This window comes from Hibiscus syriacus, unplaced genomic scaffold, assembly GCF_006381635.1.
Source record: "Hibiscus syriacus cultivar Baekdansim isolate YM2019G1 unplaced genomic scaffold, ASM638163v2 tig00111402_pilon, whole genome shotgun sequence".
NCBI classification, from domain to species: Eukaryota; Viridiplantae; Streptophyta; class Magnoliopsida; order Malvales; family Malvaceae; genus Hibiscus; species Hibiscus syriacus.
In genome coordinates, this window is record NW_024063082.1 from 3,885,106 (window position 1) to 3,937,800 (window position 52,695).

The 52,695-nt window shown below is 31.9% G+C and overlaps 5 protein-coding genes and 3 pseudogenes across 6 annotated transcripts; 1 reads left to right on the forward strand and 7 right to left on the reverse strand.

Moving 5' to 3' along the window:
- Positions 1 to 4,277: 4,277 nt before the first annotated feature.
- Positions 4,278 to 10,032, reverse strand: LOC120162288 (protein SCAI). The gene is made up of 10 exons (XM_039172457.1): positions 9,686 to 10,032; positions 8,663 to 9,050; positions 8,005 to 8,211; positions 7,621 to 7,842; positions 6,744 to 6,810; positions 6,442 to 6,666; positions 5,710 to 5,801; positions 5,396 to 5,578; positions 5,179 to 5,315; positions 4,278 to 4,705 (listed from the first exon to the last, which is right to left on the reverse strand). The coding sequence occupies exons 1-10, from the start codon at positions 9,820 to 9,822 to the stop codon at positions 4,480 to 4,482; spliced, it is 1,884 nt and encodes a 627-aa protein (XP_039028388.1). The 5' UTR covers positions 9,823 to 10,032; the 3' UTR covers positions 4,278 to 4,479.
- A 2,147-nt stretch (positions 10,033 to 12,179) lies between these two features.
- On the forward strand, positions 12,180 to 13,373 carry LOC120162294 (RING-H2 finger protein ATL52-like). The gene has a single exon (XM_039172462.1). It carries the CDS (start codon positions 12,249 to 12,251, stop codon positions 13,323 to 13,325), a length of 1,077 nt encoding a protein of 358 aa, XP_039028393.1. The 5' UTR covers positions 12,180 to 12,248; the 3' UTR covers positions 13,326 to 13,373.
- A 1,625-nt stretch (positions 13,374 to 14,998) lies between these two features.
- On the reverse strand, positions 14,999 to 17,594 carry LOC120162295 (uncharacterized metal-dependent hydrolase YabD-like). The gene is made up of 8 exons (XM_039172463.1): positions 17,254 to 17,594; positions 16,974 to 17,047; positions 16,808 to 16,889; positions 16,092 to 16,142; positions 15,881 to 15,981; positions 15,653 to 15,806; positions 15,423 to 15,536; positions 14,999 to 15,254 (listed from the first exon to the last, which is right to left on the reverse strand). The coding sequence occupies exons 1-8, from the start codon at positions 17,464 to 17,466 to the stop codon at positions 15,138 to 15,140; spliced, it is 906 nt and encodes a 301-aa protein (XP_039028394.1). The 5' UTR covers positions 17,467 to 17,594; the 3' UTR covers positions 14,999 to 15,137.
- Positions 17,595 to 19,140: 1,546 nt separating this feature from the next.
- On the reverse strand, positions 19,141 to 21,075 carry LOC120162296 (annotated as a pseudogene).
- Positions 21,076 to 22,070: 995 nt separating this feature from the next.
- On the reverse strand, positions 22,071 to 30,776 carry LOC120162289 (benzyl alcohol O-benzoyltransferase-like). The gene is made up of 4 exons (XM_039172458.1): positions 30,767 to 30,776; positions 29,580 to 29,584; positions 24,799 to 25,284; positions 22,071 to 23,228 (listed from the first exon to the last, which is right to left on the reverse strand). The coding sequence occupies exons 3-4, from the start codon at positions 25,243 to 25,245 to the stop codon at positions 22,302 to 22,304; spliced, it is 1,374 nt and encodes a 457-aa protein (XP_039028389.1). The 5' UTR covers positions 25,246 to 25,284; positions 29,580 to 29,584; positions 30,767 to 30,776; the 3' UTR covers positions 22,071 to 22,301.
- A 1,878-nt stretch (positions 30,777 to 32,654) lies between these two features.
- LOC120162290 (benzyl alcohol O-benzoyltransferase-like) lies at positions 32,655 to 45,200 on the reverse strand. Of its 2 annotated transcripts, XM_039172459.1 has the most exons (3): positions 44,658 to 45,200; positions 43,720 to 44,578; positions 32,655 to 32,821 (listed from the first exon to the last, which is right to left on the reverse strand). In XM_039172459.1, exons 1-3 carry the CDS (start codon positions 45,102 to 45,104, stop codon positions 32,781 to 32,783), a joined length of 1,347 nt encoding a protein of 448 aa, XP_039028390.1. In that variant the 5' UTR covers positions 45,105 to 45,200; the 3' UTR covers positions 32,655 to 32,780. The 2 variants fall into 2 exon arrangements, with proteins under 2 accessions (XP_039028390.1, XP_039028391.1); XM_039172460.1 differs by lacking the exon at positions 32,655 to 32,821 and having other exon boundaries at positions 43,521 to 44,578.
- On the reverse strand, positions 38,054 to 39,364 carry LOC120162120 (annotated as a pseudogene).
- Positions 45,201 to 45,720: 520 nt separating the features above from the next.
- LOC120162292 lies at positions 45,721 to 47,172 on the reverse strand (annotated as a pseudogene).
- Between the last annotated feature and the right edge of the window lie 5,523 nt (positions 47,173 to 52,695).

A 52,695-nucleotide genomic window follows, 5' to 3' on the forward strand; every position in this document is an offset into this window, starting at 1 on the left:
TCGTGATTTGGGATAAACGGTCGATTATGAGTATGAATCGAGGATCAAGATATGGTCGGGAGGCGACGATGGTGATGGTGAAGTGACTCATCCCTGACCAAAGGTGAGCGAACGAGAGAAGAAGAATAAGAAAATGAAGAAGAAGAATGGGGAGGGGGTTAACATTAGTTAAGTGTCATGTTAGCAAATGGTTACAACAGGGATCTTATTGTAAACGATTAAAAGTTTGGTGACCAAAATGCAAGCGCCCCTAAAAGTTAGATGAATGTACTATAAGTTTTAAAAGTTGGGTGACCAAAATACAAACGTCCTAAAAATTCGGGGACTATTTATATACTTTACCCTTAATATATATATATATATATATATATAAATAATTTGATTTGATTTATTCGAGTTATCTAAGATAACTCGTATTGTCGAGTAATTTAAAATTTTATATTGAATTGGAAAATCAAAATTTTTCTTTATTATTTTGATAGTTTTGCGATTTGATTCTTAATATCCTTGTTCTTTTGATTATTTGTTCATTTTAAGTATTTTTTATCATATGGGTAACAAAACACTAGGTTTGTGCAAGTGCCTCCATGACCACCCTAACGGGGTCTTTTCCATGCATGGGAGGATCCTGTCGATAAAATTGGATAATCGGAAGTTGGACCCGAAAGCCTTCTTGATCATCAATGTCGGGCGATAGTTTGTATTCTTTAGGGGTAGGCTTAGCGGGAGCTATCAGTTTTGGTTCGTGTCGATGAACCTTGAACACTAAGGGAGTTTAGGAAGCTGCCATAATACCAAAGAGGAAGAAACGGATGGAAATAGAGTGGGAATGTTTTGGCTAGCCGATTCGTGTAGAATAAAGATAAAGAGTTATTTAATTCTCAACCCACAAAACGATCGAAAATTCAATTAAAGAGGATAGGGACTAAATTGAATTTTTACGGAAAAAAACAAAGGATTGTAGAGCATATTTGACCCTACATGTTAGAAAAGCCATGAATCTCTAACGGAACGTTTGGTTCATAAGATTACATTTGTGAATAAGATTATTGATACTTAACATTACTAAAGGAATGTTGTATTACATTATTAAGTTTGTTTAGTAAGAATATAAGATTATAATGTTTAGTTGAATGAATATAAGATTATTTGGATGCATATTTTATCGAATTGTTCATGTGATATATGTTTTTTTAATAAGTTAAAATTTAATATTAAACTATAAATATTTAATAAAAATATAAAAATATTTTAATTTTTACATTATCTAATTTTTAAGAAAAAATATATTTAATATATAATTAGTTGTATTTTTAAATAATTTTTTATAAGAATCATATTTATTTATATAAAATATAATATAATATAAAAAAGTGACCTTATCAAGTTAATCAGATCAACACTTAAGTTTGATCCAATAACAATAGCAAGGCTTAACAAGAAGAAAAAAAAAAACAATCCATAATACTTGAAGAAAATAGAAAATTAGGGTGGATTTGGAGAAGTGGAAGAAAATAGAAAATTAGGGTGGATTTGGAGAAGTGGGCATAGGGTGTAGAAATTCAGCTTATAAAAACCCAGATTTGCTTCTGTCCGAATAAGTAGAAATTCAGCCTAAATGAAGAAAATTAGAAAGACCCAAAATTAAATCAGAAAAAGAAAACCACCTGTCGATATCGGCATAACATTGACTCTTGTTTTTCTTAATCTCAGCATCCTATGAAATTTCCATAAAAACAAGTCATGCAAGGATGGCATATAATATCAACAAAAAGAAAGAAATGGAGAGTGGGTTTACAGTGATTGAATTACGAGGTTTAGCAAAGACTGAAAGAAGGAAATTTGAAGAAGCCAGTAGAATTAATAAGAATAAGAGTGCTCCATGATTATAATTTTTGGATGTCTTCTTTACCCGCTCTTCTCCGCTTTGAGGAAGCACAAGTGATCAATACTTTCTAGTAAGCTTCAAACAAGCCGGGTGAAGATTCTTCTCTTGTTTTTCCTTGTCCTCTGAAAATGCTTTAGGTGGGGGTCTTCGTTAAATTCGCCAATTACACTTTAGCCGTCGAATGTAATTCGTAATGTTTATTACTATTTTCATAGGGTAAATTAGTCTTTAAATTATACGTAATGATATATTTTTATTTTGATTTGATCTTCCGTTGTTAAGTAATAAATAAAATTGTTGACGTGATAATTTTTATTTTTAAATGATGATGCACCATTATCTTATGATGATATGTTGGTATTATTATTAATTTTTTAGTGATGAATGACCAAAACAGAACCAAAACATAATGTTATTTATGATTTAGAAAATTTATTGGGTGACCAAAATAAAATCTCATGAATAGGTGGGTGACTTAAATACATAATTTACCCTTTTTATTTTATGGATTTTTGAGATTACCGTAAATTTAAAACATTTTGGAATTTGGAAAATTTAAGTACATAAATAGTATTTAACCCTTGAATTTGTTGTTTTTTTAGTTTAATCTCTGAATAAATTTTTTTAAGTGATATGCCGCATAAGTTGTATCATCACATCTCGCAAAGATTCTAAATTTAGAGAACAAATTAAAAAAAATATCAAACTTTAAGATTAATATTGATTAACCAGTCAGAGATTAAAGTAAATAAAATTTATTAAATTTGAAATTATATATTTATTCATCTTATGAATTTTTTTTTATTAATTTACATGAGAAATAGAATGATATTAAAATATAAATCCAAATAAAATTTAAAAATAGTGATTAAACTATGTAAAATAATGATTTTTTAAAAGATATAGTATAAATATAAAATATTAAATTTTATTATAAAATAAATATTGTTTCATTAGTTGTTATCAAAAGAGTAATATAATATGTTAAATTAATGAAAGATCTCTTGATTGTAATTAAAATCTATTTAAAAGAAAATCAGGATTATATTGGGTAGCATCAAAACCTTCACTTATACCACCTCTTCCTTTTGATGTAGTCGTGAGTTGTGTCGGTAGTTTAGCCTAACTCCAAATGATGGATAACACATAAATAAATTCCGATGATAAAAAGAAAATGCAAATCACACCTGTTTTACTCCAGTCACATATAATTCCACAACTCAACCAAAATAAAACCCCAAACACCACTTTCTCACCTTGAGCAAGCTCAGTTAATGAGCTGTTGCTGTGTTTTTTTGAGTCATCGCCATCTGTGCAAAACAAAGGAAAACGCTTAAATACATCAAACTTTTAATTCACAATTTATCTCTTAGTTAATCAGATTGTGTCCAAATTAATTGAATATGCTAAAACGATAAGATGCAGGAATTTCTGCTTAAATTACCATACGTAGTATAAAGATATGTTGGTTTGATTTTGACCAAAACTCCAAAATATGCCCAGCAATTAACAAGTTCATATCAATTTCCAAATATATATATATATATATATATATATTCAGCTAATTTTTTATAAGTTAAAATTTTGTTTAGTCTAACCAAACTAAGCCTAAACAAACTTAGAAACTAAATCAATTGTGAAGATACCTTTCCTTCTGTACAATAACTAAATCTAACAAAGATAAAGATTGTCTTACTCCTACTTCAGCTATCCCCCTTACCTACCCCCAATTTAAGCTATATAATGTCAAATCCAATGAGCTTTGCTAATTGCTATTGTGTTCCCATCGACGATCTTACTTGATTTTCGTGTTCAACATAACTGATTCTTAAAGGAAGAAATTTAGGCATGGAGAATTTGCAGAAGTCGGTCATCCTTATTGTCGTTATCCTCGGCTTTGCTGCTGGTAAAATATATTTGATCTGATTTTGTCAAGAAACGATAATATTTCATTTTCTGTATTAAGGCAAATAATTATAACTCTGTAAATACAGGAAATGGGATAATGGCTCAAGGAGAAGGAAGTGTATGCGCTGTTCCGTTTGTGCTTGCAAATTGTGTAAATGATTTATGCAACAGAGAATGTGTCAACAAATTTCCACCAAATGGAACTGGATTGTGTCAGGGTAGTTCCATGTGTCTTTGCTTTCACCTTTGCTCCTAGATTTTGTCCGAGGCTCTAATAAACTTCGATTCAATTGAATCCCATTTAAATAAGGAATTTTCAATTCAGATGAGTACAATAAGATAATAGTTCAGTTTAGATCGATTTTTCAATGAATATGTATCTATATTTATATTAAATTATGAAACCATATAATCTTAAACAGTAAAATGAACTTCAAAAGAATATAGATAGAAATCAAAGCCATAGCTGGCCAGGTTTCAAAAATGAACCTTTCGTCATTACATTACAAAAACATCCTTCAAATCCATTTCTATTTTTACAGACATACACGCAAACAATGACCATAGGAATGAACATGCATGCACTCGAGATTTCAATCATTAAACACTCGGTTTTCAACTCAAACAGACGTAAATTCACATATATTTATGGATAATCCAACTTTTGAGTAAGAAAAAAAAAATCAAGACTCCATACCACTGTTTATATGATCGGGAAGTGAAATTGCTTCTGTGAAAACAAACCGTTTGGTTGCATGGAACGTTTTAGCCAGCTGCAGAACAGCGGTTTGGGAGGCATTCGTCATTGACGAAACAGAGTTCGGAAGAGCTGGCATACATTCGGGATGGAATTCCTTCTTGTTGTATGTTTGCACAAACAATGTCAATACTGCCCGACAAAAAACAAATCTGCAAATCGGAGAGAAACTAAGTTTTAACCGGAAATCTACCGCAAAATGCCAAAGGATCTTGCTTACAAGTCCTACATGCAAATGCAAGACAATGGTGCTGGGTTGTTCTACTTGTCTTAATGGTATTGTATTTACTATAAAACTAGAAGGATAAAGTTTAAAATCTCATTAATATAAATAAGAGGGATTGAGGAATATATATAGAAATGGTTTTCAACTGACTTAGTTAATGAACGTTTCATACAGTGTACCAGGCCAATTAAATTGCCTGTTAACAGTCCAACCACTTCAATTAGCTGATCTGGTTCAATTTCAACACTAGAAAAAACCAAGTTAAAGTTTTTCAAAAACATTAAAAAAGGACTCATTATACCACTACATTAAAGAGAAAACTAGTCAAATAGAGATCCTTTACCATGGAGCATGGGCTTCCCTAAATATTTCAACCCTCACAATAGAACACGGAATTACCTAAGAAGAAACCGCCGTAGGAATGGATCTCTAAGAATCTGTGCCCAGACAGGATCAAGGTTATCTGATGTTGCCAAAGTCAGGCCCCAGTCATTCAATGACGAAGAAAGCAGGCTCTCAGCATGTTCATATGTGTCCTGGGAAATTCCCACAAGTTAATATACCAAACAAAATAAAAGGACAAACAAATATGCCAAACAGAAGATTTGTTCCTTACCATTTCCACATCAGAGCCTGAAATGCCAAGCAACAGACAAAAAGCCTGCAGCGGAGCTGTTAGAAAAATGGTGAACAGGCTACCAACTGAGTGACGAGAAGAATCGCTGGTGCTAATTGGAAATGAACAGCTAGGGGATAAAAACAATGCAGCTCGCTCTCCTTTCTCAGCTCCACTAATAGCCTGCAGATGTTTTAAGACAAGATGAGCTCTGACATGGGTTTGATACATAAAATAAGGTAAGAGAAGGTATTATTATAAATTATGCACAAAACACGTTGTCAACAATAAACAAGAAATGGTTCGACACTTGCCTTAAACACCTCACTAACATCGCTTTCAATTATTATGAAGAGTGGTCTTCTTGTGAATGGAATCAAGTCGCTTGGGTAAATACAGTTCAATCCTGGAAATGAGTTAGTTGATGACAATACAAACATTTATAATTCTAGCACACACGAGGGTAACAGCGTTAAGACTGAATAAAGTAATATCACATTATCAGAGGACTTACATAATTCTCAAATGGAAAATGACTAAGACCAGTACAAACATAAATATTAAAAATATGAAACTTAAAGACCACGAAGGTCCTTAAGCATATGGATCATGCCAGGAAGAAAGTTTCAAAATCATAGAAACAATATGCTTGGCATGTTTATTGGTTGACAAAATATTAGAAATAGCAGAGATGCTGCATATTACATTTTCACATAATGTGACATGTTTGATAAAGCCTACTGAAAGAAAACCAAACCCTAAAATTAACTAGTATGAACACCTGCTACCATTACAACAGAATACGAGAATCATTGAACAAGATCCCAAGGTTCTCAACTGACTGCCATTGTGTATGGGTATGAATTATGCCTTTACAAGAAACATCAAATTTATAATGGAGAAGGGATTTCTGAGGAGGTTGATCACTTATGCAATCTCTTTGATTCATCCCACAAGTAAAGATTAAACCATAAATAAGCTAAACAATGAATACAATAGTAGATTATGAATAAGTGATTGCTAATTGCTTAAAATTTTGTGAATACCTCCACTCCCACGATTACCAAACTGCAAGCAACCAGTGTGAGAACTGATAAAATCCCCTTTGTTTTCACTAGCAGAAGGGTTGGGGCTATCACTTGGTGAACTCATAGATGAAGTGGAGGTTCCATCTGAGTGAATTGTATGAGACTGGAAGTCCCTTGTAATATTCTCTGTTGTATTGGTATAAGGCCCAGAACCTGAGGGAGACGATGTATGTCCAGTTGTTCCTGAAGCATTTTATTATAAATGGCATAAACAGCTGCAATTATGATAATGAACAGGAGCAGGAGCCACAACTGATCACCTGAAGCTGACAAATATACCAAGAGAACACCATCAGGGGGGAGCTCTTCACAGATAGTTGCCAGAACCTGCTCACAGAAGGTACAGAAAGGTAGTCATCACACAGCCCCAGTTTTATTAGTAAAACCCCTATTCATTGTAGAAATTGGCAGGTAAGTTACATAAACAGGCTACATCAATTGTCTCAAAAATATGTGTTTTACAATATCCCCTGACATGCAAGAAAAGGCATGTAGTTAACTAAAAAGCCCCCAGTAAATTCTAATTCCATGAAGAGCGAGAAATTATCTCATTAATGGACATAGAAACAGCAATTTATCAAGGTAAAAATCTCCTTGATCTATACACAAATTACAATTAATATTTACTTAGATATGTTATCGAAATAAACCAGAATTGATGCCTCACGAGCAGCTTGCAAGTACTGCATTTTCTTTTGGATCCCTACACTTCCGCTGTACTAATACAGAAAGCAAGAGCCTAAGTAGGTCTTACCAACTTGGCCTCTCTTAAAAATTGCAACGAGTTTAAGTTATTCATCATCCAATCAATCACTCATACAGTTATTCTCTTGATCATTTAAAATGTACAACCATTTAAAAGCTCGACAGCCACACTCCAGCTCTTCTCTCCCTCTCTTATATTTTTCTTTCCAAAAAATATTTAATTCATTAAAGTTTATTCTTTACTGGTCCCCCAAAAAAAGTTTAATCTATTGCCATCTTATTTTAATAATAATAGTAAACCACTTCCTTAAAACAAAACGCCTTAGGATTGGTTGGCTGCTAAAAGCAGTGTTTTGGCAGCCAACAGCAACATAAACGACCCCAAAACTACAAACTGAAGAAAATATCTAATCATAGAGGTTTTGAACTTACTGCAATAAAATGTGTTAGTGATGGTCGATATAATACAGCTTTTCTCGGGTTAGGTGGCAAAGTAGGATCAGTAATATCTTGGGAGTGGTTAATGCGACTAGATCCTAAGGCTCCATTCTGACCACTTTTACCACCAGTTGACAGGTAGAAAGAACCACTGGGCTCCCATTCCAGGCACTGAAGCATCCTAAAGGTGTCAAGGGTGAGCTCTGAAAATTTGACCTGATCAAGAATAAACAGCAGAAAAAGATAGATTACAGACTATTTTTAATTCATTATATATGGCAAAGGCAAAAAACAATTCAACTTTTAAAGCTATATATATATATATATATCATTTATGAAAAAGAAAGAGAGGAAAACCCTTAAATCTTAATCCCTAACCTCGTTACGATGATAGCTGCTCAGCACAGCATCTCGCAATCTCAAATTCTTTCTTGCAACTGGTGCAGCAACCTGAGGTAGAACATCAGGATGGGGGTCCAGTACAAGACTATACCTTAAAGGCCTGATATTCATAAAAGCAGTGTCAGCTTTCAAAAATCTTACTATCTCCTGAACCACCAGCTTCCATTCTTTAAAGTCAGTGTCCTGGAGAAAAGATGGATTACAATCATTAATCTGTACACAAATAACCATTACCATTCAAATAAAGGACAAATCTGAATATTAAAGGGAAATTTGGAGGTTCCTAAAAAACATCTAACACCTAATGAAACCTTGACCAAAGGACAGGAACCAAAAATATTTAAAAAGCTAATATCGTATTACAGTTAGTTCAACATTCAAAAACTACTTGACTCTCAGTGGCACCTTTTGTTTTTCTTTTTTTAAATAGAAGGCAGATGTACAGACGACAATATAAAATATCATCATTCATTCAAACCCAAACATCCAACCCCATGTTAAAGTTTACTATGTATTGTTATTCCATGATATACTACTAACAGTGATGATTACCCCTTTCCTCCATGATTCAAAATTCAATCCCGTCCAGAAAAAAAATGTGAAAAGGAGCAATCAAACAACAATAATAATAAACCTGAAAAGTCCTCCTGCATTCATCAACCAACATCTTCAGCTGATTAACTAACTGATGGACCATTTCTCTCCGGTTTAGAACCAAACACACCATCAAAAACCTAGCCAGAAACCTCAATTGTTTATTCGCAAGATTGAAATCCTGAATTGATCCCTCTTTGAAATACTCCCTTGTCAATATCGCCTCATAAAAGATATAGGCTTCAGACAAGTAACTTGCTTCACTTGTTTGCATATACTGTCCATAATAAAGCTGAGCAATTCGTGACGCAATCTCGCCAATCTCCCATCTCTTAAGCCCTGCTTCCACTATCTTCTGCCGATTTTCCTGCTGGAACTTCCACAGCTGAGTGTAGACCTTGAATACCTTGTAAAAGTATGTATCGTACCTATAAAGTAGAAAACCAAACATACCAAATTCATCATTCAATTGTCTTTCAAAGAATGTTCCACAACTTATGGTTTTATTTACACTGTAAAAGACCCACACGCTTACAAGTTACTAAATTTCTCTTCGATTATTGGTTTGAAGACTCGTTTTCTACATTTCTCTATTTTCTTCCCAAATAATTCCTAACAGGGAAAAGCAAGTGGTAAAAGTAAAACCATAATTAATAAAAATGAATGAAAGAAAAAAATGCAATATCAATTCAACATAATTATTTGATATTTTATTAAAAATAAACATTTTTTCCTCAGAATTTAGTTGCAACTTCAAGTTTTAGCTGTTGGAATCATAATTCAGGTCCGCATCCAAATGCATTCTTGCTTTCTGTTTCTAGAAAGAGAAACAAAAGGCAAAATTAACAACCAAATGGTGCCTTCCGGAAGATGGTCAAAGAATTTGTTTCAACATTCTAAATAAACCATTCGGGAAGATAGGTTTTAAAATTTATTTTCCTCTAATTTAATTTATTTACCTTGAAAATTGCGGAAAAATCAAAGGAAATAAAAGCTCGAAATCATAATGTCAAAAACATGATAAATATAAAAGAAAATTTTCACAAAAATATAAATACTATACCTGTTCCGCTCATAGTAAGGCAAGTCTCTGATCTTAGAAAACTTCTTATCAGCTTTATCGACTAAAGTCCAATACCTCTCGCTCACCGGAATATTGCCACTACCGCTATTGTTGTTGTTCATTTGCTGCTGCGACATTTCCTTTTACTTTTTGACTTGCGAATGCGCTCCGTCGGCTTCTTCACGTGTCAGCGACCCCGACTCTCTCCGGCCGAATTGGAGGTCCTTTATTTATTCCGATGATCTAATCGGTTGGGTTTCAAAGTAATTAGACCGAAATTAAGAGGGCGAATCTATAGTTTGATCGGGAAAAGATAGATGACTCGGGAGGATTTTTTTTTATTCCCCTTCAAGATATTTAACGATCACAGTGATTTAGTGAGGGTTCCCCCCCCCCCGCCGTATTTCCTTCACATTTACTTGCAAATGATTTTCTTTTTCATTTTAATTTTAAGAGAGAAAGAAGGAAAAATAGCTAAAGTTAAAAATGGCAGTATAATAAGCAATACCATATAAATATACACAGAGGATATGCTAATGTCCCTATAATACGTGTCATTAACCTATAAAAATTTATATAAATATATAATATCTAGAAAAACTATTATGATATATAAAAATATATTAAGCATAGCAAAGATTATACTAATTTATAATAAAGATATTTTAATATTTATTTACGTTTTATTTATTGATTAATACATATGAAATATTATAAAAAATATTATAAAACGAAAGACTCAAGTGGATTTATTTTATTCACTCTTAACCTAAACTTTAAATCTTACTTAAAAAATAACATTTGATCTTGTTAAATCGTATAAGAATTATAGTTTACAATAAAAAATTTAAACTACTAACAATCAACTGGTTCAGTGAGATGAGACACTAGATTCATTAAGCAAGGTCAAGAGTTCAAACTCTAACATATGTGAATGAAATAAATTGGGTTATGAGGGTCGCCCTTGCCTCTGTAGAATCCGACTTGGGTTAGTCGATTAAAAGATCGGATACTAGTTATTAATTCAAAAAAATTAAACTTATGTTTATAAATAATATATTTTTAATCCTATATAAATAAGTGAATTATTCGAATTTTAAAGTTTGAATTTGATATTAGTTATTAATTGATACTTAAAATCAATATAAATGCTCTTACCAGTAAAAATTATAAAAATCAATATCATATCCAAAGCATATTTGGGCTGCGATTAAAAAAAATTAAAAAGAGCGTCTAATCAAATATGATCCATTCCTCACCCGGAGAGGACAAAAGCATTGGGCAATGGATGTATGCATCTTAAAGCCCATGGACTGTTTTGGTAGCTTTGTTGATTCACTTCTGGGCTTATATTAGAACACTTCAGAATTGCATTGCATATAATAAAACAAAGTGGATGGTTATGGACTTCGTTGGCCAACTAATCCATGCGAGATAAAAAATTAAAAATATAGGTGTTTAAGAATTATATTATGGTCTAAATCATTTGTTATAATATGTGTAAAATTTGTTATGGAAAAATGATATATTCCATAAAATATAATAAATAATTAAAAAAAATTATGAGGACATAATTATTTTTCTTTCGACTTATATGATGAGTTCTATTTTTTAATATATTTTTATAGAACTTATCATTCTCTCGTGACAAATTCTACTTACATTTTAGTAAATTACTTATATCTTAAAATAATTCTCAAACCTCCATATTTTTTTAATAAAAAATATGCCCGGATCGTTTTCAAATTTTATTGGATGATTATGCCTTCATAATTTTGAAAACAAGTGACATCATGTTGATGCAAACATATAAAATCCACACCGATGTATCGGTTAACGTTGTAATATATTGTTTTATTCTTAATTAATATTAAATTTTGAATACATTTTTGGATTATTATAAAATTAAAAGATACTAGTATAATTTAATTTAACCTTTTTCAGTTAAATATTTGGATTTAATTGTAAAATTGAATTTGATATCCAGTTTGTTTAATCCAATTATATAAACATAAGTTACACTATCCCTTTAAAAAATATTGAAAACGGCAGCCGTAACTCTAGGTTATTTTCTTATCAAGCTACCTTCCATCTACCAATAATGCCTACATATTATATTTGTGCAATTACACACCAAAAGGGATATAATCGTCTGTGCAAAATTTCATTGTTCACCATAATTAATTCAGATATCAGATGGTAGTATTCTTCAAAAACGTGGCAAAAATCAATTGGTAAGGCGGTTGGTGATGTTATGTATGGGGATTCTAAACAAGTCCACTCACCTACACTTCACCAACCAATACCAAAGCTTAGACGGTACGTACTTAAGCTAATTCACAACTTCTTTCTCATATTAAGAAATTCTAAAATATTTATATAATTATTGTGATTTTTTTAAAATATTGTATTGTATTTTGTATCATAATAATTTAATTTTTGTGCACATAAATATGAGAGGATAAAGCAGAAGATAAGGAGATGGACACCCCGTTCTAAGCCCCCCTTCACCGCTTTCTTTTTGATTCATTTTTTTTCCTTTGGATCCAAAGAGTATTGAAACATGAGTTCTTCATCAAGCACTCCAAATCCTTGGACACCCTATGAAACTTTCAAAGATTGTTCTCAAGGTGTTTGTAGTATGTATTGCCCGCAATGGTGTTATTTTATTTTCCCACCACCACCTCCTTTCCCCGCCGAATACGATTCCTCCTCCGATTTCTCACCTCTCATTATAGCCTTAATCGGGATCTTGGCGAGCGCATTCATCTTGGTAAGTTACTACACGATCATCTCCAAGTATTGCAGAAGGCGTAGGCAGAGTCATACGAGCTTAGATTTCAATGAAAACAGAGATGAAGCGAATCACGATGGGTGGCAAACTGGTTCACAAGGGTTAGATGAAAGTCTTATTAAGGCTATTACGGTTTGCAAGTTCAAGAAAAACGAGGGTTTGATCGAAGGAACCGATTGTTCGGTTTGTTTGAGTGAGTTCATGGAAGATGAGAGTTTGAGATTGTTGCCTAAATGTAACCATGCTTTTCACGTTCCATGTATCGATACTTGGTTAAAATCACACTCTAGTTGTCCCCTTTGCCGCGCCAATATCGCCTTCACCAACCAACCGGTGATCGCCGCGACGGTCCAGGAAGGTCCCGGCCGGAATGTCGGTGTATCTGCAAGTGTGTATCAGCAAAGGAATGAAGGTATATCGGTGATCCAGGATCTGGAAAGTGGTGTTAGAGAAGAAGCTGTTGTTAGCCTCGTCGTTAATGAAGACGGTGGGAAAACGGCCGGTGAAGAAGATGTTAGAGACATGGCGGTGTTGGAAATCGAACGAGATGGGGATCGAAACCGACCTTTAAGAAGGTCCGTTTCGATGAGTTCTTCAGTGTTTTCACATGGACAAATGATGTCCATTGCTGATATATTACACATCAGCGAGGAAGACGAGGATGAACAACATTTGCAGTCGTCAATGGGGATTGGATCCTCAAAACAATTCGATGCAACGGAATATTGTTGCAAATCGAATCACAAAAATGGGGTTTTCAATTTGGTTAGAAGTCCTCTAGCAATGAAGAGATCAATCTCTACAGGAAGATGCATATTCCCCGGGCTTGAAAAAGAGAGAACTTGAATTTAACAGTTAAACCTAGCGACGTATACAAGCAACCGGTATGTTAGAAGCTAAATCTTAATTTCTGCAATTCTTTTAATTTATTTGTACGAAAAACGAGAAAATTCAATTCACCAAAATTGAGTGAAGTCAGTTTCTCTGTGTATACAAAACCAGTTTTCTTCCCTCTATGTTAGGATTTCATATTTATAGCTCGAATACATATTCATAAATTTGAATTGATGATTGATTTGGTTCATGTTTGTTAACTTAAAAGCAATGTGTTGCAAATCCTAATTTGTACAAGCAATAAGGCGGTGACTTGTCAAGGAACAAAACAAATAGGGTTGGAAGGGAGTTGGGGAACTTTGCAATTAAAATTAATTAATGGACTTGAAATCATTGAGTGGGATTGACCTTGGCTACAACAAAGACAGGACAGCTGAACTACTACTACACCATATACAAACATATATTTTGTAGAGTGGCTTTTGTCTTGGAAAAAAACTGGACTTTTAAATATGACATAATTACATAAACAACACATTATCATATATATATATATATATATATATATATTATTGTCTAATCATTTTCATATTTTGCTCTTTCAAGGTTCTTTGGAATGAAATGATATTATGAATGAATTTTTGGGTTATTTTGGAACTTTAGGAGGAATAATGATGAAATGATGAGTGGACGGACACGCCACTCTAATATTCTTAAACTTTAAAGGGTATTTTTATTGTTCCATGAAAGTGACAGATTCAGCAGCCCAATGAATATGGGAAGTTATATAGTGAGCGGAAACTTTAATATACAATTAAAAAAATATTATCGATTTTATTATTATTTAAATAAAAAATAGGTAAAAATTATTTAAAATATTATTATTTATACCTAAAATATTATTGAGCGTTTTATCGAGTTTAGTAATATATCCTGTAAAGAAGTATCTAAAACATTATTATTTTTTTTATTGGATATATTACAAAACCCAGTAAAACGTCAAATAATAACAAAATCGGTAGAAATAATAATGTTTTTGATAATTTTTTTACCAATTTTATTATTTAAATAATAACAAAACCGATATCATATTTTTTTAACCATAAATTAAGACTGCCGCTCGTGATCATTTCCTCATTAATATAATTAACAGCTAGTCTAGTTATATTTCTTTGGCTCATCTTGGTTTCAGTGAGTCTCAACCTCCTCTTCCTGTCCCTATTACAGATTCTTTCTTTTTCTTTTCTTTTTTTATAATATAAAATTGGCACTTGGTAGTGGCTTTGAACAAAATGATACCATTTCCTCCACAAATACATAGTTGGAATAAAATGGATGTCAAGAAATCCATGTGAAAGAATGTACTGATTTCAGTGGTTCTAAAGCAAAAAAAATAAAATGAATAACAGAGATACCATTATTTAAAAGAATAATTATAAATCTAGAACATTAAATATGTTAAATTTCATATTTGAAATATAAATTAATCATATTTATTGAGAAATAGAATCTCAATATTAACAAATTTTGTTTATTGTGCACTGGACTTGTGGGCTAACCCAAGCACAATGTGGACTTAGAAAAGTATCGAGCTGTAGCCCAACTCAAACTGATCCATAAATTGATAAAATAAAATGCACTCTGGATGAATAATTTGACATGTAATTAAACATGACTCGTAATTATTAGTATTATTATTTTCGCATTATTAGTTATGGGTCGTTTTAACATACAACAGTACAAGGTGCGGATGATATAATTACCTTATTCCATTATTACTTAAACAATATTGATATGGCAGTTCCCATGGGCATTGAAATGATTTCATTTCGATGGAATTTTCGAACCTTTGTAGGAGAACACACGAACTGCATTATTGTAACTTATCTCTGCCAATTCTTCTTTACTCATTTCTAGTAAGGATGCAACATATATAAGTATCTGCAAAAACCAAGTCATTGAACTATCCCCATCATTACTTAATCACTGAATTCTATATAATTTATTCGAGATTAATTTAGTACGGAAAATACTTTAAAATCTCGGATTTGAATCTCATCATTTATATGGTATAGTTTTAAAAAAACAGCGAAGAGGAAGAAGACATACACTATGAACATTTGCAGGCTGATTTAGGGTATTATTCCCAGGAACGAAGTAGAGAGGGTTTGTTGGTAGCGCATCAGGTGAATCCGTTTCTAATAATATTCTATCAAGAGGTACCTGTCAGCTTAGAGTAAGGCAAATGCCACTAATTCAGAAATTCGGATTTTAAATCATTAATTATATAAATTAATTAAGTTTATGAAATTCAAGTGGATATAAAATTTTTGAATTACCGCTTTGACGATCTTTCTGGCTTTGTCTTCTTCCAATGGCATCAAATGACCAGAGAATGAAAAGTAGGAGCCAAGCTTTGTAAGTTGAGGTACTACCTCTGGTGCTCCGTTGAAAGAATGTAGTATTACACCTGCTGGAAAATGTCCCATTTCCCTTCAAATTAAATAATAATTAGGAATGTCAACCTCAATTAATTAATTAATGTGATAATTAAGAATAAATCATACTTCATTATTTGAAGAAGCTCGGGAAAAGCTTCGAGACAATGCACACTTGCTGGTCTTTTTAACTCTCTTGCAAGTTCAAGCTGTTTCTTGAACACTTTCAACTTCAAACCAAATAATAAATAATCTTTAAAACTTCATATTAAATATAAATATTTGAATATATATATATTAAAAACAAAAAATACAAAGAAAGTTGAAAAAAGAAACATACCTGTTGCCCAAAATCAACCCCTTTTGCTAGAGGGCTTTTGTCTAAACCAATCTGGAAAAAAAAAACATTTGCATGCATGCATATTATCTTGGTTAGTGTTTATCATTTACTAATATTAATTAAAAAATATGCAGTAGTTTCTATCGTTAATTATTATAAACTACAATGATGGTTTGTTTTTCTTTCAAAATCCATTATCTCAATTCGCACAATGACGTATATTTATGAGCAAAAACTGGAAGAAGTTAATAAATTTATAAATATTATATCTTAAGTAACATGGTTTTGAAATTTAATTCCAAGGCTACTTTTTAATTACATAATATATTGTTTTTATGTCTTCACATATTATAAATATTATAATAAACATATGTGTTATTATAATATAATATTAATTTTAAGGCTACTTCTTTTTTCTTTGTCGTTCTGCCATTGAAGGCTTTTTTTTTTACCTTAAATTCTTATACTTTTTTTAGCAACGATCAAGTTTCGACGATTTTATCTCTCATTTTTTCTGGGTGATTAGGGTCTCTATCTTCATTTTCTAGGATGGTTTGTCTCTGCTTATTGAAAACAAAACAAAATGATTGATTACCTATACTTGTTTTTATTTGGATTAATATTTATTATTTCTTCATACTAACATAGAGTATGGAAAATTATATTTTCTGGGGTAATTAAGAGGCTTAAAGAAGATGTTAATATACACGACGGACCTCCCCGACAGCAGCCGAAGGGTTTGCTTCAAATAACTGTTTGAGAGTGTCGAACCAAGAGGGACTCCTTCCTTCAACGAACCTGTAAAAAGCAATAATTAAGGAACTGAAGAAAATAAATTAAAGTTTGGAGACCCAAAGCACAATTATACATATATATATATACCATGGATGCAGTCCAAAATTTGGAATCACAGATTCATATTCGTCACTCATTTCTTTCACTAGATGCCAGTCTTTCTGAGAAAAGAAAAGAGGTTATCCCGACTAATATAACTCCTACTTATCACACAAACTTATAAAATTTGAAGGATAAAAACAAACTATTAATAGAAAATAACAAAAAATAAATTTATTTGAAAATTTCAAGACGGCCAACCTCCATCGATCCATTAGTGAGTTTACCGTTACAAGTAAAGGAAGATAATTAAGAGTTATGTATATACCTCGGTTATCCCGTCGACGGCCATGTAAACAACTCCGGCACCAAGGGCGGTTTCAATGAGCAGGGGAGCCATGTCGAGAACTCTTTGGTCTTGAAGGTGACAGTGTGCGTCAAAAAGTTTCATGGCCGTGGATTTGATGCTGGTTTCGCTTGAAACAATCGAGAAAACAGCGAGAGAAATGTAGAGGATTTTGATTCTGATGGGTTGTTTCATGTTTTTGCTACGTTGGTAAAGTGAAGAAGCTGAATATAATTGGAGGTGGTCCACAGACTAGAACCCTCGCAATGTGATTGGTAACTTGTGCCAACATGTCTTGATTGATGGCGTTTTATAAACAAATTTATCGTATTTTTATATAAGCTAATTAAGTTTTTTAATACACCATGTTGCCATTAATTTAAAAGCAAGAAAGGAAATTACATATTTGGGCATTTGACTTTAGGTATCGTATATCACCTGTTTATCTAACGCATATTATTAGGATGAAAGGAATAAGTTGTTTCATTTTTAAATAATTAAAGTATAAAAATTAAGGAAATTAGAGTTTGATTTTATTAATTTTAAAATATTTTTTTAAAAAAATAATAAAAAAGTTAGGAATTAATACTTGGTTTTATTAATTTTAAACTAACAATATATTTAATAATAATTAAATCATAATTTTAGGAAAAACAGGGCTTAAATATAATAATGTTAAAAGTATTAGTTACTTAAAATACAATTACCTATTAATTGAAGAAATAAAGAAATTTTTTTAAGAAATCAAAGTCGTATAATATGATACAAATTGTCGGGTTGTCTTGACAATATAAACAGACTAACCAATTATTTTATTATTATACTTTTATATTTTTAATGAAAGATTCCTTAATTAGGACACCTTCAAGTATTCGTGTACCCCGTAGCATGATCATGTTATATATCTCAACCTCTTTGCTGTCTATATATATATATCACCGTTTGTGCTGTCCATATATATATATATCACGGAAAATATATCTTAAAATTACTTAAAAAATTATTTTTTCCATTTAGGGAATATGCCTCTAACCAAAACTATCCTATAGATTTTAATTTGATTATTTTCAAATGATAGCGAACAATTTTAGGGTCGAAAGTTGGATTATGGGTAATTTCTATGACGATAAAAATATGTACCTTATTAGCTACGGTTCATCTTAAATTCTGATAATTAATACTTAAAAGTGATTGCATGTCCCTAAATTATAATTTTCACTCCACATTGAACTTCAAATTTTTAAATGTTTCAATTTTATCTTCAAACTACGAAAGTCATTTTAAATTAATCTCAAAACTTTTAAAAATTATATTTCATCCCCAAATGACATGACATAAATGATAATTAATATAGGGTTTAAATAAAATAATGATCTAACTTTCAATTTCATTCTAAATAATGATTTCAAAGACATAATACATTATTAGTTATCATTTATGTCACATCATATTATTACATAATACACATCAATATTTACAAAGTAATTAACAACTTTTATAACAATTTTATTATCAGAGGACATATGATTAGACATTAGAGCCTATACCACTATTTAGGGATAAAAGTGAAACATTTATCTGGTTTGCTCTTCAAATAACCAACTACGCTAGCTTTTAAATTTTATATGCATGTATTCAAAAAAATAAAAATAAAAAAGTTACATGCAGGCGTACTTTATAATTAAGAAAACTAAATAAAGAAATGAAGCGCTTGTAAAATTGAATTTTTTTTGTTAATAATGTACCTAATAACAACTTTATCTTTCCCTTTGCAGTGATATGTTCGGTTCGACTGTTTAAGGCAATGGAATATAAAGGGGAGGGAGAAAACAAATTCTCACTAACCCAACAGATAGAAGACTCTTCATGAGACAAGGAAACCGAGGAGAATTATCGGAACCGAGTTTGGTTTTCACGTCGATAATGTCGGCAACGCCTTTCCTCACTGGTGACTTGCTGCTGCTTCACTGGGGTGTTTAGTAGTCATCTGGTGTACTGCATGCACTGTGCTTTGCAACTCCTCCCATATGGCTTTGTAAACTATCCTCTGCCTGTTGACGGCCGATTGTCCGTCAAATGCGGAAGAAACAACGTCAATGCTGCAATAAGGAAGGTTGATTCAGTACAGAAACCGTGCAAACTGTTAGGCCAAGTACACTGTAAGCTCACAAAACATGTAAATCACACTCTGCACTATGAAGTTCAAGAACAAAGGCAAGTCTAGATTATCACAATTTGATACTCAAGAAAAGAGATGTGAAACTATGAGAGTTGCTTAACTGCACATCTGATTTTTAATCCGAAACAAACCTTGTATCCGAAAGGCCAGACAGTTTGTAGAGTGATTCAAACATACATGTTAGCGATCCTATTTAATGATTTACATGTTTTTCAGCAATAAAGCAAAATGCCATACAGATATGTTTAAAACAGACTTCCAACCCTCAGCGATCTTCTTAGAATCAAAAAGAACAGGTAAAAGGGTGAGCTTGACTTTCTTTCAACCCTCACAATTTTTGGTACTTCAACATGACAGCCATCGCAGCTTTACTGTAACATTTAACTACAACTTCCAATAACAGTAGTAAGAACGAAGCAAGAAGCTTGTGCACCTCTAACTAAGCAGTTTGGCCAATCAACCAATTAAACAAGTGAAAATGGCTTACCAAACATGACGGCCATCTCCAGACATCTTTTACAATGACTGGTTATGCATTCAAATGTTCCTTGATCTGGGGAAGCAAATTAAATGCTTAACTCCAATAAGTATAGACAATAACTATACAATCTATATGAACAACAGTGAATAAGCAAAATTAGTAGTTAAAATGCGTAGAAGTAAACAAGCTGGTGACTATACTGAAATTATTGAATGAAAAGCTCGAAACACCAAGTGAATAAAGGCTATAGCAATTTAGGATAAAATGAACAATATCATTCAACTAGAAATAACTGACATTTCAGACGTATTTACTAGAATTCAGATTAAAACATTTGACCAGATAACATGAACAACTCTCAAGCACATCGTTCTTGTAAAGAAAATTTTATTTTGTAACAAAAAAAATTTCTAATTTTTATATTGTCGGCTCTAGCCAAGCTGATTGCAGCTTGAACATAATAAACTAATTTAGAAATCCTCTTATTTTTCATACTCTCTAAATATTGTTTCAATCAGCTATACATAGATATTAATTTGACCAAATTGACAGCAAATCAAACTTTATAGCCTAACATAACTATTTTAACTAACAATTGCAGCTCAAAAAAAAAATAAAAACTGAACTTCCTCATCTCCTTGGCCTAAACAGAAACAAGTAAATAGCAATTACGGCGAGGGAGAAAAATCATATTTTGAATTAAACCAAAAAGAGAAGAAGTATAAAAAGAAAGAGAAAACATATACCTTTTTCTCCATAGATTGAACGAGAGGGGAGTCAACAGAGCCAGGATCGTTAACTTTAGTAGCTTTTATCGAAAATCCGCGGTGACCCAAAATTCCAAACCTTGTTTTCATCGTCGTTGATTGATTTATTAATGTTGGAGGACCAAAAGAAGCTTGAATCTGAACGGTTTTTGATTGCCAAACGTGTGGTTCGAGAGGAAGAAGATTCGTTATAGGAGTGCGAAAAGGGAGGGAAGGATTTAAGTAAAAGATTAATTTTTATTGATGAGAAGAAGAAGATGGGGCGAGTAGTTATTAGAGTCTTCGCCATTGAAGAGGTTTAAAGGTGGGAAATTAAAGCTGTTTTTTTTGGACCATTTTTTTGTTTACGTCACTGAAGAAGAAACGGGTGGTGAGGATGCAACACCTCAGTCGAGTTCGCTCGGATTCGCTTTGTAGGCTTCGATAAGTTTGGGTGAATATGATAAAAGAAAAAACTTGGGTAAAATACCATATTGGTCACTTTTATTTCAATTTTATTATTAATATTTATTAAAAATATATTTTAAATATTAAATAATTTTTAAATGATAAATATTTTAAATTATATTAAATAATTTATTATATATTATTTTATTTATTAACAATTACTTAAATTATATAAATGATCTTTTTTGATATTAATCAATTATTAGATCTAGTGGAGTGGTCAAAAATTTCTTTTTAGCTCCAAAAGATTTAGGTTTGGGTTCTTTGAAATATCCGGTGATGATTCGAGGTCTGAGGGTTTTATACCGTGTTTTTGCTTGATTTGTGGGCTTGGGTCTTAATTTTCATTAGTACTCATAAAATCATCCATTCAAAAATCATTACACGAATGATTAAGTCATTGAGATAACGTCTCTTATCAAGTATCGCAAACTTTTATGATAAGTACAAAGAGAATATCTTTTGTCAAATGTGACAAGTCTTCATGACTATGTAAAGTTAAGACTAATTTAATAGTTTTATGATCAAATACAAAGAGAATGTATTTTATCAAGTGTGACAAGTCTTCATAATTAAGTAAAGTTAAGATTAAATTAATAGAATAATGATCAAAAGTATAATGTAAAAATTCACTTAATTAATATGTCATCATTTTCGTCAAATGTTAACGGTTAATAATTTGATAACAATTTAATAATTAAGTGATCTAATTGAAAAATAGTTTAATGATCAAAATAAAAACAATTTTATAATTTAGCGACTATACAGTACTTTACCTTAATTTATGTTATACTTGTATGTTTTTAATTTTTATTGGAGTTTGGTCACCCTTATAAATAAAGGTTTAATTAGATTAATAATAATGAAAAAAAATCATTTTAAGATGAGAAGATCAAACCACGTATATATAATATTTCCACTCAAATATAGCAACACAAAGATAAGTTAGCATACAAATATATAATTCTACAACATGAAGAAACGAGTCCCACACGATTTCGTTTTTCTAAAGGGGAAAAACCCTAATAATAAGGAAATAAGATCGTTCTGTTGATCTGAATCCCTAAACATATAAAATGTCCTAGCTTGAAAATGATAATATAAATTGTACATGAGCTAGACTTGAGATTCTCCGACCTCTTGTATCCATTAGGTTTTACAAAGAAGATGAAATGAAAACCGATTTTTGTCCACTCCCATCTACTGGCTTTCCCTGCAACATTGCATCTAATTCTTTCACAAATATTTCCATAGCTTGGGCCGGTAATGTAATCGGCAGCACAATCCCAGACTCTCCTTTCTTGTTCTTGAATGGTATTAAAAAGCTTGCCAGTCCAGGTATTGCCCCTACTCCACCCTTAGCCGGACCGCCATACACCGCTTTACCCCACCCGAAATCGACGTCTCCGAACCCGGCACGTGTCACGTCCGAGACCAAGTAAGATCGAACAGCGGTGAAATGTGGTCTTCCCTTAATCACCATTAAATCTGCGACTGATTTCATGTATTCTTCCGTTACGTCATTCTTGGCTTGTTTCACAAGCTCTAATGAATACCCTAATGGATTTTGACAAAGTTTCCCTGCTTGTGCTACTGCCACCGGAAACGCGAATGCGTTCCCATAATACCCCGAAGGTAATGGAGGATTAAACTTGGAACGCGCGTTTACAATGCAGATGATGCGCACCTCTTCCTCGGGGTTAGCTTGAATTGCGATGGTTCTACAACGCCATAAGCAAGCAGTCAATAGCTCAAAAGTCGAACACTTACTAACGTGTTGTGGCACAAGTTTGCGAAGTGCTGAAACTTCAGTGGGGCCGAAGAAAAAGGATCGATGGACCATGTCGTCGTAGGGAACAATGGTTCCCTCTACTTCGTCGTACTCACGGTGTTTACATGCGACTCTTGGTGGATCTCTAGCTGCTAAGAGATGTCTTTCCCATACGGGTGGGATCGACGGGGAGAGCCAACCACGAGCCACTTCTCCTACAGCGGACATGAATTGGGATATTCCGGCAGCATCACTCATAGTGTGATTTAGACGGAGTGCAAAAATAAAACCACCACATCTTAATCGTGTCACCTATGAATTAAAATTGTATAAACATCATACTCAAACATAACATAAAAACGTAATATGTATTCATAAAGTCTAACTAACATTTATTAATTTGAACTCATAAATTTTTATAGTAATATTTTTCAAAGAATTAAAGTTATTGACAAAAAAAAAACGAATGGTGCCTAGTTACACGTGACTCGTGCTTTTGTATGTTTCCAATTGATTTTTCTTTTCCTTTATATAAAATTATAAACTCAATTTACGTGGAGGAAATTCTTTTATGAATTGCAGGCTTGGGCCCCATCTTGAAATGTATACACGAATCCAACAGTTAACATACTAGATTCACAAAATAAATATATATTAATATAAAATTATTTATAATTAACTCAAGGAAACTTGTCTAATCTTTCAAATTTTATATTTTAAAAATATTTTTTTATACGAAAGTTGAATTGTCTCAATAAATGTTGAATATAATAGTGCTATATATATTACATTTTCAACCAAAAAAAAACGTACGTTGAAATTTTGATTATGAAATAAAAAATAATAATAAACATATATTTTATTTAAATTATCAAGTTAAAAATTATTTTCGTCTCACAATAATAATTACATTTTAAATTAAAATTTTGATCAATTGAATAATTATTTACATTATTATCAAGTGGGTGGTCCTATGAGCATCGATAGTGTTTGGACTTAATGATAAAAATGGTGAGACAAAAGTAACTTTACCTATATAGTGATCGACAAACCTTTTTTCCCCCTAATATAATTGAAGTGGCGGACCATGCTTTTATGATACATCATTTCATCTTTTAATTTCCATTTTATATTAAACCTGAAATTATTTCTCTATAGAAAAAACTAAATTGCATATACACATAATTAATTAATTATAAATTTATCAAAATTTATTTATTTTTATATAAGATTTATCAATATTTATTAAATAAGAATATACAACATAACAACTATTATTAAGATAACGAACAAGGTAGTTTGTCTCGGAAAAGGTAGTATATAATTTTGTTGGCTTGATCCGATTATTATTTTAATAATGATATACTTTTATTTAATTTTATTTTTCACGTTACTCAAGTTTGATTTTACGGTTCGTCAATAGTTTTTCAATAGTTTGATCATTTTTTGTGGTTTATTTGTTAATGTAACCAGATTTGTTTATATCTATCTTTGTTTGAGTATTCTTAAATTTTAATATTTCCTTGTATGGTCCTTATGTAATCTTAAGTTGCTACGTTTATTTCAATAATTATAGAAAATTATCCTAATTATGTGTTTAATTTATGATTATATTTGTAAATATTTATTGTAATTTAGAATATTTTATATTTTGAATAAAATTAATAATTTCTATCCAAAGAAAAAATATTATGCTTACATAATATTGAGATTTATTTTTTTAAAAAAATTACGAGTACTAATAACCTATGAAAATAGATTTTGTTTTTTCAAACGTATACTTGTATTTAATATTTATATTTGAAATATGTTCAAATAGTATTTAGAAATCGCCCAAAATTTGAATAATATAGCTAAAAACGACTATAAAAAAAATAAGTACCTGAATAAGTATCAATGGACAGTTGAGCACATTAGCAGAACCCGGAACATCGTACAAGAGTTCCTCCAAGCAAGGGAACGGTGGTTGAAGTACATCACCGAACTGCTCAAGTGTAACATCTGCATCCGCTTCGATGAACATCAAGCCTTCTCCGGTGCAATCAACAATCAGTTTCCGCTGAGGTCCTTCTCTTAACCTGCCCGCAAACGGGTAATAAAACACCAGGGTTTGTGCAAGTGCCTCCCTAATCACTCTAACGGGATCTTTTCCTTGCATGGAATGATTATATCTGTAAAATTGGATAACCGGAATCTGAAATCGAAGACCTTCTTGATCATCGATATCGGATAATAGTTTGTACTCTCGAGGGGTAGGCTTAGCCGGAGCTATGAGTTCCGGTTCACGACGATGAACCTTGAAGACTAAGGAAGTTGAAGAAGTTGCCATGAGACCAAAAGGAAGATCAAGTGTGGAAATGGAGTAGGAGTGTTGTTGGGTTGGTTGAGTGCTTGTAAGTGTGGTATTTATAGGAAGAAATATATGGGCATTTCGTGATTTGTTGCAAAATTATTTTAGTGAAAGATATTCAAAGAAATGGGGGAAAAACACACATTTGAACGGTGTTGAGGTTGTTGAGAAGTTGCATCGTGGTAGGGTTGGTAAAACTGGTGTGAATTTCCGGGCAGCCAGTTGCTTGACTGACCCATTAAAGTAAACTTTATTGACTAGACTTGGAATAATTAGGCCCAATATCATTTTTTCTATTCCCCCACCAAACTATTATTTGTTTTATTTTGTTACTTTTCTTTTGTATCTATCTCCAGCCCAAAAAATTCTTAAATTTAGTTTCCACCCCCATACATATATTACATTACATGTAATTTTAATTTAAATAGAAATGATTTTTATTTATATTATTAAAAATAATTAAGACATATCATATTATCTTAAATAGTCCGATATTATAATAAAAATTAATGTTTGAATGATTATCTTAAATGATTATTTGATAATTATTTAAAATCAAGTGACAAAAAAAGGCTAATTACCCATAATTTTGTAGTAGTACCAAATGAATATTGTTCTTTGAGGGGATAAATACAAAAACCAACCAAACGAAATTGGCCGAGTTGGTTTCAAAGTGATGAATGCCAATAATGAAGTTAACAATAATTTCCACAAAAGATATTTTAATCCCAAACACAACATGGACTTATTCGATTCCGCAATCATCATCTTCAGAAACTGTTATTTTCTTCTTTGTTTTGGTATATAATAACAACAGTAGTAATGTTAATGGAGTTGATCGTTGTCCAGCCAACACTAAGGTCCAGTAGTAGCCAAGGAATCCTTACACAACAAAACGCCGTTTCCTAGAATTTGTCTGATATAACAACTTCAAGCACTTGGACTCGGTTGGAAAACTCATGGTTTGCTATATGACAAATTCGAAGTGGTATTAACGTAATAGAATAAAAAGGTGTTAGGTTGTTATCAAACCCCACTCTTCATCCCTCTTTCAATATAACAATTTTAACAACTTTGAAATGGACCATGGTTTGCTATATGATAAGTTTAAGTGAATATAAGGGTTGGCACGGATGGAGTTAGGATTCCAACACGAGAAAGGTAAAATATAATCTTTTTTGAAGTAGGGTTGGCACATTTATTTCTCTATTAATAGCAACCATGAGGTCTTGAAATGCCTCAGTAACTTTGTCGTCTTTTACCATCCTGAAAACGATGAATCTTTGCGAACTAGCTTCGTTGGGGTACTTTGGAGGTTTTGTGTGCACGAACAAACAATATTGCTTTATTCTTTCCAGAAATCGGCCTAAATTTGATACCAATTGATAGAGAATCGGTAGCGGATGATGATGATGATTGATAGATAGATAGTTTTCCTATGAACCCTCCTAGCCGCAATTGACTAGGAAAATTCGATAATCGGCTCTAACCAGCCCTTTTAATCACAATCGAAGGCAAATCGGAGTGTGAAAATCTCTCTCACAATGAACTTGAAAGAACTTAATGAAAAGAAACTTTGAAGGCATAAGACAATCAACACTTGCAAAAACAAACTCTCGTTGTATTATTAATCAAAGAAATCTACCTTTTCAAAGTTGAACGAAGCCTCCTTTATATAGGGTGAGAAGTCCTTGTTGTAACATGACTAATGAATAAAGATAATGTTTCGATTATATCATAATTCCTAATAAAATAATAATAAACTAAGAATAATTTTTAACTCAATCTTAATTCCTAATAAAATAATAAATCTAATCCTAAAAGATAATACATCATCCTATATTAAATTATATAAAAATAATCAATAAAAAATATTGAAAATTCATAATATTTATAAAATCTCATATTAATGTTGTATAGGAATTTATGCATGCGTTGTCTTCAGTAAAATAAACGTATCTTGAGTTTTCGATATCAGATTGATGCGATTAAAAATCTGTTGGAAAGCTAAGAGACAACTACTCATATCTCTAGAAGAAATGTTAACTGAATAAGATCAAAGTCCCATTTGAAAAGCAGTCACAAGTATTTTGTTATGCTATTCTTCTTTTCCAAGGTTTGTTCGTGTGGATCAATTAGAAGTGTCAATCTATCTTCCTTTGAGCCTTGTGATATATGTATCATCCTCCCTATCTTCAAAAAGATTCTACCTCGAATCTAGTAGATGTGCTTTGAATCTTCGGGACTTTATTCTTTGAATAGGTTTGAAAAATCATTAATCTAAAGATTATTCTTTGTATCATTATTCTTTGAATAAGGCTTTATTATTATAGGTTTCGGTGCATGTATCATATTTTAATATTAAGCCCCAGGTTTCCACACATATAGTGTTCTTAGATTAAACCCTGACTTACTTTCTCTAATGTTTTTATTTTCTTTGTCACTTTGACTAGTCTTTTCAAACTTTTGAGTTTCTTTGTTCCACCATTTTTCATTGTTTGCTTTTTAGATCTCCGTTTTTAGTCACTGCATTACTTTTTCAGTTTTGTTTCCCCAGCCCTGGTGGATTACACTTGGCTTTTTGTTGGTGACTTTGTTTCTCATTTTATTATCTATCACATTGCTAAAAAATATAATAATAAAAATTAAATATTTATTGATTTGATTTAATTATTATATTAAAATTAAATAGATGTTCGATTCAAATTATATTTAGATAAATTAAATTCAGACTGTTTTTAATTTGAATTACTTTCGGTTCAATTTGTATTCAGTTTTAGTTAATTTTGATTCAATTTCATATTGATCTAGTTAAAATTCAGATCGTTTCAATTCAATTCAATTTATTTTAAATTTCGAATTAATTTTAAATCATCGTGTTCAAATCTTAAAAGAAGATAATTATAATTTTATTCATTACAAGAAATTTATTAACCTTTATTTCAAACATTTTTAATTAAACAATAATATGATACTTTCATGTCTAAAACAACATTGGCGAAACTAAACATTATATGTTGAGGAGACCATTTTAAAAAAAAATCTTTATTCATTAATTAAAATATTTTAATATAAATTATAAATCAAAGTATCGTATTAATAAAAAAATATAAAATTTTAAAAGGGTAAACTATGTAAATAGTCCTTTTGTTTAAGGTCTGACCGACTTTGGTCATCAATTTAGAAATGAAAGCTAAATGGTCCCTTACATTATTAGTCCGTCTGGTGTAAGTCACACTTCTATTAATGTCCGTTAACCCCCTTTTGTTTAAGTCCCTAACATGATTAAGGGACTAAAATTGAACATGAGTTAACGGTTGAGGGACTAAAATCGAATGAATCGATAACGTTAGGGATCATTTCCCCTTAATTTTTAAATTGATGACCAAAGTCGGTTAGACCGAAAATATATGAGACTATTCGAATAGTTTACCCTTTTTAAAATTCATTTTTCACATAAAAGTTAAAGAAATAAAATATATCGATAATAATGTTATCTAAAATTGTGTCTATATTTTTATTTTTAGAGATGAAAATTTATGGACTCATATAATAAATATAGATTTTTAATAAAACCATAAATATAAATTGAACTAAAAAATATTTTTAAGAAAATAGCCTTCAACTGAAATAAAATTAAAAGTTGAATACTTGATAACTTAATTGAGATAAACATGTTAAAGAAGATGAACAACCAAACATGAAAAAACATATAATTTTGTTTGTATCTTTAAATTTAAAATGATAAAGGATAATATATTTTCATTTATTTAAGGATAATACAAAGAATGGATGTTAATTCTTCTAATAAATAATCTTTAAGTGGTTTCTAAATTCTAAACTAATATATATATATATATATATATATATATATATTTCTTTAGATAATTAAATTTAATAATTTATTACATACATTTTTACGAGACCAAATTTAATATATATATATATTATTTTTGGGTAACCTACACATTTAATATTTAAACTATTACTTTTATTTTGTTTTAGTACTTAAACTTTAGTTTATGTTTTAATTTGGTACCTCGCCGTTAAAAAATAACATAAACCGTTGATGTGTCATTTTAAAAAAAATATATCAATGAGGATGTGGTATTATCTTATTATGACACGTCAACATCATCGTTAAGTTTTTAACTACGGAGTATCAAATTGAAACATAAACTAACATTTGGTATGATTTTGAAAAAGTTAAAGTTTGAATACTAAAATGAAATAAAAATAATACTTTAAACACTAAATGTGTAATTTATCCTATACCTATTTTAATATTTTTTGGGGACCATAGCCCCACTAATCTCTTCTTTGTTTCGCCGTTGCAAAGCAAAACAAAGTTATCTTTTAGGTCAAAGGAAGAAAAATCAATTTCATTGCATGGACTATAAACTTTTTTATATAATTATATAAAAATATTTTAAAAAATAAAATAAAGCTATCTTTTAGGTCAAAGGAAGAAAAATTAATCGTTAATATTATTAAAAAAACTTTTCAAAGTTTCCTTAAACAAATAGAGATGGTTGGAATCATATAATTTCTATATATATATATATATATATATATATGCTTCATGAAATAAAAGGTTTTCTTTTGTTTATTGTCTTAAAAAATCAACCCTAATTGGAATTGGTTATCAGCAATTCTATATATAAAAAAAAGGTGTTGATTAGCCCATGAAATCGCCTCTTCAAATTGGAATTGGTTAACAACATTGCTTCTATATTAATTAGGAAGATGTCCATTTATATTATGTATGTACATACGTCTATAGAAGAAAATTTCATCATTTACGCGGTACATTAACGTTAGAAAGTAATCTAGACTAGGGGTGTTTAATGAGTTGAACACTTGTGAGCAGTTTGAACTCGACTCGTGCAAAGTTCAGTAAAAACTTGATTCAGATTGATTTGACTCGAACTAGAGCTTGACTTGAGATCTGAACGAGTTGAGTCAAGTAAAGTCCAACTCGACTCGATAAGTTTGCGAGCAGCTCATTTATTTTTTATATGATTTTTTAATAGTTATCTTAAAAAATTATTTCATTCAAAAAATTACTAATTTACTAATAGATAATAAAAAGGATGATAAATTATTACTCTATTAATTTTCTAATAAAATTAATAAACAACAAAAAGATTGTAACATCCTAAAAACCAGGTTAGTGACTAAAATGGAAGGTTTTTAAATTTGGTGATCAAATTATAAAAATTTAAAAGTTTAAGGATTTAATTAGAAATTTTATTTAAGAGGATTGATTAGTATATTTGAAAAGATGAAAGGGCAAAATGGTAATTTGACCACCAAGATAATTGTTTGAGATGGGATATATATGTTACACGTGGAAAGGGAAGTAAGACAAAAATTGGGTTCCAGAGTTCTCTTCTTCTCCTTCCTTCTTCATTCATGAAAACCAAAAATCAAAGGTGAGTTTTCTTGTTAGTTAATCTTTTGTTGGATTTTTGAGTTGGTTGTGAGCATTAGATAATACTTAAGCTTAAAGGAAGCTTAAGTCAACTTTAAATTAAAGGATTAAGGAGTTAGTAGAGATTAAAGATTAAGAGTTTTTGAATGAAAACATGGAATAGAGTTGATAAGTGGAATTTCAAACTAAATTTGACTTGTCAATGGTTGAATTAAGAGATATGAAATGATAAAATTGAATTTAGAACAAGTAGAAAATTTGGTATGATTCTTGAATTTCATAGGGAGGATGAGAGTTTGAAGATAAAGATGTGTTAAATGTCTAGGAATTGGTTTGCGTATATATGCTTGAGTTAAGAGTATTAAAGTGGTTAAGATATAAAGAATTTAAGTTGATTTGGAGTGATTTTCGGGCTTAAAAAGGAAAATCTGGGCAACAGGTATTTGTACTTCTTCAATGGGTACCGATACCTCAAGAGTAAAATATCGAAGGCATTCAATGGGTATCGATACCTGGGAAGGTAGTATCGATACCATAAGGGAGGTATCGATACCAAGGAAATATCGAATGTAATTTCGGTACCGATACCCGTCTTGGTATCGATACCCCAGTTAAGGGAAAATGAAAATAGACTTTTCTTTTAGTTTAAGTGATGAGACTCAAAGTATGCTATTTGGAATAATGATATGTATAAATGTATGATTATGTAGACATCGACGTAAGCAAGTTCTGGAATAACCACCGAGTTAGGATTCGATCGAAAGAAATGAAGTAATAGAAGTAATTGATAGCAAGTGAGGCCAAGGTGAGTGCATACTATAGATCTAGTTCAATGGAAATAAGACTTGATAAGTTTATTTCATATATTAGTTTTCATGGTAAGGTAATTATGGACATGCATATGAGATAATTACTATGTACATATACATGCATGAGTTATATATGTTTATATGACCTGTTATATGCTATTTGATTAAAGTGTATATATATTCAAATAACGTATGTGATATGATATGAGATAGATGTTTACACATACATGTGATATGTGACAGAAGAAAATGAACATGTAATTATATGAGAAATGATAGAAATACATGAATATATGCAATATAACAATAGTGCCCATGATATGTGACATGAGAGCTTTAGGTATAGTTGGCATGCCAAGAGTCGAGGGTTACCTATGTCCTTCGAGACATATGGACAGGATACCTATGTCCTTCGGGATATATGGACAGTTACCTATGTTCTTCGGAACATATGGATAGGTCCTTCGGGACACAGATCTCATATGCCACTTAGTGGATTGTATACGAGCTATGGTGACAACATATGTGCGTACAACCTCATAGTACTCATATACCGTAAGTTCTCGGGAATGTACATGGGCTTATAAAAGATAAAGAGTATGTGCATGATCATATGTTAACATATTAGTATTATTTATATTGATTCATATGTGACATTGTGGATTTACGATAAGTATAATTATCATTAGATAGTTGATGGCATGTTTGTATTTGTAGAAATTTCGTATTACATATTTATGCCTCACTAAGTCTATGACTTAGCGTGTAAGCGTTTTTACACGTAGGTTCAGAAGAGCAAGAGGATCAAGTCAAGGAATTTGCAGAGCAGCGTATCTTCACTCAAATATCATATTAGAAGTAAGTTCACAGTATGCATTTTGTTGTGTAAAAGTGTTGGCATGTAACAGGTGTAATTTACATATGCTCTGATCAGTTTTGTAATATTTTGGTCGTACTTATATTAATGAAAGTTTAAATTTCCTATAGTTTAATAAATGTACATGCGTTGAAAAGTCAATGTGACACCTCAGGTTCGTATCCTGGTCGGGTACGGGTTTGGGGTGTTACAAAGATACTAAATAATTGTCATTAAGTTTTTAATAAAGTTCAACATTAAAAAATATTTATCTACTGAATCACTGTTAGCAATCCTTAAATCCATATAACACTTGTAACAAACATGTTTAAATTTTTATTGTTTCAAGTACAATTTAAAACACTATAAACACGTTGCATCCTCTTCTACTACAAATCCATCATGCCAAATAATTTTACAAGGAAGATGAAATGATAGTCGATTTACGTTCACTTGCCTCTATTTCCTTTCCTTTTAACATATCATCTAGTTCTTTCACAAATATTTTCATGGCTTGGACCGGCAATCTTATTGTGATCAGAACTCCATCTTCTCCTTTAATATTCTTGGATGGCATGAAACAACTTGTTATCACAATCTTAGCCATACCACCGTACATTGGCTTACCCCACCCGAAATCAACGTCCCCGAACCCGGCACACCTCAAGTCTGAGACTATATAAGTTCGAGCAAGGGTGAGTGGTGGCCGACCCTTGATCACCATGAAATCTGCCAATGATTTCATGTATTCTTCCGTTACAACATTCTTCGTTTGTTTCACAAGCTCTATTGAATACCGTAATGGATTTTCACAAAGTTTCCCTGCTTTTGCCACTGCCACTGGGTGCGCCACAGCATTCCCGTAATACCCTGAAGGTAACGGAGGATTAAACTTAGAACGTGCGTTTACGAGACATATAATGCGTACTTCTTCATCGGGATCAGCTTGAATCGCAATGGTTCGACAACGCCATAAACATGCAGTCAATAGTTCAAACGTCGAACACTTATAAAGGTGTTGTGGCACATGTTTGCGAAGTGCCAAGACTTCTGCGGGGCCAAAGAAGAAAGACTGACCGACCAATTCGCCGTCGGGGAAAATGGTTCCCTCTACTTCATGATATTGGAGATGTTTACATGTGACTCTTGGTGGATCTCTAGCTGATAAGAGATGCCTTTTCCACACTGGTGGGATTGATGGGGTGAGCCATCCGCGAGCCATTTCTCCTACCGCAGACATGAACTGGGTTAGGCCAATAGCGTCACTCATGGTGTGGTTGTGGCGAAGGGCAAATATAAAACCACCGCATCTCAACCGCGTTACTTGAATAAGTAACAATGGGCAATTTAGCACTCCGGAAGAACCCGGAACATCATAGATGAGTTCTTCAACACAAGGGAACGGTGGCTGAATCGTATCACCGAATTGGTCGAGCGTAACATCCGCATCTGCTTCGATAAACATCAAACCTTCACCAGTGCAATCAACCATCAGCTTGCGGTCAGGTCCTTCTCTTAGCCTACCGGCAAATGGGTAATAAAACACTAAAGCCTGCGCAAGTGCCTTCCGAATCACTTTAACAGGGTCTTTTTCTTGCATAGAAGGATTACGTCTGTAAAATTCGATAACCGGAATTTGAAATCGATTACTTTCTTGATCATCGATGTCAGATAATAATCTGTACTCATGAGGAGTATGGTTAATCGGAACTATGAGTTCAGGTTCACGCCGATGTACCTTGAACACTAAGGAAGCGCACGAAGTTGCCATGATACGAGAAAGAAAGAAACAGACGGGTTATGGGAACAGAGTAGTTTTGGTTGTTAAGCCAAAAAAATGAAGGATATTTATTTCTTAATTTGAAACAAATTAAAATGTTGAGATTTTATTAAAATAAAAATGGAAAGAGTAACAGTGGGTCATGTGAGACCTAACACTGCCAGACAAACACCACTATTTAAAGTCTCGATGCCAGAAAATAATCTGTTTCCAGCTCATTAAAATACAATCAGTCCAAACTCCTTCATCAAAATTTAAATATTTTTTTTCTTCTTTTGTCTTTTTCTGAAAAAATATTTATTTTAAAATCATATATATTTTTCTTTGGTTCACCTTACGAGCATGTTGTAATTTAATAATAAAAACTAAATTTATCAAACACAAAGTTCAGTAGCTAGTAATTGTCTGATATCAGAGATAAGGTGTGGGCTGAGTTGTCATCAAACCCTATTATTCATCCTTATCTCAAACTGCTCCTCATCAATTACCCATATTACTCTCACATTTGAGGTGATTTTACCGAAATATCATACTCACACGTAATAATTATCTGTCAAGTATACTTTCTCATAATTTTACAATCGTGAATAGATTCTCACTTCATTAAACTTTTATTTGTAATTTGCTAGTAAAATTTTTAAAATAATGTTGTGAAATTTTTTTATTCTTGAAATAATGTTGTTGAAAAATTAATTGTTGAAATAGATCATTTGCTACATTTATACCCTTGGTTATTAAGTGGTCCAAACGATCTGTGTAGGTCGTCAGGTTATCCAAGCGACCAAGAAAGGTCGCCAAGCAATCCATGCCTTTCTGCGTGGTTTGCAAAAATAAAAGCAATAAATTCAGGTTTTATAAGATTAAACTTGATTTTTTCCCTGACAAAAGTGTTATTTGTGACCATTTATTAACACAACTAAAGCAAGACAAGAGCAAGTGGACAGACCCCACATTGCAAAAACATAAACAAAAACAGTTTCCACTAAAGATTACTAATTATGATTACTACTAATTTTATAATATTTTAAATTACTAATAATTATTTATTATTAATACTTAATAATTTTATATTAATAATTTATTAATAATTAGTAATAATTAAATTATAATTATTACTAATAATGATTTAATAATAATTACTAATAATTATTTAATAATGATTAAATATTTAAATAGAATTTATTCAATTTAAATCGAATTTATAAATAGTTGAACTTATAACAAGTCGAATTTATATTTATAAATAGTCGAATTTATTCTTTTTAAAAGAAAAGCAATACTGGTGCCTAAAACATATCGATACTTTATAAACATGTATCGATACATAACAATATAACAGGTAAAACTATGATTTTACATTTAACGTAGAGACATGCATATTTAATATTATAATATTTAAGATTTAATAATATTTAACATAACCCTAAATGCTTTATAAAAGAAAAGCAATATTGGTCCTATAAAGTATCGATATTTTATAAACATATATCGATACATAACAATATAACATGTAAAACTATGACAAAATCGGTTTCATTATGACAAACCGGTAAAGCGCTACCGAATATGTTGCATGTATCGATTCCATTAAAATAAGTATTGATACTTTTGGAATTTAAAAGAAAAGAAACCATAATAACGCCTATAAAGTATCGATACTTTATAAACATGTATCGATATATAACAATATAGCAGGTAAAATATGACAAAACCAGTTTCATTATAACTAAACCCTACACACTAAACCCTAACCATTCTCCCTTCAATCAATTTCTTCTTGGAACCCCAAAATATTAATGCTAAAAACCTATATGATGATTTAGAGTTTAGGTTTTCAATAATAGCCAAAATATTTTAGGGTTTAGGATTTAGGGTTTTGTTATAATGAAACTGATTTTGTCATATTTTACATGCTATATTGTTATGTATCTGCCATAACCATTTTTAGGTGAAATAATTAATGTTACATATAAAAATAAATAATATGTACATATATAAGGGACTGAAATAAAAATAATTAAATATTACAAACCAATATATAACATTTATATAAGATACATAACAATATAACATGTAAAATATGACAAAATCAATTTTATTATGACAAAACTCTAAACCCTAAAAATATTTTGGTTGTCATTGAAAACCCTAAACCCTAAACCTTAAATCATCACAAAGGTTTTCAACATTAATCATTTTGGGATTCCAAGAAGAAATTGATTGGAGGGAGAATGGTTAGGGTTTAGGGTTTAGGGTTTTCAATAATAATCAAAATATTTTAGGGTTTAGGGTTTAAGATTTTGTCATATTTTACTTATTATATTGTTATGTATCGATACGTGTTTATAAAGTATCGATACTTTATAGGGGCTATTATGGTTGCTTTTCTTTTAAATTCCAAAAGTATCGATACTTATTTGAATGGAATCGATACATTCAACATATCCGGTAGCGCTTTATCGGTTTGTCATAATGAAACCGATTTTGTCATAGTTTTACATGTTATATTATTATGTATCGATACATGTTTATAAAGTATCGATACTTTATAGGCACCAGTATTGCTTTTCTTTTAAAAAGAATAAATTTGACTATTTATAAATATAAATTCAACTTGTTATAAGTTCAACTATTTATAAATTCGATATAAATTGAATAAATTCTATTTAAATATTTAATCATTATTAAATAATTATTAATAATCATTATTAAATCATTATTATTAATTATTATAATTTAATTATTAATAATCATTATTAAATTATTAATATCAAATCATTAAATATTAATAATAAATCATTATTAGAAAATATTATTAAATTAGTAGTAATCATTATTAGTAATCTTTAGTAGAAACTGTTTTTGTTTATGCTTTTGCAATGTGGAGTCTGTCCACTTACTCTTGTCTTGCTTTTAGTTGTGTTAATAAATGGCCACAAATAACACTTCTGTTGGGAAAAAATCAAGTTTAATTTTATAGAACCTGGATTTATTGCTTTCAATTTTGTAAAGCACGCAGGAACGCATGGATTGCTTGGTATTTCAAGAATAAAAAAATTTCACAGCATTATTTCAAAAAAATTTCCTATTTTGCTGGTAGTTTTTAATAGTTTGATCTAATTTTGTAGTTCGTTTGTCGATGCAATCAAATCTATTCGTATTTATCTTTTGTTCGGATTTTTATTTAAGTTTTTAACATTTTCATTGTATATACTTTATATGATATAAGTGTCAAATTTTCATATCTATGATTATAGAAAATATCTTAATTATAAGTTTATTTTATATTTATAATTGTAAATATTAATTATAATTTTGACTTTTTAATAAAACTAGTAAAAAAGGTATTCATAATCAAAATTTCATACTCATCAATTAACATTAACTGTAGTAGGATAAGTTGGTTTAAAGGAAATCTGATTGGATGAAGTAGTGAATGAGAAAAAGAGAATTTTCTTCCAACATTACCGGATAAGATTGAACCTCGTCTTCTCCTACCAACTGAGCAGCACCAACAACATATCATCAATAAAAGAACTATATAAGCTGCTCTCTGAGTTACAAATTTAAGACCCACCAGACTGCGGGCATCGCCAGCCTCTACATCCCCACCTGGGCCAAACTGATTTCTTTTCTAAAATAAAAAAAAAATTAAACGGATAAGAATCAAATCTTAAGATTCTTACGACGACACATGTACTCACGCCATCATCTTTTTTTTTTCTTGTTCTCTCATTGATCTTTCTCTTTTATTTTATTTTTTTCTCATTTTTCAAGTCTAAGTATTATTCATTCAAGTAGTAATCCTTTTCGTTTTAATTTCTGATCAAGAAGATGTAAACATAAGATTCAAAATCATCTTCAAATGAATTTCAAGAAAAGATTTACAAAGAATATGAAATGAGAGTCTATTTACGGTCACTCGAATTTATTGTCTTTCTCTCTAACTTATCATTTAGTTCTTTCACAAATATTTCCATAGCATGGACCGGCAACCTCATCGTAACCAGGATTCCATCCTCTCCTTTATTATTTTTGGATGGCATGAAACAACTTGCTGCTGAAATATTAGCCATACCACCGTACACTGGCTTACCCCACCTGAAATCGATGTCTCCGAACCCGGCATGCTTCAAGTCTGAGACCGCAAAAACTCGAGCAAGGGTGAGTTGTGGTCGATCCTTGATCACCATTAAATCCGGTAATGGTTTCATGTACTCTTCCGTTACGACATCCTTTATTTTTTTTCGCAAGCTCTATTGAATTCCCTAATGGATTTTCACAAAGTTTCCCTGCTTTTGCTACTACAACTGGGTGCTCGATTGCATCCCGTAATACCCTAAAGGCAACGGGGGATTAAATTTGGAACGTGCATTTACGGCACATATAATGCGCACTTCTTCCTCGGGATTAGCTTGAATTGCAATGGTTCGACAACGCCATAAGCATGCAGCCAATAGCTCAAACGTCGAACACTTACAAAGGTGTTGTGGTACAAGTTTGCGAAGCGCTGAGACTTCTGTGGGGCCAAAGAAAAATATCGACCGGTCAAATCAAAGTTGGGGAACATGGTTCCCACTACTTCGTCAGATTGGAGATGTTTACATGTGATTCTCGGTGGATCTCTAGCTGATAAGAGATGCCTTTCCCATACAGGTGGTATTGATGGGGCAAGCCAACCGCGAGCCATTTCTCCTACTGTAGACATGTACAGGGTTAGACCAATAGCATCGCTCATAATGTGGTTGAGGCGAAGGGCAAAGATAAAACCACCGCATCTCAACCGTGTTACCTGAATAAGTAACAATGGACAATTTATAAATCCAGAAGAGCCCGGAACATCATAAAGCACTTCCTCCAAACAAGGGAACGGTGGTTGAAGTGTATCGCCGAATTGCTCGAGCGTGACATCCGCATCCGCTTCGATAAACAGCAGGCCTTCACCAGTGCAATCAACCATCAGTTTGTGGTGAGGTCCTTCTCTTAACCTACCGGTAAATGGGTAATAAAACACTAAGGCTTGTGCAAGTGCTTCCCGAATCACTTTAACAGGGTGGATTATATTGATAAAATCCGATGACTGAAGTTTGAATACGAAAACATTTTTGGTCATCGATATCGGATAATGATATGTACTCATGAGGGGTAGGATTGGTCGGAGCTATAAGTTCAGGTTTACGACGATGAACATTCAACATTAAAGGAGTGCACGAAGCCATAAAACCAAAAAGGAAGGAAGAGATGGGAATACAGTAGTTTTGGTTGTTAAGCCAAATAATCGAGTCTTATGAGAGTTGTATTTATGAGAAGAACTGATGGATATTTTATAACTAATGGTAGTTGTCATTTTTATTAAATAAAGAAGAAATAATTAAAATTACAAAATTATTAGAATATAAAAATAAGAGTAAACTAATTTTATAAGTCAGTATTTCTTTAAAATTATTGAAATGTACAAGTTGACTACTTAAGAATAAAAAAATATCCCGATAGATACAAACAAACGTTATATTCTAGAATAAAAGATAAATATCATTAACATTAGCATGAAAATGTATATAACGATAATGGTTCATTGATAGATTAACATTGTCACAACTCAAGTGTGATCTATCTTCAATAATTACAGGTATCAATGAAAATTCAGTTCCAAAAGTCAAAGTAGAAATAAATTAGTAGGATAACAAAATAAATAGATATATAGAGATAATATCAAATCAAATTGTAAAAAACATAAAGAAATAAAATACGTTCTACTATAATAGACAAAATCATCAACATTTTAATAAAAAATTGAAATATTAATTAAAAATAACATAACTCACATGATTAGATTATTAACAAATTTGTTTTATTGAATATGTTATTGGAAGAGAGAGCGAAAAAATATATCTTAATAGCATAAAACGAGGGTTGACTTCTATGTACAGAACAAGTAGATTATAAGATTATTATAATAGTATTTTATGTGCCCAATAATTGAGCTCTATTTTCTTCTTAAATCATTATTTTTTATTGATTTAAGGTACTTATACAAGTGGTAGTATTTATTTTTAAAAATTTCTAATCATTTAACGATAAATATTCAAATATTTTACAATTAGTAGTGCTCAAACCTGAGACCTTAAAGAATAACAATCAGTTATTTTACCATTAAAGTTGTTTGGTTCATCCACATTAAATCTTAATTATATTTTAATGAAATGTTAGAATTTCATTAAAATAATAGAAGAAATAGTAACAGTCGGTCATGAATAGGGCTGTAAATGAGACGAGATAGATCGCGAGCTACTCGAGATCAACTCGATCAAGGCTCGATAAATACTCGAATCGAATGGACTCGACTCGAGTTCTTAACGAGCCTAAACGAGCTACTCGATATTCGACTCGAAAAGCTCGTGAGCAGCTCGAAAAAATGTTATATTATAATTTTAGATTTTTTAAAATTACATTATTAAAAATATATTAAAAATACATTATTGATAATTATAAAAATTTAAAAATATATTAAAAATTCTATAATACAACTACTCTCAAATTTTAATTAATGTCCTTGTAAGGAACCTTAAATCCTAAACCGTAAATCCTAAATCATAAACCATAAATCCTAAACCTTAAACCATAAACCCTAAATTACACTTACCTCATAAATCCGTACCAAGTCAATTAATTAATGTCTTTATAATAAACTCTAAACCCTAAACCCTAAACCCTAAACTATAAACCTTAAAACCTAAAACCTAAATCCGATTATGTGATAGAGGTTAAATTATGCACATGAAGGTAACATATAAATTATGCAAAATGATGTTATGTGACTCCTAAATAAATCAATCGCATACTTATACATAAACATATCAACATGCAAAATAAATATACACAACTAATTAAAGAAAACAATCCTAAACAAGGACTAAATTAAGAGAAATCTAAATGTGATGACTAATTTAAGCTAAATATACTAACTTTAGAATGATGATTAAATTCACGTAAATATAAAATTAAACTTAAAAAATTAGAATTAAACCGATGACTTAAATACAAAATGCGCAGACAATCCATTGGCTCCGGATTGGTATATCATTTAGTGTCGTTGAGAAGTACAGTGCCGTTGAGGGCTAGGACTGTGTGGTTGATATCTTGCCATTGCCGTGTCTCTTTTGATTCAGATATTGATTTTTTGGTCTGTAAAATTGCAAGTTGAGCACTTGTTTTGTGTGACATCTTTGGCCCAAAACTATACGTTAAGGCACCATTTTGATGAACCAGAATCCAACCATAAAAGTATACAAGATTCATGAACAATGGTTCAATGTATTTGTGCGATTCGCCTATGATACATCAAATACGAACTTTTTATTCTATACAAATGATAATAAATAGAAAACAATAGTATGGATGATAACCTTACAATTTATTGGTTTTTAGAACTGAAATGAACCTTCTCTCATAAGCAATTACAAATGGTGCACTACTTACTACAATTTATATTATATGTAAAAGTGTACATAAAAACACAATAACAAAAGATAATTATTCAACTATATATTTGTCTCTCAAAATCAATTCTTCATCTACTACTTCTCCTTCGAAATACCTGCTTAGGATCCATCACCTTGCTGCCTGAATTGGCTTCCCCTCCCTTTTCTTTCCCTTTCTCAGACTCTCCTCTCACCATTTTGGCCTCCAACCTCTTCTGCATATCTCTTTCACTTGTTTCAGGTACCCTGCTCCTTATCCCCTCATGTTGCAGCTTATTGTTGCACTCTTGTTTTGCTTCAGCTTCGGCTTCTGATGGTGCCTGTCTCACTCTGGTTGTTAACTCTGGTTTATGAGTCGTGGCCCTGGAACCACTCTCTTGTTCAAAAAACAAGACTTGGACCACCGTTCTTAATGGTAGCGATCCTGCAAAGAAGGATAAGGATAAATTTAGTCTCGTGAGGAGAAAATCAGTGTTGATTATACAGGAGAAGCCGGAGATGGAGATGGGGACCGGAGTTGAAGGTGGGATGTGAATTTGGACAACCCCATTGTTGTTGCTGAGCTGTTTGAAAGTAGTTCATATCCCACATCGGTGGTTTTTGGAAGAGTGTATAAAAGGGGATGGGTTTCAACAATTAAAATTTAACCCGTCTTCGAGCTTCAACCGAGCTTAAATCGAGCTCAAAATCGAGTTTTAATCGAGTTTGAGTCTCGAGTTTCGGTCGAGCTTTTGAATTTTTTTTGAGTTTGAGCCTTTTCGAGTTCGAGTCGAGTTTCAATATCTTTTTTCGAATTCGAGTCGAGCTTGAAAATTTTAGGCTCGTGAGTTTTTGAGTCGAGTCGAGCTTGCATTTAAAATTTTCAAATTCGAGTCGAACTCGACAATACTCGAGCTCGACTTGGCTCGTTAACACCCCTTGTCATGAACACAAACAGACGGACAAAGATCACTATTCAAAGACTATATCCCAGAAATGTTCTGTTGTAGGTCATTAAAAAATATAAATACAATAAACTAAAAACACAGAGTCCACTAGCCAGTATTTCTCTGATATCAAAGATTAGTTGTGGACTGAGTTATTATCGAGCCCTATTGTTCGTCCATATCTCAAACTTTCTCGTCATCAATAGCCAAGATTATTCTCATATATGACAATGTTAGATATAATACTAATATAATATGAAAAATAGGCAAAATAATATAAGCATTAATACATGAATTATTAAATTTGGGCTTATTGGTCTCCGAACCTCAAAGATAGAGGTACCACTGATACATGAATTATTAAATTTGGGCTTATTGGGCCTAACAATCTAACTGCTCCATCAATTAACTCTTAACAGATTAACCTAATCTGTGAGATTGTTAGGGGGAGCCTACCACGTGTCATTTGGACGTTAACTGGACATTTGCTCATGCTGTGATTCATTCAGGTGTAGAGGCAGAGCCACTATAAAACTATTACATCTCAAGTTTTCAACTGTGTTTCCTGTTAATTAATAATATTATTTTATTTAATTTTTTTCTTCTAATTTTAGTTTCAAATTTATAATAATCCTTCCATGTTATTAAAAAAATATTTTAAAATTCATATAAATATTTTTTTACTAAAAATATTCTCAATCAATCAAATGGGTGGGCCGCTTCTCATTTCACGACACTACTTTTTTTGTTTTATTGATACCGACACTAAAAATTATTAGTTGTTTTTGTGTGTTTCAAATTGTTTTGTACTCTTTTTCCTTTAATGCTTTTGAGGTATAGATATTTTCCTTAATTGCAGTCTTGGCCGACATTTTTAAAATAACTGGAAAATAAACTTGAAAAACAAAATTAATTATAATTATATCACACTTGTAATTGTATTGAAAAACACTTACGATCAAATAATATAATTAAAAATAATCACTTGAATAAGTAATCATGGATAATTTAACACTCGAAATGAATCCGAAACATCATACAGAAGTTGAAACAAGAAAATGATGATCGCCGGTTCAATCAACCATCAGTTTATGCTAATGTCTTTCCCTTAACCTACCGGCAGATGAGTAATAAAATGCCATTTATTTTACAAAGATTAACTCACTGGCTTTTCCTTTAACATACCCTCTAGTTCTTTCACAAATATTTTCATTGCTTGAGCGGGCAATCTAATTGGCACCACAATTCCTTCCACTCCTTTCTTGTTTTTGAATGGTATTAAAAAACTAGCAACTACACCGAGAGCCGGACCACCGTACACTGCCTTACCCCACCCGTAATCGATGTCTCTTAACCTGAAACGCGTCGCGTCTGAGACCAGATAAGATTTAGCAAGGCTAAACTTTGGCCGACCCTTAATCACCATTAAATCTGCAACCGATTTCATGTATTCTTCCGTGACAGCATTTTTTGCTTGTTTCACAAGCTCTATTGAATACACTAATGGATTTTGGCAAACTTTCCCTGATTGCGCCACCTCTACTGGGTACGCGATTGCATTCCCGTAATAACCTAAAGGTAACGGAGGATTAAACCTGGAACGTGCATTTACAATGCACATAACACGTACCTCTTCCTCGGGATCCGCCTGAATTGCAATTGTACGACAACGCCATAAGCAAGCAGTTAATAGCTCAAACGTCGAAGACTTATGAAGGTGTTGTGGCACAAGTTTACGAAGTGTTGAGACTTCCATGGGGCCGAAGAAGAAGGACCGGTGAACGATGTCATCGTTGGGGATAAGGGCTTCCTCGACTTCATCATACTCGCGATGTTTACATGTGACTCTTGGTGGATCTCTAGCCATTAAGAGATATCTTTCCCATACAGGTGGGATCGATGGGGTAGGCCGACCTCGAGCTATTTCTTCTACGGCAGACAGGAATTGGGTTATGCCAGAACCGTCAGTCATAGTGTACTTGAGGCGGAGAGCAAAGATAAAACCATTACATTTCAGCCGTGTTACCTATTAATCAAAACAATATTAACTATTTATACATGTATTCGAAACACACTTAGAATTCAGGGAAATAAAAAATAAATACCTGAATAAGCAATAATGGACAATTCAACATTCCAGAAGAACCCGGAACATCATAAAGGAGTTCCTCCAAGCAAGGGAAGGGTGGTTGAAGTGCATCACCAAATTGCTTGAGTGTAACATCCGCATCCGCTTCGATAAACATGAGACCTTCACCGGTACAATCGACTATCAGCTTGCGGTGAGGTCCTTCCCTTAACCTACCAGCAAATGGGTAATAAAACACTAAGGTTTGTGCAAGTGCCTCCTTAAGCACTCTAACAGGGTCTTTTCCATACATGGAAGGACTGTGTTGATAAAATTGGATAATTGGAAGTTGGACACGAAGGCCCTCTTGATCATCGATGTCGGATAATAGTTTGTATTCTTTAGGGGTAGGCTTAGCGGGAGCTATCAGTTCTGGTTCACGCCGGTGAACCTTGAAATCTAAGGGAGGGGAGGAAGTTGCCATGGTACCAAAAAGGATGGGAATAGAGTATGAATGTTTTGGTTAGCCCGTGATCATCGATGTCAGATAATAGTTCGTGTTAAATATGGCTTGTGTTCAGCAAGGAGAGAACGATGAAGACAAAGGAGCTTTAGTTAAGAGTTATCAAAAAGGACTGGGCGGATGAATATGGTGATGGGCCTGGGAATGGCAAAGTGAAGCAGGCTAAAGAGCTGTCCATCAGAACCAAGGCTGAAGCATTTTAGCAAGGCAATGGATAATTTGTTAGAATTTGGCTAAAAAAATGTTAGAATTCACAGCTGGCAGTAACCAATTTAGTACATTGTATAGAATAAAAGAGAAATTTGAATGAAAATTCTGAATTTCTTTCATCCTTTCTTCTAATTCCAAGTCCATTTCTATCCCAACATAACAATTGTTCACTTTACAAGAATCATGACAAAACGAGATAAATGTGGAAAAATGATAGGTGGTGCACAATAATTTTATTCATTTTAACTGCCACACAAACGTATATATTCAACCCAAACATAATACAACCCAATTTCTTTAACAGCAAAATGGAACTATTTTTTTAATCTAAAGCTTAATCTTTTAAGTAATTTATTTTAAAAATCCCATGCCACAAACTAGTTAGAATCACCGGTTTAAGCAGAAGTTGCTTTACCGGCATCTGTCAACATTCGATTAATCTCCTTAGCAAAGCTCTCCATAACAGGTGCAGGCAAGCAAACCGGGACTGCAATCCCTTCCTTCCCCTCCTTATTCTTCCATATGTAAAAGCTTATAATCTCTCGACCATTAACCGGTCCACCAAACTCTGCCTTGCCCCTCCCAAAATCAACCTCCCTAAGCCTGACTCGAGTCAGATCCGACACGATCAAAGATCGAACCGTATTAACATTTGGTCGTCCTCTAGTCACTAGCAAATCAGCCGTCAATTTCATGTACTCATCGGTAACCTTTGCCTTGGCCTTCTTCACTAGCTTCACTGCAAATTCTAATGGATTTTGGCTAAGTTCCCTTGCAGTTGTTTGAGCCGCGGGGTACCCGAGTACATTCCCGTAATACCCTAATGGCAAAGGAGGGTTGAATTTGGACCTTGCATTGACAATGCAGATGAACCGAACGTCTTCGTCGGGACCGAGTTCCAAGGCTATCGTACGACAGCGCCATATGCATGCGGTTAAGACATCGAATGTTGAACAACAGAGGTTGTCGGAGATGTCTCTTAAGAGCTGAAAGTTGAGTTGGCCCAAAGAAGAAAGAGCGGTGAACCAAGTTGTCTGTCGACATGATTGTACCGATGGCGACCGTCGAATGGTCGTACTCGTGGTGCTCGCATGTTATGACCGGTGGGTTTCGAGCATTCAAGAGTTGTCTTTCCCAAACGGGTGGGATTGAGGGAGCCACTGAACCTCGTGCTATTTCGCCCATGGCAGACATGATTTGGATCAACCCAACAGCGTCACTCAGTGTGATTGAACCGGTGGGCAAAGATAAAACCACCACATTTAGAACGTGTCACCTATTAAAATTTTAGTATTATATTACTTAGTTACATGCTTCTAGTGTAAAATTAATACGTAATATCAAATGATACCTGAATTTGTAGCACCGGACAGTTTAATAGATCATTGGAGCCAGGAGGCTTACTAAGAAGCTCATCGAGACAAGGAAATGGAGGGTGAAGTGAATCACCAAAATCCTCAAGTGTAACATCAGCATCAGCCTCGACAAACAGCACACCTTCCCCGGTACAATCCACCTTAAGCTTCCGGTTAGGCCCTTCCTTTAGTCTACCAGCAAACGGATAATAGAACACTAAAGCTTTCACAAGTGCTTTTATCCTTTCCTTGCATGCTGGCGTTGCACCCATAAATATGGAGCCCTCGGATTTGGAAACGATGACCGTCGTCGATGTCCGAAAGCATCTTACATTCGTGAGGGGTTGGTTTTGTCGGGACGACAAGCTCCGGCTCCTGCCTTCGTACAGTGAACACTAGAGAAACGGGTTGTAGCAATGCCATGGCTAGAACTTCTTATTAACACAACCGGGAAGTCTTATTTTCTTCTTTTTGTAAATTCTTCAACCGTATTATTCAGATGTTCTCATATTTATAGCTGAAAAAAGTACCTTTTTTGAAGGTCTCAGTAACTTATGGTGAACTGCTGACATCAATGCAAGAATGTGGTTTCATTTATATTCCGACAGCATCATGCCACCACGTTTGTTGTACTTTTCGTGAATAAAAATTTCCAAAATTCTGTTACGATAGCTACGTGGTTTCTTCGATTTAAACGCATTAATTTTTACTTTTCCAAGTTAGCGAGTTTAGTAGTCACATTTTAAATTTCTTATTTTAGTAATTTTTTTAAAATAGTATGAGATATTTTAATATCCTATCTGTTTAAAATTTTTCTTTTTTATTGACAACATACATCTTATCGACGTAACTGCTTTAATCCAAATCCGCTAGAAAGAATAAAATTCTCTTTTATCATTGAAACCACTCAATAAATTCTTATTTTATTAATTTAACATCTTTCAATATGGGTGAAAAAATAAAATGATTATGAATTATAGGTGTAATACCTAATTTTCGTCCGGCTTACCATTTACAATAACCAAACATTTTTATTGAAGTATATTTTGAATTATGATACATCAACTGACTTGCAACAAATTTTCAAACAGGATTTAGGCGTTTTCAAGGCATGATGCTTCTTGAAACATAATAGTCTTTCAGTTGCACTTCCAATGCATTTTGAAACATCTCAATTAAAAATTGAGAACTCAAGATATGTTTATTTAACGAAGACATCGCGTGCAAAAAGCTGAATACATATCCAATACGGGAATTTTAATTTAGTAAGATTTTTCAATCATTTTATTGATCATTTCTAATTAAATTCAATTTTAAATTTTATTTATTTATTTAGGATAATTTAATTTATTTTTATTTTTTATTTTTTATTCTAATTAGTATATCTACCATTAATAAAAAAAGATATCATAATTTTCTTTTAAGGGTTTTTTTAGAAGCCTACAAATAAACATTCATCTTATGTAAAGAGGAGAAAAAAAAGAGGGGGAGGGAAGAGAATTGAAAATCACCCAAGAGCATTATAATTTGAAAATAAGAGCAATAAAAGAGAATCTTGGTTTAAAAGTGATTCTTTCTTTTTATATATATATCAGAAGGAAGTCAATGACGATGGACACTTTTCTTGAAAAGATCTTTCAATCTAATCCATTCTAGTTCCTCTGAGGAAAATTATAAGTGGGTTTGGTATTTAATTAAATGACTCGAGGACTCTATCCAGATTTCTTAAGAAATCTACGCTTTTTTTAATGGATAGGGATTAATTATTTTCGGTAGCCCTCAAAGATTATTTGAAATTTCATTTCAATCCTTGTTCTCTTAATTTAACTTTAAATTCTTCTAAATCAAACCCTTAATATTATTCTTTTCCATTTAACCCTTTCATTTCCCTTTTATTTTCGCTTTAATCCCCGTTTGCTTTCTTAATTTAAGTCGTTAGTTTTTTTTTCTTTCATTTTTTACCTTTTACTTCGTTTCTGCAATTTCATTTTCTTTTTTTTATACATTTAAGGTAAACATAAGGCAATATTTGGTCAAAGTCTCTCAACCAATTGACAATGAACACTCATACTCCTACCGTTTCATTTCTTTTAAATTAATTTGTTTCTATTCTGGTTTATTTATTCCATATTTGTTATGATTTATTGATTTTTCATTCCAATTTGGTTTGCATTCCTTATCTTACGTTTTTAATTTTGTTTCCATTTTATTTTGAATTTATTTTTCTTATTTTTTTAAAAGTATTTGTGTGAATGATTATTTTCCATATTTATTTTGTGTCATTTAAATATAATATATTCATATTTCTAGCATTAATTTCATTTTTTTATTTCTTTATTTTATTACCTGTAATTTTTTTCCACTTTTGGTAGATTATACCCCAATCATTCATTTTTTTTAAAATTTTTTTGTTGCATTCTACAACTCTAATCTAATTTATTTTATAGAAAAGAAAACTCACACGTAAATAATTTTTATTTTATAGAAAAGAAAACTCACACGTAAATAATTTAGATTTTTTTTAAATAAAACTCGGCTCAAACTTTAATTTTCTCTATTAAGATAACTTATAATCGTGTTGGCACTTAAAGGGCGATGTGGGGGTGCTCATCATTTCCTACACATAAACAACTCTCGAACTTTTACAAGTGAATCTCTGATAAGACATCTGATAAAAGGTAAATTTTAGGTATCCGACCTTACCTAACCCAAAAGGTTGGTGACTACTCCAAAAGGTAGAATTATTCACTTTAAGTCAATATTAGATCACGGGTCACTTGAAGGATCGTTCCGACAATAGATAATCGTGGTTATTTTTACTTGAATTTGAAAATTTTCTACTCAATTTATAAGATCGATTTTTTTAAAACAAATATATATTCAAGTTGGATTCAAATTTATGGTGAAAAGTCTTTGATATGCGATAATAGTATAATTGTCGTCTATATATTTAAGAATAATTATTATAACATCTCTTTATTTTTTTTCAATTATGTCTCTATTTTTTCGAATACAAATATTTGTTTATATTTAGGTCAAGTAAGATTACCCCTCTTCCTAAACCCAAATCAGATCAGATATTAAATGAGTATAATATTTATATCAGATTCAAATTGAACAAAATTTCAACCTAAACTAACCCATGACCATCCCTAATTATAGGGCGAAGGACTTGATAATCTCCCATAAAAAGAGCTTAATCAAATAAAACTAAAAATAATAACTATATTGATGACAAAAATCACATTTAAATTTAAATATTTTTCAAATTACTTACACGTATTTATGAAAATATTTTAATAATATAAATTATAAAGTATTATAAAATATATTGTCATAATGTTAAAATTACTCTCAACGTTTATTAAAATAATTATTTTATTTTTTTGGAGCATTTTGCTCCCTAACGTTTCATTTCGGGTCAAAAAGGTCCCTCAGTAGATAGAAATCATCTGTTAATAAATGATTAACGCTTCAAAACAAGGACATTTTTACTCTAAAATGAAATGTTAGGGGTCAAATGCTCCAAAAAGAATAAATAAGAACGAAAGTAACTATTTAATCAAACGTTAGAGGTTTTTTTCCCCTTAAAATGAAATGTTGAGACCAAAATGAAAAAAAAATAAGAACTAAAGTGATTATTTTAATAAACTAAAATGATCATTTTAATAAACTCTTGGAGACTAATTTTGACATTATGCCAAATATATTTATAACCTTTGTTAATACTAATTAAAAGTTTATAAAAAATATTAATTATAATATAAAGTATTAAAAATATATATATTTATAAATATACTAATAAATTAATATATAAAATATTTTTATATATTAATTTGTTAATATATTTTTTTAACTAAGAATGATTAAAATAATTTTAAAAAACTAATTAAATAACCAAACAAAACCCAACAAAATTTAATAACCAAAAAAAACCCAAAAATATGAAGAAACATAAATGTATTGTATATGATATAAAAACCATTTAAATTGGAAGCGAATAGTATTATAATATTATAAATATTGTCAATTAAATTTAAACAGAAACTCGAAAACTCGACTCGACTTGAAGAAATTTAAACCATTTAAAATAGAACTCGTCAACTCGAATAATTAAAAAAAGATTGATTAAACTCGGTCGAACGCTCACCCTAGCTTATAATTGTGATGAAAAACACTTAAATTTAAGTAATATAATGAATAATAATCCCTTAATAAATAATAATGAATAATTGAACAGTGTAAATAAACTCAAAACATGATAGAAAAATTCAAACAAGAAAATGTTGATCACAATGGATCAACAAATTGTTCAAGATGTGCATCTACTTGGATAAAGATGAAACCATGAGTTTGCGCTAAGTTGTTTCCCATAACCCACCGACAAATGAGTAACAAAATACTAATTATTGTACAAAGTGGCTTTCCCTTGAACAAGCGTTGACAAATATTCTCATTGCTTGGGCTGGCAATCTAATTGGCACCACAATTCCATCCTATCCTTTTCTTGTTTTTAAACGGAGTATTAAAAGAAACTAGCTACTACACCCAGAGCTGGACCACCAAACACTGCCTTACACCTCCCGTAATCAATGTCTCTTAACCCGAAACGCCACGCATCTGAGATCAGATAAGATCTAACAAGGTTATACTTTAGTCCATCCTTAATCTCCATTAAATCTGCTACTGATTTCATGTATTCTTCTGTGATAGCTTTTTTTGTTTGTTTCACAAGCTCTCCCTCTCTCTTTCTTTGATAGTATTCCAATTTTTCCCAGTAACTTCTTACAGCGCGCATACACTCATTTCCCAGTACTTTTATTACAAATCTCATGCCACAAACTAGTTGGAATAATCAGTCTAAACAGCAGTTGCTTCACCGACGTCTGTCAACATTCGATTAATCTCCTTAGCGAGGCTCTCCATAACAGGTGCAAGCAAGCAACCTGGACTGCAATCCCTTCCTTTCCCTACTTATTCTTCCAAGGTATATAAAAGCTTATAATCTCTTGACCATTCGCCGAACCTGGCTCGAGTCAAATCCGACACGATTATAGATCAAACCGTATTAACATTTGGCCGTCCTCTACTCGCTATCAAATCTACCGTCGATTTCAAGTACTCTTCGGTAACCTTTGCCTTGGCTTCCTTCACTAGCTTTACTGCATATTTTAATCTATTTTGGCTTAGTTTCCCTGCAGTTGTTTTAGCCGCGGGTACCCTAGTTGTTGAATTTGAGAACAGAAGGTATGAATAATTTCTCATATCATTAAATGCAAAACACCAGGATTTATATATACAAAAGTTAAAAGTAAGAACCCAAACCTTCTTGTGTCTTCTCTTTAATGAAGTTATTATTTACCTCAATGTACTTTGTTCTTTCGTGAAAAACAGGATTAAAAACTATTTGTAAGGCTACCTGATGTCACTATGTAATATAGTTGGCTGCTTACATTTTTCTTCAAGTTTTTGTAAGAAGTCTTTTAACTAAACTATCTCAGTTGTTGTAATTATCATACTCCTGGATTTCCTTTCAAGTATCTCGCAGTTCTCAAGGCTGCTTCTATGAGTGTGACTTTTAAGTTTGACTATGATATTGAATTACATAAGTGATATCTGACTTTGTATGCATCAAGTACAAAAGCTTTCCAATCAATCTTTGATATTTTGATTTATCCTCTATTACTTCATCAAGGTGTTATTGTTGCAAAGTTGCATCATACTCAATTGTAGTAAAATGAAGGTTCTGTTTCAAATGTGTTGAAGTCGACTTTACTCCCCCTAAACCAACACCCAATGTGTACTTCCTTGATTTAGCAGCACGTCTTTTTTCGACTTTGAGACTTTAATACCTAAAAAAATACTTCAAGTCAATCTTTCATTTTTAAATTTTATTTTTGTCTATTCCACGTATAAAAATTTTGTGTTATTAGTATACGTGTGTCTACCATAAAAACTATCGTTGGATTCGTCCGGCGGTCATTAGT

Coding starts and splice junctions, on each gene's coding strand:
- LOC120162288 (XM_039172457.1), bottom strand. CDS start 9,822: ATGTCGCAGCAGCAAATGAACAACAACAATAGCGGTAGTGGCAATATT. Junction 8,212..8,662: donor AATGCAGGAGGACTTTTCAG/GTTTATTATTAT, acceptor TCTTTTCTCCAG/GACACTGACTTTAAAGAATG. Junction 5,802..6,441: donor TGGTAATCGTGGGAGTGGAG/GTATTCACAAAA, acceptor ACTCATTTCCAG/GATTGAACTGTATTTACCCA.
- LOC120162294 (XM_039172462.1), top strand. CDS start 12,249: ATGAGTTCTTCATCAAGCACTCCAAATCCTTGGACACCCTATGAAACT.
- LOC120162295 (XM_039172463.1), bottom strand. CDS start 17,466: ATGAAACAACCCATCAGAATCAAAATCCTCTACATTTCTCTCGCTGTT. Junction 15,982..16,091: donor GGGTTGATTTTGGGCAACAG/GTATGTTTCTTT, acceptor TTTGGTTTGAAG/TTGAAAGTGTTCAAGAAACA. Junction 15,807..15,880: donor GAGCTTCTTCAAATAATGAA/GTATGATTTATT, acceptor TTTAATTTGAAG/GGAAATGGGACATTTTCCAG.
- LOC120162289 (XM_039172458.1), bottom strand. CDS start 25,245: ATGGCAACTTCTTCAACTTCCTTAGTCTTCAAGGTTCATCGTCGTGAA. Junction 23,229..24,798: donor GTCCATTGATACTTATTCAG/GTACTTATTTTT, acceptor TTTAATTCATAG/GTGACACGATTAAGATGTGG.
- LOC120162290 (XM_039172459.1), bottom strand. CDS start 45,104: ATGGCAACTTCCTCCCCTCCCTTAGATTTCAAGGTTCACCGGCGTGAA. Junction 44,579..44,657: donor GTCCATTATTGCTTATTCAG/GTATTTATTTTT, acceptor TTTGATTAATAG/GTAACACGGCTGAAATGTAA. Junction 32,822..43,719: donor GGGTATGTTAAAGGAAAAGC/CAGTGAGTTAAT, acceptor AGGAAATAGAGG/CAAGTGAACGTAAATCGACT.